This window comes from Saccostrea cucullata, unplaced genomic scaffold (assembly GCF_032062105.1).
Source record: "Saccostrea cucullata isolate Sc308-1 unplaced genomic scaffold, CSIRO_AGI_Scuc_v1 ctg355, whole genome shotgun sequence".
In the NCBI taxonomy this organism is placed as follows: Eukaryota; Metazoa; Mollusca; class Bivalvia; order Ostreida; family Ostreidae; genus Saccostrea; species Saccostrea cuccullata.
The window spans coordinates 7141-61723 of record NW_026939235.1 but is presented as its reverse complement, the minus strand read 5'-3'; the positions used below and the strand labels follow the sequence as shown (position 1 = coordinate 61723).

The 54583-nt window shown below is 31.4% G+C and overlaps 5 protein-coding genes and 1 long non-coding RNA gene across 7 annotated transcripts; 3 read left to right on the top strand and 3 right to left on the bottom strand.

The window, feature by feature from the left end:
- The first annotated feature begins 17563 nt into the window (after positions 1-17563).
- Positions 17564-19621, top strand: LOC134252601 (uncharacterized). The gene is made up of 3 exons (XM_062735098.1): positions 17564-17735; positions 18003-18917; positions 19245-19621. The coding sequence occupies exons 1-3, from the start codon at positions 17564-17566 to the stop codon at positions 19619-19621; spliced, it is 1464 nt and encodes a 487-aa protein (XP_062591082.1).
- A 380-nt stretch (positions 19622-20001) lies between these two features.
- LOC134252617 (uncharacterized) lies at positions 20002-25987 on the bottom strand. Its single transcript, XR_009988994.1, has 5 exons — positions 25891-25987; positions 25390-25444; positions 20386-20488; positions 20234-20287; positions 20002-20017 (listed from the first exon to the last, which is right to left on the bottom strand). It is a non-coding gene; the product is annotated as an uncharacterized LOC134252617 (long non-coding RNA).
- On the bottom strand, positions 22079-25066 carry LOC134252618 (uncharacterized). Its single transcript, XM_062735110.1, has one exon. It carries the CDS (start codon positions 25064-25066, stop codon positions 22079-22081), a length of 2988 nt encoding a protein of 995 aa, XP_062591094.1.
- A 6184-nt stretch (positions 25988-32171) lies between the features above and the next one.
- Positions 32172-37453, top strand: LOC134252609 (uncharacterized). The gene is made up of 4 exons (XM_062735104.1): positions 32172-32246; positions 34351-34479; positions 36561-36725; positions 37104-37453. The coding sequence occupies exons 1-4, from the start codon at positions 32216-32218 to the stop codon at positions 37358-37360; spliced, it is 582 nt and encodes a 193-aa protein (XP_062591088.1). The 5' UTR covers positions 32172-32215; the 3' UTR covers positions 37361-37453.
- Positions 37454-40402: 2949 nt separating this feature from the next.
- Positions 40403-43388, top strand: LOC134252599 (uncharacterized). The gene is made up of 3 exons (XM_062735097.1): positions 40403-40413; positions 41530-42438; positions 42971-43388. The coding sequence occupies exons 1-3, from the start codon at positions 40403-40405 to the stop codon at positions 43386-43388; spliced, it is 1338 nt and encodes a 445-aa protein (XP_062591081.1).
- Positions 43389-43971: 583 nt separating this feature from the next.
- Positions 43972-45749, bottom strand: LOC134252593 (uracil nucleotide/cysteinyl leukotriene receptor-like). Of its 2 annotated transcripts, none has more exons than XM_062735091.1 (2): positions 45634-45749; positions 43972-45495 (listed from the first exon to the last, which is right to left on the bottom strand). In XM_062735091.1, the coding sequence occupies exon 2, from the start codon at positions 45455-45457 to the stop codon at positions 44330-44332; it is 1128 nt and encodes a 375-aa protein (XP_062591075.1). In that variant the 5' UTR covers positions 45458-45495; positions 45634-45749; the 3' UTR covers positions 43972-44329. The 2 variants fall into 2 exon arrangements, with proteins under 2 accessions (XP_062591075.1, XP_062591076.1); XM_062735092.1 differs by having other exon boundaries at positions 43972-45486; positions 45634-45707.
- Positions 45750-54583: the final 8834 nt, after the last annotated feature.

The following is a 54583-nucleotide window of genomic DNA, read 5'->3' as shown; positions in this document are numbered from 1 at the left end:
TTTTTTATAGAGTTTTATACTAATCTTATGTTATTTACAATTTTAAGGAATTCTGTTAATACTTACGTAGAAATAGTAAGAGCTCTACAAAACTTCCTAATTTATGGCATCATTTTTTTGTGTGAAAATCATATTGAGAAAAATAATATCAATTATTTAAGAGATATTTTTCTTTATCCATATCCTTCTTTGACAAGCCATACTAATTATTTAATGATAAAAAGTTTCTTTATTATAACTTCTGAATGACAACATCAAGAAACTGTGAATTTTTTTGTGCTCTAAGGTGTGCAGTATGAAAGGGAGAGGTACTATTAGCGATATTGAAAGAAATAAGACTGTATGAAGGATTTTGTAAATCAAAAGGGATATTTTTTTTTATAGCTAATGTATATATATATATGCTATAAAGTATTTGTAATTTATTTTCACAATGTACTATATAATAGCTTTATTTTTGAAAAAAAAAATGCACGCTAAGAAGCGGATTATTTTGTTGTTCAGAAATAAATTATTTAAAGCTGGGATATAAACATTATACAAAAGAAAATTTTATGAATTGTTATTATTAATCAACAATTAAACACGAAGAGCTGTTGACTAAAGACTTTCCGATCAAAGATCCTAAGTTTTTCCTAAATATTTTTTTTCTTACAGATGTCCTTATAAGCAATATATTGTATATTTTTTCATACATACGTTGAAATTTTAGCAAAAAAATAAAGAACAAATATTTGCATTGTTTAACAAATTTACAGATATTCTCTATAACTTTGACAATTTTTAATTTTTGATTTGGTTATAGGTTTCAATTCTTTTAAAACATTTTCATCCTTTACTTGGGAATTGAAAATCTGCTCTCAGTATGAAGTTTTTACTAATATTTGTTAAATGACATATGTGTTAAATGAACGAAAGCAATATTAATTAATTTATTTACTTTTTTTTAGGTGGGTGGGTGGGGGCTTCAATATATCGCAAACTATCGTTTTTTTTTCATAAAATAAATTCATTTTTGAAATCAAACAACCCAATTTTGATTAAGATTTATGAATTTATGGATGAATTCTTATTTCATGAACTCTTTGTTTAATTTTCATCAATGTTAAAGAAAAAGTATTGCACCCTCTAACACTAAGCATACGATTCGTTTGAAAGTTCTCTTTGACAACCATTTTTCTTTACCGTTATTTCTACATTAAGTCATTTATAGACATGTGTCCCCAACTGGTACGTGTAAACATGTCCAAGACCTCAGCAGTGGTGACAGATAGCGATACAACTAGTGGTCAGTCGCGACACGAATTCTTAAAACGTCCACTTTTTCTGAGATTTACTATACATTTACATAATTTATATGTCTGCTCCTTTTTTCCCAGCAGGTCAAGCTACCCTTAGTGAGGGAGAGATTGTCGCAATAAATTCGTCAGAGATAAACGTAAATCTTTCTGTGATGTCTTGAATGCCCTTTAAAGCGTTTTACAGTCTTCAAAGTCTTAATTCGCCTCCACGAGATAAATAGTCCATTTAGCTTTTAATTTGTAGCCAATACAACTCGATGTATATTAATGAACTAAATTTGTAGGGAAATCGAAATCCCCTTTTCTTAAAATTGTAAATATAAAATTATATAGTCTCAAATTGTGAGAGGTATATTTAAGATGCATCTATATCAATGATAACCTGAATGTCTGAAAAACATTTTTATATACATGTACTTATTTGTAAAAGGAGCATTTGTAAAGGTAGCATGAAATATCGCATCTAAAAACAATACCTTCAAAACTGTACCCTCAAATGAAAAATACATTTACATCAGACAAATTCTTTTGTATTAAAGTTTGGATAAGAATATTGTAACAACAAATTTACGATATGAGCTTTCTTTTGAATACATACTTAGCTGTCAACAAAATCAACACCTAACAAATTTGCTCTCAGAAGAAAATATGAATGCATAAAGCTTTATAATGCTAAAAAAACGCTTCAACAATATATACATGTAGTTATTTCTGCAAAACACGTGAACATTGAAATATGTCCAATCTATCAATCAAATTAAAACTGTGTCATTAAATAAATGGAAGATAAAGAAAATCCACAGTTTAGAGAGTTCATAAGATAACTAAAAGTCTACTAAAAATTGACATTTCAGTAACCACTCAGGTAATGGGATGGTCTAGATTCATCTAAATATATCATTTAGCTGAAACACATGCATTTTTATATACAAGACCCTTGATTGACTACCGGAGAAAACACGTATAAATATTGATTGATCATAATGGGCCTACTACGTATCGTATTGCGAAATTTAAAGTTTGCTACGAACTAAAAATACTCCTGTAGGATTTTTCGATCTATCTAAGGTTTTATAAATTTACTGGAAATTTTTAATCAGAAAAAATGGATACAGACACTCTTTCGCAGACGTGAGTAATATTCTAGTTTTTCTTAATTTTATGTGAAAATTATCCTTCCTATGATAGCCGCTTTCTTAAAACATGAATCTGTATTTCAATGCTCGTTTTATTTCTGCTTAGCAAAAAGTATTGTTATCACTGTTTATTAAGTACATTTTATTCATTAAAGTTTTTTTTTTTTGGATGATTTTTATTTATTCATGATTTAACTTGAAAAAAAACACAATTTTGTTGTGAAGCTTTTATTAGCTTGTTTTTGAAAGATGAAATTATTTCATTCTAGAAACATTGCTCATATCTCTCCAGAAATAAATTATATATTTAAAAGAAAAACAAATATTGATTTCTTGATTAATATTTAATAGTGCTATGTCATTTCAACTGAAACGAATTACGTAAACAATGGTTTAAAGAATTTTTTAAAGTTTATTCATATGCGACAGAACAATAACAATAGACTGATTTTAAAAACTACAAGAGAAATTTTCCAATTAAAGAAAATGTTTATATTAAATTCTGCTTTATTTTTGCTTTCTAAGTAAATCAAACATATGTAATGAGATCGTAAGATTGATATTCGGACACCATACATGGTAACTCGGTCATATTTATAGAAGATTCAAATTAAAATTAAAAAAAGAAATTATTCATGGGGATATAAATCAATGGAAAAGTGAGACTAATGAAATCCATGAACATTTACACTTCCACAGTAGTCTATATTGAATGAGCGCGTGCATCAGGTCGATGGCAGTATCACAAAAGAAAAGTTAAGAATATCAAATATTCTCGTTAAAGAAAAAAAAACATACTAGTGATTTGATTAACATTAAGCTACAGTAACACTCGTTTAATAGGAACACGGATATGGATTTACTAATTCGTTATACGAATACAACGAAATACGGATGTAGCAAATTACATTCACAAGTCCTCAGAACTTCGCAATAACCGAGTTTTAATGTGTAGGGAACTAACGTTTCTAAACTTTAAGAAATAAATTATTTTTCTATTTTTCTGTTTTCTTAATTGTGCATATATCGAAAGTGTTTGATTTTTTCAGGCTAAATATTTCAAAAGTCCACAAATATTTTTGATTTTTTTTCTACTTATTGTTTAATCCGAAAATAATGTTTTAATAAAGTAAATTTTGGGAGAACATCCATTTTTGAAGACCAAAACACTTTGAAAACTTACAATTCAAAATTTTTTTCTACCAATTTAAACTTAAATGAAAAAAATCAACAATTTTAATGTATTTTCAACTATATTTTTCCTTATTTTACATTTCAAAAGGGACGTCAGTATACAATATATGTCAGAGTCAGTATTTAAGGCACTGTGTCAAATTGTGGGGACTCCGCAACAAGTTGCCATGAGAAGGGATGCTGCAGATTTAAGGGACATGATAGAAAAGTCACCTTTATCGCAAATTCCGACCATTCAAATGGCAACTGGAAGTCGCAGAGAAGGATTCAGATTCACGGGATCAGATACGGACGTTATGGTTTGGCCAAAAAGCGAGAAAGTTATCTAGGACATGAATCAGGGTTTTAATTACGACATAGGTCAACATACATTGATTTTTTCAGACTGCTCTGAAAGCCCACCAGGATACACGCTACTTGTTTGTAAGGAATGTGTGAAAAGAGCATGTATCTTTAGGACTAACAGACATTTCATATCTAGTTCTACACTAAAACGAAAACTGCTCTCCGGAGTAGTACCAGATGATTTTACCGAACATGGACCATGTACTAGAGGTTATATAAACAATATGGAATATGACGTTGCTCATTGCTTTGCGTGTGACATTTGGCCACCATCAGCCTCTCAGTGGATAGCCAGATCTCACGTCTGGCCGGGATATCAATTAGTTAATGAAATAGTGAAAAATGGATGTCACGTCGTACCAATAGGACACAAACAAGGGAATTATGAGTTCGACGAATGGAGAATCTCTTTTTCTCTTGCAGAACAGAAACTTGTGTACTCAATGAATCACTGTAAGTTTTTTACATACGGCTTGCTTAAATTGTTCCTAAAAGAGGTTAAAAACGATGGTATAGGTACTGCGGATAAATTATTGTGCTCATATCACATGAAAACCGCAGTTTTCTGGGTGCTTCAGCAAGACACAATTCAAGAGTGGTGTCCTCAAAATCTGTTAGAGTGTTTCTGGGTCTGCTTTAAGTTTATCCTAAAATGTGTATATGAAGGAGTTTGTCCTAACTTTTTCATTCCAGAAAACAGCATGTTTTTGGGTATTATACATGGAAAAGCACAAAATGATTTATTTACTAGACTATATGCGTTGTACGAAAAAGGGCTGGCAGCCCTGCTGAAGAGTTCCTTCATCAGACCCTATTTGTTTCATGAACTGAATAACCCCGGTCAGAATAATCGTATAGATGAACAATTTTTTATCTCCGAGATAGTAACAACATTTCAAGAATTGGGAATAGGCAATTTATTATGTAAATACGATCTACACAATTGCATACAAACCTTACAAAAACTTGAACAATTGATAAATAGGCCACTGACACAGTATCAAGCCGCCCTGCTACAAAAAATGGTAAAGACTGTGCTTCATAACACTGCGTTTTTATTACACAAAGAGTACTTTAACAACAGTAGAAATAAAGCTGAAAAAATATCAAGGTCCATCCTGAAATTAGAATTTAAATTCGGCGAGGTTTTAGATAGGTTATTTTTATCCATTTACTTTTACAGAATGTGTAGATACATGGACGCTTTATCTACTTTAGAGATGACAAATGTCAAGCTAAATCAGATATATCTTAAGGACTTGTATCAAGGTCTTAGAGACAAAGAGGTCAATGCAAGTAAAACATATATCTTTATCAACAAGATGAAAATACTTGAGGTGGGGACAATTAAACTTGAAAAGAGCTTCTGTTATATCAAAGAATTGTTTCTAAAACAACAATGCGGTTTAAATAGCATCGGAAATCAGAGCGTTTTGTTCATTCAAAGGATTCTACTGTTACACATGTTGAAGTCCTTTTGCTTCATACACATTGATCCAGTCAAAGCACAATCAGCATTACAAGAACTTCAGTCAGTAGTTTATCTTGACTATTTAGAGCCTCCTTGTGTCATTGACGAAAACATATCATGGCATATCTTAAGGATTTGTCAGCAGATTTCTGCGAAGTACTAGTCTTTGACACTATTCACAAAAATTTGTATAAGACAAGAATTTCTCAAACTTTAACAAGATGTAGAAGGTTTAAGATCTTTTATTTATATTACATTAGATTATAATTGTACATAAAGTTTTATAGATTTATGGAGTTGTCAAATTGTAATCAGTTGAAGAACGTTTTATGAGAAAAGTTCACTGTGGTATATATATACATACTTACAGTCCCTTTCAATTTGCGTTAGTAATGAGAAATCTCTAAGTAAGCTATTCTTTATTGTTTTTGATGAATATAGCGCATTACAATGTACTGTATACATTAATACATATTTATGGAACAAATGTAATTAAAAAGTAATGCTACACACTTTTCATGGTTGGAATCTAAATATGAAGCGTAATTTACTTTTCCTCCGAAATGTACTTGTACCAGTGAAAATTCAAATAAGGTTTTTTACGTATAAAAAAAGAAACATTATGAATTTTATAATTAACAGCTATAACTTTGTTTAGAAATATAAATGTAAGGTTTATGAAATAATCAATTGTCATGCTTTGTGATACAAATTAGACATTGGATATTGTGCATACGTATGTAACTCGGTAAATTTGATTTGCATAACAAGTCATAATTTCAATTTCAGTGAGAGTTGTGCGTGCATGATCTGTCAAATTGTAAAATAAATTACTATCGTTTCATCAATTTTCGTTTACATTAATTTTCGTGGGTTTTGTAAAACAGACGTATTAGAGGATACGTAATTTCGTGGACTAAAACATTGTTAATACAAATCAATAACATATTTAACAATTCAGTGAACATTTATTTTCGTGGATCTCCTTAACAACGAAATCCTCGAAAATTGTTGCTCAACGAATATTGATGAAACCCCAGTAAATTGTTTTGATTTCTGATTTATTTCTGTACAACAAAAAAAAACTTGGCACTTTGAAAAACGTTGACACTTTGAAAAAAATATCTAAAACTTTGACACTATGAAAAACTTTGGCGAAAACTTTGTCACTTTGATTCACTATAGTTAACTATAGTTAACTATAGTGTTTTGTTAGGGCTGCAAGAAATGATTATTTTTCTTAATTTTTTTTACATCTCGTCAACGAATAAGTTGTACTTTCTAGGAAAAAGTTCTATACTCGATCATCTACATGTACCAACTTTTTTTTACCCTGAGTCTGGAGAGGGCTAATAAGATTAAAATACCTTACTGTTTCTATGTTTTATATATTGTGTAATAAAACACTGTCTACTGTGATACAAAGTTGTCTTCCGGGACATGTCTGATTAGACGAGACTGGGTATGCATCTTTATGAGACATTTACGAAACTCACAGATATTTTTCACATACGAATGAATGTTAGTTTACAGTATTATAAATCATTTCTTGAACTATGAATAATATGGGTAATATTTCTCCGAATTACGTTTTCCTACTGTAAAATATTTTAAAATCGATCGACCTCCTTTTCTGATTATGTGTTAAATTAATTGGCTCGTCAGTACGAAAGTGGGCGGAGTTGTCAAAGATAAGATGTGAGTGAATTTGTATGTGAGTCAATCTGAGAAACGTCTTTATTGAATTCAGTTTTTTCCCTATAAGAAAAACCTTTGTAAAATTTAGTTTGTTCCATCTACGAAATCTGTTCTAAATTGTACATGTGAAATTGATATTTTTTTACTTACAATAAATTCTGAACTTTAAAACCAACTTGAAAACAATTCAACAGTTTTACATGTACATTCTCTATTTCTGGGGTCTATTTCTGTGGGCGTTTCTCTTAAGGTTTAACATTGATATCTTCTCTATTCATCTCTTAAGAAAAAGTGCAACGTGTACATCAAAACTTTATTTGATAGATCTTAAATGTTTCCGTTTTAAACTATGGGTTCAGCACTGAAAAACCTATATTAGCTCTTATTTCAAAAGTTTTTTATATATGTTTTTGGAGAAAACGAAAAAAGGACTTTTCTTCAAAAAAAGATGCTTCATGGTTTAAAATCTGCTATTGATAAATGCATTATATAAAGATCTAATAAAAATACATATATATTCACAAAGTATTCTTAAAGAATAAACATTTGAATTTGCCATGAGTTCATAAATCTTTCCAACATTTGGTATGCTGCAAAAGCAACTGTGTATTAATTTTCTTAATTTCTGAAAAAGCTGTACATTTAAAAATCAGTGTAAAACGAGTTAATTTTCTTATTACTTTTCTACTTTTAACCTTCAATGAAAGTGTAACTGAAAAAAATATCCAAATTTAGAAGTTTTATTGCCCCAAAGCCTGACTATGTGTAATTCAATACAAGACATAAAGCAACATGACTTTAATTCAGAGTAAGAAATACGTTAACTGAGATTTGACACCACTGATATATGATAAACTCTGTAAAAAAGAAAAAAACAATCCTCATATAGAATACATGTGTGTTGATTTTTGATTGTACATTTCAGCAGATTCAGGCAGACTGAGTCCAGGTAGACTCTACGCTCAGTCCACTGATTTGATGTTTTTGTTCTCATTATTATAGATTTTTTGACTTATTTATAGAATTGAGGATTTTAATGGTAATTTTTAACTAGGAAAAAATGGCTTCAGACGTTTTGTTACAGAAGTAAGTAATATATCTTGATTATTTTTCTTAAACGATAATTACCCATCTTATATTTGTTAATATAATTAAGCGGAAATTTCATATGTTCATATATAACTTTAAATCCTAATAGTATACTAAACTTTTAGTCTAGATCAATTAACCATTACCACAATGCGGTAACGTGTTGTTTATGCTAGAAAATCTTTTTTTGTCTTTAAAGAGCAAGGTCCAGATTCAATACAAATTCAGCCCTTCATTTTTTACTCGAACATTTGTTGTCTTTTCAGGATGAAAATGTTTTCAGCATGAAACAAATTATCTGCTAATAAAACCTATCCCGACTGTCGCAATTTTCATCTAATTTTATTGTGTTGGTTATGGCGTACCGTAATTTCATTCTCATCGTATAGTCGTTACGGGTTGCTGGTCACGGCTGTCATGCTGGTTTGAACAAATTGTCTACGTGTAAGTGAGATCAGAGCAGGCCGTAGAAGTGAGAAGGTGTGTCCTTCCTAAGTGAAAATGTTGTATGACCTGTGTGGTCTCCAGACAAATAGCTGTGTACAGTTTGCCTGAATGTTTGGTGTATGTGTTCGAGAAGTTTTCCTGTGTGGAAAGTAGAGTATTTTTGAGTACTTTGGCAGCGGTGAGTTTGAAATGTTTGCTTTTCTAGCTATGTTCTTTTTTTTTTGTTCTTCACCTAAAGTTTTTACTTTGTTAAGTTTTATTTGTAATGGGTAATATACCCGACATATCCATTATTCCTTCTTAATGCGTTATTACTGACTATGGAAACCCAGACTTTGAAATAATGTTTTATTTTGGTAACCAGCTCGACCAGGTGTGTATTCATGTAGCGTACCTGTGACGTTATAGGATACTGTGATGTTACTGCAGCGTTGGAGGAAATCCTACATACTAATACGTTGACTTTTGATGTGGACTGTGTCGAAACAATAACAGGAACCCTAAGCAACGACTGTATGTATATATGAACAGAACGAACAATTCAGTAATGTCTTGGGTCACATTTATCAGGTTGGGCACAGTTCCTTTTTTTGGGAAGTATTACTGTAAAAGGGAACTATTACTCTTTTCAGTAATAAAAAACATTACTGAATTCGGGAATTTTTACTAATATAGCCTCTATTCTTGTGTTTGTTTTGAATAAAAGATAAAGTGCAAGAATATTTTCACATCCTCTAAATATTTATTGTCTATTTCATGTATGTGTGCTCAAAACTGCAATATTTATGGCTGCAAAAAGCTGAAAAAGAGTGATGAAATATTTCTATGATATAGATTTCTTACGGTACCTTACCTGTGTTAAAATTGTGATAATGGATACGTTCAGCACTTGCTAACTCGTTCATGAGATTATTCGGTCTAATTTAATTTTATTCTATTTCTTTAAATGAAATCGTAGTAATAATTTTAAATATCATTGCTTCTTTTACAGATGAAAATAATTATTTGAAATATTAAATTTCAAACGACATTCTTTGAAAATGGTCCTGGAATGAATGCCCTTATTAGATTCCATACTTTTGGTACCATTTATCAACAGGGAAATTATTCAATTTCATCTTACTCTTGTCTGCAGCAATAGAGGTCCGAAATTTTCAGTCAGCGAGGTTTGTTTGATAAAGATTAAACACATCATGTATTTTTTATGCACTTTTTATTTAATAAATGGATTAGAGGCATTATTTAAAAAATGTGACAACAATTCCCAAATTGAGTAATGTTTTTATTACTGAAAAGAGTAATTGTTCCCTTTTATAGTAATACTTCCCCGAAAAAGGAACTGTGCCCAACCTGTTTATCAGAAAAATCAGCGGATATGTGCACGTGTCAAAGAAACATTCGTCTGGTCGGGTTTGACAATATTTTAGTCGGTGTATAGACACTATTATTATTTTTTTTTGTTTATAGACACTATTATATTTTTTTGTTTAGGTTTTTTTTGTGCGAGTGTTGTAGGTGTGTGTGGGGGTGGATGTGCGAGGGTGTGTGTGTGAGGATTTTCTATATATTATTTTGAGCACTATAATAAACTTTTGTTTGCACGTTCTCTTTGTTCTGTTTAATTTGAAAGCTTGGTTGCAGCGAGGGATTATTTCCATGCCATTTATCACAAACTGTGACACCGACCCGTCTGGGCCGGTTCTGTTTAAATTTTATTTGTTCAGTTCTGAAAGCAGTATTCTTACCTCGGATGGTCTACCATCTTCAAATTTCGTGGGATAAAAAGTTTCATACTCATACATTCATCGCTACCGCTTGCCTTGCAGTTCCAGACCTTCTAAATAGTATTAATGTTTCGCTGAGTAAATTTTAGAACCTTCTCTGTAAATCAGAAATAAATGTAATTCGCCCGAAAGTCCTTTATCGTAAACTATAGTGTATTTCCTGACTGAAACGATTTATACTAGCTCAAGTGCACATATCGTGTTCCTTTGCTTGATAAGATTTTAATTAAAAGTCCATCCATTAAAGGCCAAAATACGACTAACAAGAATAATGGTTATAAGATGCCCTATCATGATATGGATTTTTTGTTCGCTGTTTTCAGCATCTATATTACTAATGATATTTGGACGTGGTATATTTTCGACAAATGAAGGAAAAATCTGTTCAATTGCAAGCTTTTCTACAAGAAGTGCACCTTACCGACGACATCACCGAATTAAGCATTTAAAAGGAAAAAATCACGTGTTTCGATTTATAGATACATGTACCTTTTTAATTCAAGATCAAAGTACATGTATGTTATTATTTGTGGACCGGTGTTGTATTTTCATAGTTGCAAATTTATTACAAATTTTTACATGACAATCATTTTACTTGTTCAATAGTCTTATTCAAAACAAGATTTCTAGAAAATTTTAAAATAAAAACAATTTAGCGTTTATGACTTTTGGGTCATTAAGGACTGATGATTAAAAAAAAACTTTTGTCAAAAAAAAATGAAAATAACAACCTGGGTAATCTTTAAATGGGTAAATTGAATAAGTTTCAACGCGTAGATTAATTTATTTATTCAAAGTTTCACTGAAATGGCATTTGAAGTGATTTTTTTATAGAAAAATAAGGATGGTTTCAGAAGGGTATAATTTTGAACATCACAGAAGGTAAACAATTTCTTTTTATATTCTAGAATTTTTTTATTTGCACCATTTGCAATGAAATAAGGTAAAAAAAATATATATATCAAATCAGGTATCCCATTTTTGTTTGTATCATCTGTCCTTAGAATAGTTTAGGAATGTTTTTCCCGGAATAATTTTAAGGTGTAATGTTGTATTATCGTATTCCTCTTACATTATTTATAAATGTATTATAAAATACAAAAAGAAAACGTAGGAAAAATGCACAGAGAAAAAAAATAATAGCATAGATAAGAGAAACGCACTGTGCAGACTCGAACTCATGATCATTACGTTTACAGCAATTATACAACTATGCCACGAAGTCATTGTAATCGGGTGGAAAAATTTAAGACAGATTGTTGAATTTTAAGATAATTTTGAGAAGAAAAATTAAATACATTTCTCAACTTTTTCAATACGAAGACCACATTTAACCAAAATCTAAATGCAATGAAGGGCAGTCATATCCAAATTAAGTTATTCAGAAGTTGTTTTGCAACAGTTTGTCAGTGTTTATGAGGATACCTCAGTATTAACTATATTCTCCACATAAACTGGACAATTTTTATATTTATCATATGAGGGAACTATCAATGGGCTTTTACGAAGACTCTGACTTTAACAGTTAACGGCTTACTTGGACATTTAAACCTGTGTCATGTACGGAGGTAAATTGAAAATATAAAATATAAAACACCCATAGAGGTGAAAGTTATTGTATTCGTGGCTTTGAAATAATTTATCAATTAAAAAATATAATTGGTGGTAAAATAAAATTTATTTAGATATTTTATTCACGAGAATTAATATATCCTTTTATTTTCAATAACTTAAGAAATGAAATAAAGAAGAAGAAACATTTCGGTAGGAAAACTCGGCAGAAGTTAGTCAAGACTTGAAGGGAGAGTGTTGAGGGTAGGAATGTTGCCGTTTCCTTCCTAGACAACGTAATATCGGCTTTGAAGTAGCCTGTTACTGTTTCCTTAAATGTTAAGATCAATATTTTTTTCACAAAAGAGCTCATGTATAGTATATTTTTCTGGTGTAAAAGTAAGCCGTCAACTGTAAAAGTCAGTGTCTTTGCAAAAGTCCAGTATTCAAATATTATTTTTGTGTGATTTGATTTTAGGCATGTATAAACTAACATTGCATGACAAAATTTTGGTTAAATAATGTATTTAAAAAATCACTACTAGAGTAGGGGAAAGTAACTATCAAATGCGCGATGGCTCTTTGATCTCGTGACCCACCTGTATTTATATCCCAAAAAATGTTCAGAGATATTTTTGATTAACACAAACAAAATTTGATACACGGATTTGAAGGTATTCTATTAAACCTGATCCTTTTCCATAGCCTTATTCTCTTCAGGTAACAAAACAATCTAGCTTTACAATTTTACCTGTGATGCACATCAAAATGAAGGACATTTCTGAAGCATGACAAGATGAAATTATATGACTCAATTTAAACTACTCTAGCGAATGCAAATACTGGGCAAGTCTCAGAAGGTCAATTTCAGTTAAAAAATATCATTAATTAATCAAAATATTGACTTTGAGTCTAGAGGCTGTTCTGAATTTGTTGATTCCATCCAAGTGATTTTATCCTGGTGATACAAGGTGAAACTACAAATAAGAAAAGAATTTTAGAATAAATTTGTGAAACGGAATTCTACCAGAAAAAAAATGGCAACGAACTTTCCAGTACAGATGTAAGTCAGATCAGCATTTTTTAAAATGTATATTAAAGTCGGCGAAACTAAAATTTCTAAAAATATAGATTCAGTAAAATTATTTTAATGCCATGAGAACTGAGTCGCAAATGAACAATATTATGGATATAGCGCGACATTTGGATAATAACGATGTTGCGATAGCGAGATAGCGATGATAGTGAAGAGAATGTAATAAGGGATAGTCAAAATCAGTTCCTTGCCAACATATATCAATGCCCAATCTTCTTTGCACGGTTTGCATTATCGTCATCACATTATTATTAAGCTTTCGATTCAATCCTCTTCAGCACGATGAAACAAATGCAAAGCAAAGTTTTTCATAAAAATATCCTTTCTGCAAGGCGGTTACTTCTTGTCATGGGCTGTTATACTTCTCTATAATTATCATTATCATTAGAAGCAATATGGATCTAGCTCATGACATGAAACAAACATCCCATTCCTTTGTTCTTTTATGTTCATTGTACATCCCCACCCTTTGAACTATATTCTTTTAACTCTTTATTTTTTTTTTTTGCGCTACACAAACATCCCCAGTCTGCACTCCCTTTCTTTCAATTTTGTAGTACTAAAACATACATCTCCACCCTCATACATAAGCATTAGTAGGACGCAACAATAAAAGCTACGTCATTTGAGAAATAAGATATTATTTTCAAACATCTGTCGGGATATGAATACGGGTTGATCATCACTAACTTTAATTCCATAAAGCCCGAAAGCTTTCTGGTAAATACAGCTTAACGCACTTTTTAAACTTTCACACAAATTAAAGTCACATTGTTATTATGAGAAATAATGTAATGAGGCAACAAAATATATTCTATAAGTGATTTCCAACTTTCTTTAAGTTTATTTAACTAATTTAAAATATAGTTCACAAATAATTATTGGTAGGATTTTCATATACTTTTTGCTGATGGATGGTGATAGTTCCCAAAAAGTTTTTCATGGTTTCTCGTAAAATGTAGCCGTCTTTGTATCTGTTCTTTTTAAAGCAGTTCTTTGCTTTGCAGTGACTCAAAAACAGTGCAAATCATGGAACTTTTGTATTTTTTTTTTTAAATAGCACTAGTATACTAGTGATACTAGTATTTCTCATTTGTTTGACTGCTTTTCACACAGATGTAACATCATATCATTTAATTATGAAATCACGTTTAAAAAGATCGACTATAAAACATAATAATAATAAATATAAAGTATATGTACCTTTAACATGAGATACTAAATACACATTAGGGCTATGTCTTGTATTAAAGGTCACCTCGCCCAATACGGATTTCTATTTCACACCCTGTATGACTCCGTATTAGGTCACTAACTGACTGTGTACTGTAAATCGTTTTAATTCCACGATGTTAAAATTTCACGATATCTCAAAAAGTACCATTTGCGATGGCTTTAATTTCACGCTGCAAGAAATTAATTCAAAATTTCGTATAAGCATATTAACATTATCAAAAACTAATAATAACATTCACGATGGGTTTAATTTCGCGGAAAATTAATAAATCGCGAACATAGCGAAATTAAAACCATCGTGAATATTTGCCAATCTACAGTATATCTAATAGCATATTTGCCTGATTGATACTTTTAATGCATGGAACGTTTTATTCTTTAAACGTAACGGCATATACATGTATGCGTTTCAACCTTTTATGACGTCACATAAATTATGTCAAACGTTTGTGACATTCGAGAAACCTGTTTTTCAAAAGAACTTACGACTAAGACCGAAAACTTGAGTTATTTGCAAAAATTTGCAAAATTAATGATTGAGTATAAAATTTCTACTATGAAAATACCTTTCTATTCCTTTGAAAAAGTTTAAAGCTATTCTCAATTAATTGTGAATAAAACAATTATATGTATTGAAATATGTCTTAGTCGGAAGTTCTTTTGAAAACCAGGTCCTTGTATTTATACGTAGGCCTTTCAACTGCCGCTAGGGGTCGGTTTTATGAACGATAACTCACTGTCGGAACATGTTGAGAGCAGGCTCGGGGTATCTAACTTTTTACACAAAAGGCAGTTTTTTAGCATTTCCTAAGTGTTTCTTTGCTCTCAGAAGAATCCAGTGGTTTTAAAATGTAGCACCAATGTTAAACTTATTTAATGTATAGTTGCAGACACCATTTCACTTCATATAATTAAAAGTTTTAATTAAAATAAAAAGTGAAATCTTCCCTAAATCTTAAGTTTTAACCTAATTAAATTTTTATACTCGGTCGTTCCCCTTCGTGCTAAGTAACACAAGTAAGATGATCAGTTGCTGCATTTACTTGTAAAAATATATATATTTATATAGGAAGCAAAAAAGCGCGAAAACAAAAACATGACATGAAATTTTCTTCTTCATAATAATTGTCAAAGAGAGCTAAACATATTGAATATAGTCTGTTCCCCATCTATTTGACCCTGTTATTTCAGGTAGAGTGAAGGCATTCTCTTTCTCATGGTCAACACTTTTGTGTACAAAACAATGTAAGGAACCCTTTTGTGTACATAACGATACCAATGCTGAAGCAGCCTATATTCATTCCTATAAACGATAACTCATTAATCGGCACTGAGTTGGTCATTTTTCACACCTGAGTTACCTATCCTTAAAACACAACATCGGAAAAATCAATTATAAATAATTAAACTTTTTAATTATGTAATTTAATGTATGCACAAGTTATTATCTTTTTGATAATTTCATGTACCTATAAATCTATCTATGCAATGTTTTTTACCATATGTGCAACTTGAAAACTTAGTTGAAAGGCCTATTATACGGTTATAGATAGGCATTGCTTTCAGTAGTGTATAAATCTTATACATGTATATATATAAACATTTGCAAATATTAATTTTAAAGTTTGTACATTGATAAATAAAGAACTGAAGATGTTAATAATCTAACAGACCATGAAAACATGAAGGGGGCTTCTTTTAGTCCATCCTATGAATTTTCCTTTACCTTAAAATATTTGAAGACTTTTTTAATCCATAAAGAAGGAAATATTTAACATGACAAAAGAACATCAGCTTAAAAAAACATTTGAATTATAGGATCACTCGACCGACACTTTACAGTTAAAAACGTCGGAATGCAACCGCACACGGTACATGTATACTGTAACTTCACTCAGGAAATAACAGCAGTCAATCGTAACCTATACAGGTATATAAAAACCCAACGAAATATATTTAATATCAAAACATTTTTATGATGATAACTTTTTCTTATTCTGGTCCAGTAAATTGCAGATTATCCTGCACTCCGCCCAACGAGTTGAAGGTGTGCTTGCAATAAGAACAAAGTTATTTGACGACTACATGTATCATTGAAATGATGTGATGATGAAAAAAAGTGCAACAAAGAGAAATGAGAACTAAGTCAGATTAAGCAAACAATCTAATATGAATAATTTAGAAAATGAGCAGCACAATTCAGATAATTCTGAAATGCGTAGGACCCGTCCTTGTTATGAACTGAGTGTCATAAAGTAAATGTAGGGGAATCCGTGGCACCAAACTTTAATCATCTTCCATTATGTATGCAGCAATACACCTTCATCACCTGCATACGGTGTAAATATTAGTTGATTCAATACGCAAGAACATGTTCTACGTTTGAACAATTTTTAAAACGAGGTAAATTATTGACAAGCAAGTTGATGAAACAAGAACATCAGCAGTCTCGTTTAAAGTCATCATTTTGTAAGTTCTACGGTCGATGCAATGACCTTGTCAGCAAATGCAATTTATCATTGAGTCAAATGCTAACTGACGTTTTTCATATTAATTGTTAGTCCATTATTTATACACTGAATTGACGACGGATTTTCCCGTTATTTGACAATCAATCAGAAGCCCACGGCAGGTGTGACCGGTCAGCAGGGGATATCACTCCTCCGTGGCAACTGATCCTGCCTCTGATGATTATGTCCGTGTTTGCTCTGCTCCTTTTTTGTATTGTTTTATGGACTTTGATATTGAATACTGTTCGTGATCTCCATATCTTCTTAAATTAATTCACCCAAACTTTTCTTCATAATGATTCACAAAACATTTACAGAATTTGAGGACACAAAGGAAGAATCATATGCAGGGGTTTCTTTATACAAAGCCATGGGTTTTCTTTAGTTAATATCTATTTCACTCATTAAATATAAAAAAAATTCTATGATGTAAAACTGTAATTTTGTTAGAGTTTACATTTTAACTTTAGAGAAAGGATAACTTTTAGGAAGCATGAAAGCTAGATTATTAAAAAAAAAATCAAGATGTATTTGATATATTTTGTTTTTAGAGATGAGATTTATGAATTACAGTGACATTACTTTACGGTCCATGCCAGGACATATTGTCAAAAACTGTTGTTATGCATTTTAAGTCGTATAATTCGCACGTAGTTCTTACTACCATTATGTTTCCATTTTTAAAGGGAAATTGGTTTGCAACGCATGTCAGAGTCAGTGTTTGTGGGACTATGCCGAATTATTGGGACTTCACGAGAAGTGACCATGAAAAGAGAAGGTGGGGATCTTTTGGATATGGTGCGAAGATTCCAACAATTAGAAAAAGACGTCTGTGGGATGACTACCGGGAGTTATCGAGAAGGATTCAGACTTAAGGGTTCAGACATAGACAGCTTGCTCTGATTCGCAAACCACAAAGTTATCTTCACCTTGAACCAGGCTCAAATTTACAATGGAAATACAGAAACATTGATTCTCTCCGATAGTTCTAAAAGTCCCCCAGGTTATACATTACTTAAGTTACTGAAACGAACAAATACTGTAGCAGTGCAATTAGCATGTATCAGAGTGAATGACACACTTTATATATGTAGTTCCTTGCTCAGACAAATCGCTCTTTTATATAAACATAAACAATTCACAGAGCATGGACCTTGTAGTAGTTTCTCTAGTGTGGAACTGGGTATTGAAATGGACCAGGCCATGGGCTTTTTCTGCGACTTTTGGCCTTCATCAGCATTCTCATTTATAGAAAGATGTCACAGGCCATGGCCCGGGCTTCGTGTTATCGATGATATAGTCAAAAATGGATGCCATTTTGTTGCAATAGGGTCCATGGTAGGACATCATGAAGATAAAGAATGGAGAATCTCTTTCTCCACAGGGGAGCGTAAACTCGTATTCTCCATGAACCACTGTCAGTTTTTAACGTATGGTCTGCTTAAATTGTTCCTAAAGGAAGTCATCAACAATGGGTTAAGTACTCACGAACAATTGCTGAGTTCCTATCACGTGAAGACAGTTGTTTTAAGGGTACTTCAGAAAGACATATTTCGTGACTGGTGTCCTAAAAATCTGTTGGAGGGTTTCTGGATTTGCTTCAAGTTTATCCTAAAATGTGTGTATGAAGGAGTTTGTCCTAATTTTTTCATTCCAACAAACAACATGTTTCTGAGTAAAATCTACGGGGAAGCACAAAATAATTTGTTTCTGAGATTGCATGGGTTGTACGAAAAGGGTAGTATAGCATGCCTTTTACACTGTTCTTCCATCAGCCCCTATATTATTCAAGTAATGATCAATCCAAGTCAGCACATCTGCACAGATGAAAAATCTCTGACCTTTGAGTCAGAAATCAGAATGGCACCGTCACATGAGATAGAAGTGAATGATTCTCTGTACAGTCCAGACATGTTCACCTGCTTAAAATATTTAACAATTCTAGAACAATTGTCGCTTAAACCATTAACACAATATCAAGTTTCCATGTTACAGAAATTGGTAACAACCATGCTTCAGAGAACAGCCTTTATATTGCACAATGGATATCTATGTAAAGGCAAAAACAGATCAAGGTATATAACGGATAAAATATCCATCCCCATGGTGAAATTAGTCGCACAATTCGGATCCGTTTCTGAAATACTCTATATATCCATGTATTTCTACAGAACTTCTAGATATATGAAAGCTATTTCTACTTTGAAAATTGCAAAGGACAAGTTATACAAAATTTGCTTGAGTTACTTCTATGAAAAAGTTGGAGAAACAATAATGAATTTAACTTCTCGTATAGAAAACGCCGAGATAAATAGATATATCAGAAGGATAGCACTAATACGCGCAGGTGAAATAAGACTTTAAAACGAAATCTGTTATATTAAAGAATTATGGCCAGAACAAATGTATGGAATAAAAAATACAGAACTCGAGCATACATTCTTTTTGGCAATTCCAAACATTGTTCTGTTACACATGCTCGAGTTCTTGTGCTATACAAACATTGATCCAGTGAACGCACAAACAGCACTACAAGAACTTCAGTCACTTGTTCACCAAGACCAAGAGGAGCCTCCCTCTACGATGAGAGGAGACGTATCGTGGCAGGTTTTGGGGATCTGTCAACAAATTGCAGGAAACAAGCAGGCTGCTTTATACTCGTTCTTGAAATCGATTGCACAAGATTCAGAAAGCAAAATACAAACGGTCACCCTGATGAGGATAAACAGCATCCTACAAATAATCAATCCAGAACGTTTTTGATGGTTATAGTGTTACGAATTTGGCATTCTCCACTATTGTGATGAATAAGTAAATAAGATGTTTCTTGTGATATGAATCGTTAAAATAATGATTCGATGAATGATTGAATAAATGATATGTGTTGACATTTATTATTATTTATCTGTTATTATTCATTAATGTTATTTGGAATTTATTATGATCTGGATGCAAATTGTTCACCTCGTACCGAATTTCCTCCATGTTTTGAGGAATACGCAACGTAAATAAACCATTGACTGCATCATAAATACAATTACATAGTACCTAATGTGCTTACCTCTGATAATTTGGATAATTAATTAATCCATTCACTGATAATTAGAGTAAAAAACCTTATAATTACACTCTGTTTTTCATACTAAGTAGCTATTCCACCTAAAAATTAAAAAAGAGTTTTTTAATTCTAAAGCACAAAAATATTATTTGTATGTGTGTAACTTAGTTATAAATAAATAGATTTTCATTGGTTGTTTGCTAATTAATATGTAAATTAGATCCATATATAGATAAAATTACACCACTAATGTTACCAAAGAGGAATAACTCCAATAAAATTTAATAACATTTTGAAGGTAACTCTGTAAGGCATACCTTATAGTCTGCTTCAAAATGTGCTATAACTGTGATCCAATTTTGCTCCTGTGTCTAAAATAGGAATTTTCATTGTTAAGTAGAAACCAATATTTTTTCTAAATCAGCTCAATGTTTAATTTAAATTATATTAGAATTTTTTTTAAACATACCTTTGAAAAATAAATTCCCTTCTTTGATGTCTGTATTGATTTCTCTTTCTGTTAGCTCAAATATGCTGCTGTCCGTCTTCTCGGTATCATTCCAGTACAGAACCTGAAATAAATATATATAAAGATATAAGTATATATATTTATACTCACTTGAATGGTTTATAGTAACCCTGAATGATGCAATCATAATAATAGCAGAAACTCATTTATGTCTTATTCCTGATGTTTTTACTTTGCTTTCAAATAAAATTTCATTTACATCATTAAATAACATAAATACATGGTTATATTTCACAAAGACAAAAACATACAAGACAGAAACAACTGTTCATAATATGGTGTTGTACTTTATGCATAGTTATTTTTTAATGACCTATGAACAATAAGTTTTGTTACACAATTTTATCATTATAAATACAGTAAAACTCAGCAATATTGATTACCATAGTTTGCTATTTCTTTTCTTTATTTTTTTTTTAAATTTATGCATTTCCAAAATTAATATCATTTATATAGCTGGGGAACCAAAACTAAATTTTGCATTGTACAGAATTTGCAGTATTTTTGGCAATAGTAAATGAGTTTTTCTGTAAGATTGGAAATAAATATATAAATTTTGCATGCATGCTGTGACATGCTTTCATAAAAGTATTGGTGTAAATATGCACCATTACAAAACCCTGCTAAGATCATTACCTCATGCAATAAATTCCTTGTTTATAAACCCATTTCTATGAAAATGATATGGCAAATAAATCTGTCTTTAATCAATATAAATACATTATAAGAAAACCATTTGATTCCATGGGTTTTTAAACATTTACTTCATAATGTTAATTAATTAAACAAGATGTGTTTTGTGAAGCACTTATTTCCCCACTCCAACAACCATCATCTCGAGCCACAGTCTAGAGTCCGCATAAAGCTCTCTCCTACCCATTGCTTCTTGGGCACAAAAAGTGTTGTAATCTTAAATATTTATGTCTCTCTATTGTGACGTCATATTCAATTAGTGGGAAGTTTTGTTTACATCACAACATTGACATCAACAGTATACAAAGAATATTTTGTGAACTGTGATTGGATATTGAAAGGTCGCGATAAAGTTCATTATCCAACTATGCTTTACTTGCATTGGTTAATATTTTAATGAGCTACAAAGAATTCTCTCCTCGTTCAACCACAGCCAGAATGGGAGAGGATCATACATTTTGGCAGTGGTTTGCGACAATGGCCAACAAACGGAATATTTCAAAGTCATTTCTGAACTTATAAACTCTGCAAAGAAAATTAATGGAAACTGTTGGTGGACAGACAGACAGACAGACAGGCCAACAAAAACCTGCAAAGCAATATACCCTTCCTTCATGGAAGAGGGCATAAAAATAAATAAAGCCTGAAACCATAAATATTCAGAGTGCTAGGTATGTAACTTGAAGTTTTTCATCAATTTTTATGTGGAAACTTAAAAAGACTATCACTTTAAAGTATTCATTACATCAATTTTTGAAAATGAAATTGAATTGCCTGTAATAAAAGTTTAAAAGATATGTACAATAAATGAAATGTATGAAAGTTATTAAAAATGATAAGATTCTGGTACGTTCATATTGTTACATACCTCTTTTGTAATTAAAATAAAGCAGTATTATTTAGTGAATGTTAAACAGTGAAATTAATAATATATCTCTTTTTAAAATGACTTTACTTTAAACACCCCATTGCTGTAGCTTAAAATCTGTCCCTCCCATTCAATGTCCTCTCCATTATCTGTCCATGTGTGTAATATTTGTCTGGATACAAAGTCCCTCGGGTTGGTGTTACATGCAATACTTTCTTGATATTCCTTTCTTTTTTTCAGTAGTGTAATCAAATTTTCTTTCAATTGTTTCTCGTCAAATACTTTTCCTTTTTTGCTAAAACACAATAAATGTCTAAATTCTTGTTCTACTTTAAAAACTTTCTTATAAATATTAATCTGAGTTTTTAACGCTGTCATTTTTTCCTTCTTTGTCTTTAAAATGCACAATTTTTCATTAATTTCAGTCACTGAAGCCCATAATCCATGTCTGTGAATATCGTCTAACGCTTTGTCGATGGCATCATTTTTTCTTTCTTTCTTCTTCTTGTTCTCCTCTTCTTTTTCTTTTATAGTCTGCAAATGTTTGTTAAATAATTCTTCTTTCCTTCTCTTACTTTCAATTAAAAAAGCTCTACTGTCTTTTCTAGCTGTATTTACAATGTTCCTCTGTTCATTTTCACTTTTTTTTTCTAACCATTTTTTTGTTTTATTATTATTATACATTAAAATACTCTCAATTGTATTTACAGATGAGGTGGCAGCATATTTAAGTTTAAAATCTAACTGACCCATTAACCGTTCAATGGTTATATTATTTGTCGAACATGATGAACATTCTTTAAAAAATTCTGTTGAACATGAATTAAAATATTTTCCTCCTTCTAAAAAATCTGCAAACAACTTCTTTGCCTTGTCAATTAAAACACTAATGCACCTCTTAATAAAAACACATGTAAAGTCATCATTTAACGACATAGAACATAAAAAATCTGACACAGGGTCATAAAAATCTGGACCTTCAAACAGTTTGATTTCCCTTTTTAATAATGCTGAAGGGTTTTTATGAATAACATTTAAAACATATAAAAGTCTTTGATACACAGTGTTTATACTTGTAATATTCCATAACTCTAAAGTTTTCTGCCAGTATGGCTCCGTAATAAATTTACATATAAAACCAAGAGCTCTCAAAATTGTTAAAAATACTTTGCTTTGCAATGATGTAACAATTGCATTCAAAACAACATTAAAAGAACTCCTCGAGGATAAAAGATATTGTAAAAGAAGTTGATGCATAAAAAATGTACCAGCAGCATTATAAAAACACAAATTAAAACGATTTCCTCTTACATTCATCACAGGGAGTTTGTCTGTTCCGTGACTTTTCAAAAACACTCGACTAAATTTCGGATCACCTACTCCGTCTTTAAAAAAAAATTTTGAAACACTTCTTAAAATAAACATGACATAAGGATCTTTAGGTGTACTGGAATGTCCATCAAAATGAATATTTAATTCTTTTTCAATATTATAAAACTCTTGTAAACAAACATCTGAAAATTGTAAAAGAGGGTGCACTGAACATTTAAAAGAATGAACATCGTGAGAAATTTCACTAGATAAAATAGAATTTACTTTCTGTTCCGTGGAACTTCTATCAGTCATAAAACAAGATACAGATTCTAAAATACTTTTTTTATCGCTTTCTTTCTCTGAAATATCAGACAACATTTCTTTCGTACTATTTACATATGTTTCACCCTTGCCATCTGGCACTTCTCTGATTCCAGCAGTTAAAAATTGATTTCCAGTATTAAATTGCAAACCATAAAAATGTTTTCCCTTTTTAGTGGTGGCATCTCTGTGCATTGTAATGTTTTTACTATTTAAAAGCTCTTCTTTAACATGATTTTTAGATAAAACACCCATTTCACTTGATAAAACTGCTGTTGTACTCTTACTTGGTAAATTTTTTACATGAATATCAAAAATATTTAAAACAGCTTCAACAACAGGAGAAATATGCTGCACACCAATATTATTACTGATAAAAAAATAGTATAACTTTCTTAACTTAAAATTGAAAGGTCTGCCCTTTGATTTTTCTCTAAAATCTACATTTTTCCCAATATGTACAAATTCTGATGATTCTTTCATATCATCATTTTCATCTCTTTCTGCATTCAATGCATCAATTTCTTTTTTCAAGTCTTCAATATATGACTTTAAAACGTTGCACTGCACACCCTTTTCAACTCTACTATATTTCTTTTCAGTTTCTTTTTTTTCAAATTCATTTACCTTTTCTTGTAAATGTACAACTTTCTCAGATTTTCTTTTAAGTTTCTGGTTCATTGATTTAACATTAATGTTCCTTAGTTTTTCTCTCAATTTATGGTTTTCTCTTTCAAGATGTTGAATTCTGATGCTTTTTTCAATATCCTGTAAAAGATCTGTTGATGAAGAAGTCGATGAGGCCACAAAGGTTGATGAGGATGCCAAAGTTGATGAGGCCGCAGAAGAAGTCGATGTTGACACAGAATAAGTCGACGTTGACATGGAAGAAGTTGATGTTGGCACAGAATAAGTCGACGTTGGCACAGAAGAAGTTGATGTTGGCACAGAATAAGTCGACGTTGACACAGAAGAAGTTGATGTTGGCACAGAATAAGTCGACGTTGACACAGAAGAAGTTGATGTTGACACAGAAGAAGTCGACGTTGACACAGAAGAAGTGGATGGTGACACAGAAGAAGTCGATGTGCACACAGAAGAAGTCAACGTTGACACAGAAGAAGTCAACGTTGACACAGAAGAAGTAGATATGGACACTGAAGAACTCGATGTTGATTGAATATTTTTTTTACTAGCTGGTAATGTGAATAATTTGTTTCGAAATATGTTATATTTTTCCTTATTATTGTATTTCTTGAGTCTTTGAAGTTCTTTGAATATTTTTTGGACTTTCAAGAACAAACTTGACTTTACTATTGAAGCTGAATCCAACTGAAGGCAGTCACATATAGCCTTGCATGTATTTGCAACATTGCCTTCATTTTTTATGAAAATTTCACTCACATTCTCATTTGTTAGAGACATGGTGCATATGAATGTGCAGTTAATTAGAATTTTACCATATATATGCTGTATGAAGTGAACATAATGACAATACATTGATAAGCTTTACACATACATTTGCAACAGCACAAAAAGCATGACGACACAAACATTAAAAGCACACATAGAAATTTATTCTCTTTAGAGAAGTGGACATGCTTCGCCTACATCCTTTTTTCTTCACAGGTCTTCATTTATTGAATCTGGAAGACTTGAGGGTTTGTGAAGGAAAGTGGATGTAGGGCAAAGCCTGTCCACTTATCTAAAGAGAATAATAGAAAGTATGGTATTGTGATAATATTTACCTTGTATGGAAAATTCTTTCAGAGTAACTGCCACTTTCACAGATGATATGTGAACCTTAATAAAATAAATCAAATTAATTTTTCAAGGCATTACTTAAATGTATCTTAAACCAGAAATATTCTTTTAAAAAAAACAGACTATAATGGAAGGGAGGTAATAATATACTGAGCAAGCATCGAAGTTTACGTTTTTTATTCTAACCAAAAAAACGCAACAAGTTTGCGCCTTTTTTAATATGCTAGTATCAAAATAAATGTATAATGTATCGCTTTACATAAAAAAATCACCGCAATCACATACCACAATTATATAAAATAGTGAAATACACCCCAATTACACTTCTTTCAACTTGCACGTGTATTCTTAAAAATACCTGTATCAACTAAATTCTAAACAATTTAACAACTGTCTATGCATTTTTTGTCATTAAAAAACGGAAAATTATTTAAGATCGAGATGACAGGGTTGTAATTATCACTTACAGATAAATCATTACTTACCCGTCTGCACTGACCCACAATCTCATCCAATATGGCCGTCAGGTAGTCAGCGAGAGTTGTCGTCCTTAGTGTAAAATGGCGTCAACTGGAATAGCTATACTAAGCGGTAAAAGATGTAAACTACATTCGGAACACCTCTGATGAGTATAACAATTAAGTGCATCCGAAGTTTTCCAGCTATTTGACGTTATGGCGCCAAATCTCATGCATTGAGTGATTGACGTCATAAAGGTTGTAAAGGCTTTACATACGAGCCCCCAGCGTCTAACGGTCAGACGCCTGCGGTCTCACCCACGGAAAGGTCTACCTGACGGACCAACTCCGAACAAGGCAGTCTCCCCATCACAAAGGGTTCTGTTTTAGACAGAGAGACAAACAAATTGACATGATGGGTAATTATTAACCTGAATTTGTTAGCAACGTTTGGTTGCTTTATTCATTCATTTTACTCAGACACAAGTGGTGATCTGAACTCATCGTTATTGTTTACTGTTGAGTAGTATTTACTAAGGCACAAGAAGTGACCTGAACTTGATATTTATAACTCCTGACATTATTACTAACAACAAACTAACAAATGCATGGTGCATTGTATTGAGTTTTGTTGAGATGTTAGCATAACTTTTTGTCCCTATACAATTAGTTGTTTGCTAATAGTATTATCTGACATTTTATATTTATAGGCCTACTCACTAGTGAAGAAATCACTAGTTCAATCTTTGTTCAAGACCTAAAGATATAAGGTCTATTCGTGTTTATTAAAGGGTTTGTTTAAGGGTGGTTTTTATATTAACATTTGTTGGAAAGGGTGGTTGGTTTGTTTTTATTTCAGGTGAGGACCGCAGAGCCAAAGAAGAGTATTTTTGTATGTTTATTGAATAAAATCTAATAAAATATTAAAAACAAATTATATCCTGTTGTCTTTCGTTCAACATTCAGATTAAGGAGCCCCACAATGTTACGCCGCTAAACATCTAAAGCCGTAAGCCGTAACAATAGCATGGTTGTATACATCTGTTAACTCAAAAAGGTATAACCAATATAACAATTTGATACACAGCAGACATGGTCGTTAATAGGAAATATATCATTAAAATTCAATATTAAATTTACTTGTATCCATGTCACTCAAATTATAGAGAATTCCTTTTATAAACATGATCAAAAGCAAAAAAATAAATAATTCAGGTAAAATTGTGTATTTCAAGATACTACTTGGCTGAAAAAGACTTTTGTATAGATTACTGCATTGTATAGATTGTGGTTTGAAAGGGAAATGAGAGTCTACATGCATATGACTGTACATATGTTATGTATAATGTAGCATGATCATTTAATTGTATGTATTTAGTGAAAAATTCAGTATTTATTAAATTTTAGCAGTTCAAATTAAATTTGCTTCAATTTTTTAACCTCCACCATATATTAGTCTTTGCAAGATAAGTGCCAATTAAAAGAAAGATAGACTATTTTTGGTACATTATGGAATTGTTAAAAACAATTTAATTACAAAATATTGTCGATATTGCCAGTGCACACCTGGAACTGTACTGTGTAAACAAAATTATATTTCATTCTGTTCGTTACTTGTATGCCTAATTTTAATGGAGGCAGACACAAACTGCAGAAAAATTGGCTTTGTGAAAGTATTCTATTGAAATATTTTATGTGATCCTGGCAATATTATTCACTAGATAAATAAAGAATGAACCATGTGCATCTTTGTGTATCTGAGTGTAATTTACTTTTGTGTCCAGTTATCCTGATGAAATTGCAGGAAAACCATAAAAATAGTGGACTTTTTAAAAATGTGTACAGAGACAAAGAACAAATATACAAACGAAAAGACATAGACAAATTGGGATTCAAAAGCATTTCGAAATTATAGTCTTAACATCACTCCCTTCCCACGACAAAAATAAATTGGACAAATTTTACCTTTGATAAGAAAACTGTCAACAACTGCAGCAACACCATTTGAGCTCTCTTTCTACATTTGTATGCATTACATTGTATTTTTCAGTATTTTATTCTATAAAAAATCCATATGTCTGAATAATCTGGTCAATATTCCTGTAGTACATTGCATTTTCACCGATAAAACATTTTTCATAAAAAGGTGAACATTGATTAATGTTCAGATCATCCTTTGCACAGAATGGAATTTTTTGGCATTCAGTTACTTTTAATACATTGTATCTAATATAATAACCCTTGTTTGACTCTGCAAGGTAAGCACGTATGAATATTGATTGATCACTTTACGTCTACTACGTATCGTTTTCCCTTTAAAGTTTGCTACAAACTAAAACTGCCTCAGTAGGTTTTTTTTTTCTAATTCTCTGAGCTTGGTAATTTTGCTGGTAATTTCGATAAGAAAAAATGAATTCAGACGCTCTGTCGAAGACGTAAGTGATATTTTATTAATTTTATTTTACGTTAATTATCAATATTAATATAAATCTTAACTTCTCTTTTTATTATTGTCGATAATTGAGTATCATGTATTACACTTAGTGATAAGAGAAAATTAAAAAAGAATTGTTGTGCAGCTTGTTTGATCTTGTTTATAAGAAAGCTAGTTTATTTCTTTTTTTGTATCACACAATTACATTAAAAGTTTTAGAACCTATACGACCCTAAAAATCGATAGGTGTCTTCCTTAGGACAAAAGGAGTTATGTTTTAAAATGTCATTGCAAAAGACCAGACTTCTCTAGATATCGCACGGAAACAAATGTAAAAACAGACAGAATACATCATTTGAATTTATGACTTTAACCTTAACTTTGTGAGCTATTTAATTCATTCCTTAAACAGCCTACTGTGGAATCACCGATGCTAGTTGGGGACCAATGTTTGTAGATTTTGTGGGCCACCCTTATATTGTATTAAGTCTCAGTCGCATGATCTTATTACATATGTTGATTTTTTTTTATCAATCTCATTACATGTGATGATTTACATAAACAACAAAATGCTTAATTTGGTTGTCACAGAAATTAATATCGCAGTTATTGCAGAAAAAATACGTATACCGCGTACCAGATGTTATTGTTCAATATATTTATAATAAATTATATTTGTATAATTAATCATTTAACGTAGGATTAAACAGATTAACTATCGTTGATATTGATATGTACGCCATATAGTATGTTTCATTGATGGAACAGGCACTGATCAAGACATATATTTTTGTACAGGTGATATTCCTTGTGTTGTCCATGAAGTTATATATAAATGGTGCCTGTTTTGGAGGGTAACAGTTGAAATTGACGCCCCAAGGAAAACCATTGTCAACCGACGCGTCAGCGGAGGTTGACAATGGTTTTCCGAGGGGTGTCAATTTCAACTGTTACCCTCCAAAACAGGCACCATTTATTTTATTATACTGAATGTCTTCTTGATTTACTAAATATGTCAGCAATACAAATCGTCGATCGCCTTTTCGTTCACGTTTAGAAAGCTTTTAAACTCCCCGCTACTTCGAAAAAGATTTACTGACCTCTTTATTGTTTATTTGATACTCTACGAGTCCTTTATCTTCTAAAGTTTCGTTATTTCTGCACTCGCAAGCATGTTTCGTCTGTCGTTTGTTGTTTTTAAGTAAACTACATCGGACGCAAGCTTTTATTGACGTCAAGTTTATTCCGGTTCTTTCAAACGCGCAACTGACGTTTTGAGAATTCTACGGTGAACCATACGCGCACAATTTCCACGCATGTGGCATTACCGTTGTGTTATCCGTTGTCACGTGTGTTGCTAAGGCTGAGGGTAATAGAACAGATTGTTAACTGCGTCTAAACCAATCAGATTTTAGTATTTAACATGAAAGTATAATAAATCAAATTAATGTCTTTGAAAGAGTTAAAACACACAATCTTTAATTAATGACATTATCCTTTTAACTTTGACATCGAAATAAATAGATGCTGTTTTTGGTCACAGGTAGGTAATACGTAACATTTCATTTCAAAAACTCAATAAAAGGGTTCTCAAGATATTGCACAGAAAACACAAATGGTACAGACAGACAGAAAGACAGGTCGATCCTTAGTATCCCCTATTTCAATGAAAGACAACAACTCATTGATGGCACTGCATTTGTGGAAATGACGTCAATTCGTAAAACTTGACACAGTTTGTATCTTGACAGAGCTAAATCAAGTAATATTTTTACAACGTAATGAATTTTATTCGTATATTCATGGTACATTCATGGTAAACTGATGCAGCGATATATTTGTATGGAGGTACATCGGAGGGTAATCTTAGGCTATTATTTAGTGATATGATTCAGTGCAATGGGCATATTATCTAGAGAACATTATAAAAGTTTTAATTTTAGTTGATTATTGACAATTTAATAAATGGAAGTGTACAATTAGCTTCGGACAAAGGATGTCTATTTACCTCCTCATACATACCCCACTTTCGGATATACTTCCAAATTAACAAGCTGCGCCTCGGTTGACAATGCCTTTCTTTGGAGAAAATACTCGACGTAACACTGAACTACATACAATACTTAGTGAAGAAATCTGTTTTCAGGTTGCTTCAGCAGAACATAATTCATGACTGGTGTCTTCAATTTTTTTAAGGGATTTTGGGGTTTGTTTCAAATTTGCCATAAAATATTTTTATGAAGGGATTTGTCTTAATTTTTTTCATTTGCAAAACACATGTTTTTGAGTCATATACAAGGGAAAGCATATAATTTATTTATTAGATCATATGCGCTGTATGAGAAAGGATGGGCATCCCTGCAAGATAGTCCTTCCATCAGCCCCTAAATTCCTGTGCAGTATTATTCCAGACAGCTTATCTCTACAGATGAACAGATGTTGATTAAAATAAAAAACCAATGAAATAACAGTCGATGAGTTCGAATAAACACATTACTATTTAAAGAAGATTTGTCCATTGCTGGGTATCGAGTTCTTACATGACTAGCACGCTAATCACCAGACTATGCAAATCCTGATGAAAAGTGACATTTAAATCATGTTTGTGATATGACCTTTGACTTAATTAATGCATGAACTGTCATAGAGTGTATAGGCAATTAATTCAATTATTGTGACGTTTACAAATTTTAGAGATTTTACGTATGTAATGTACATATCATGTATTAAGATATTGATGTTAGATGAAAAAATCATGAATAAATTGATATAATCGAGGTCTAATTTTCCACTTTCATGTTTGTCACACTAAAGGCTTTTCACTCATCATGTTCACCCATCTTCTTTATCAGAATTTTCAAATATTTCAAACAGGCACTAATGATAAGGTTTCAATTGAGCAATGAATCAGTATTTTTTGAAAAATATAATCTCTTAAATCCAACGATGTGTGCAAACAAATTGAGCATTGCGCATTGAGAACTGAACTACACATGTACATGTATTATCAGAAGATTTACGTGTAATATGGTTAAAAATATACTAGTATGTTGAGGACGGTTACATTCTTTAATCAGACTTGTCACGTGATGTGAAGTGAGAGAACTGAAACCTGCAATATTGATGTCATCAATAAATTCTAATATTACAAGGGCATACCCGGTTTTAAAATTTAATTCTATTAAAAGAATAATTTAATCACTTTCAGAATTTGTGTAAAGTGCTGCAGACTTATACAGATCCACATATTTATTCTTCAAAAATACATTTCTTAGACCGTAGGTATGTTGAATATTTTACAGACCAACTAATCTGTACATCTAATATAGAAATAATTCATGTGCAAGATTTCATCAGGTTTGTAGCGATTTTCAAATATCTTTAAACATGAACTCCTTTACTTTATGTATAGAAATTTGTCATGATTCGTTGAGGATATGCCCTTGTAATATGTCGACTTCGTAAGACCTGTCTATTATTCTCTACGTAAAAAGTGATGCTCTGTAATATCAGATGGTCGATGACACTTAATATCCTTTTACATGTACAATGTTACATCTATCTAGGTTTAATTATAATTATATGGAAGTATAATTTTGTTCGATTCGATTACTGCCAACAACACATGTTAGATTTCGTAAAATTTAGAATCACATTTTCTGCTCTTTTTCAATATCACTGGGTCCTAAATACATAACATGTAAAAGAAAATGTACATGGATATTGCACTCTGTATGCAGCTGGTGCATTTCATTCCATGAGAATATTGGCAGCCTTGAGATTTACATAAAGAACTATAGTGCACTCACTCCCTGTCATTCGATAAAAGTTCAATGGGTGTTAAGATAAAATATTTAATATGTATATAAGATGAGTACCTTAATTATGCACTGAAAGTACGGCGCACAAAGCATAGACATGAAGTTAAACATAGTTATATTTGCAGCTGGTAAGTTATATTACAAAAGCTTTTGCTCTTAGTGTGAAATGCATATAAATGACTGATTTTGTTTACAATTAAATTCATGTCAATTAGAAACGTCCTTGGGCTTTTTATTCCAAAGTGACATAAATAAAGTCTCTAAATATTTAAAATATGTTGTATAAACAGGCAAATATTATGTTATTTCACATACTTTTTCTAAAAATATCTTGGGAAACATTTTTACCGAAAGATTTCAAAGGAAAATACAAACAATCGTGCTAACGTTTTAAACTTTGCTAAAAATTCAGCACCTGGACATCCGACTAAGGGTAGTAATCATCATAATTACGGAGGAATTCTTGTATGGTTTCTAAATAGATGAAATATTTTTAAAAAAGTATATTTGCTTATATGTAATTAGAGAGATTTAAAAGGTCACATTTTTCTTCCTTCGTCGTATTTGTACAACTTTAAATAGAAATGGTAAACTGAGTTCGAAGAGTGTTTTTTTTCTTTTTGAAAACGATCATAATTTTGACAAAAATGTTTTGTATCTTTAAATATGACTTATCTGTATGTGAAAATAAGAAAATTTAGATATTGGAAGCATATAACAATGACTAATAAATCCTAAAAAAAAATATGACAAAATAAAGAAAGTTCTGAAAGAAAGTTCTGATCAGCCAATATCCATTTTAGTTAAATCATTTTTGTCAAATTGATAATATAATCATTTAGACCCCTTATGGTAATATCTTTTAATTTAAAAATATATTTACATCTTTTGAAATAGAAGTATGCATTGCATGATTGGTTTTGGTTATTTAATATTTTCATAGGTAACGACTCATATTTAATTAAGTCCTTAATAATTATTCTTCCTGAAAAAAAGCTGTTCATGCTATCATTAAGTATTTAATTACATTGACAGTTTCTTTTTTTATTTAAAACATTAAGGAGATGTTGATATATCTAAAATGTCAATTTTAATTGCCTTTCATAAAACAAGGCATGAATCATCTTCCATTCTCTGTTGCGTTTTTCTTTTATTATCATTTATGGTAGATACATGTATTATATAATACTTCTTGAAAATTGACATTACAATACCATCGTAAGTTTTATTTGTAACTTAAATGTTGCTTCATATTCTATACGACTAGATCAGTATCGTTCAGTGCATACTGGATGTGCATACTGGATTAACATATATCATGTTGAAAATTTTGAACTTACTAGGGGGGAGTAAATGCAAAATTTACAACAGTTATCATGTTGTAAAATTTGCATTTACCTCCCCCTAGTAAATTCAAAATTTACAACATGATATATCAAGAAAACCTTTTATTAGATATTTAATACCATAAATATGTAACTTTTTAGTGCAAGGTCACAAAAGTATTTACGTGCAACAATTCGCAATTTTTGTTCAATGATTAATATTATTCATTGACAAACTATTTTACGTAAAACACGTATAGGGCACTTCACTCGCATATTTCCCTATTTTATTATCTATAATCACTGACGAGTTTAGTCGTTTAGTCGCAAATATAACAGTTTATCTTAATCCTATTTTAAATACAATTTCCGTTGGTTGAATATTATAATCTTATCACGAAATAAAGATTTGAATGAGTGGAGGTCCCGTGATTATGAAATTGCAGATAAAAAGCACTTTGTTGATGTAATTTGAAAATATCTACATTTATTAAATTTTTCAATCCATGTACCAAGTATTTATTTTAATGTTTGTGAGTTTAGCAACATTTTACATGTAGCAAACTGTACAGCTTTTGACTAATTTTAAAATGTTTCTTCATCCTTGGATCAGAATTAATATAATTATTTATGTGTCAATCTAGCATAACATACACAGAAAAACATTGTAAACGGAATTTTACTGAAATTCATTGCTTTTAAAGACTAACAAATAATTTTGTTTTTGATACCTCCGTAACCTTCAATCAGAGTGAATGCCATTCTAGAGGATCAGTGTGGTCTCCAAAGACCTGTGCCTTGAATGGCCGATACTGCATTAAAAACATTTCTTTTTTTATGATAATTTCGTTTCTCAGAATGTTTATGCCGTTTTCATATGAGTCCGATATATTGCTTTTCATTGTAGCCTTACTTACTGGATGGTGTAAAGGTGAATCTTGTCAAGATACCTCTGTAAACTGCAATCAGAGTGAATGCAATTCTAGAGGATTGGTATGGTCTGCAAAGAACTGTGCCTCGACTTGCGGATACTGCAGTAAAACATTTCTTTTTTTTATGAGAAAATATGTAAGATTTTATAAAATTATCAGATGAATTAAAATAATTATTATGTTTAGACTCTTCAAATAGAAACTCAATGTTGATGATTTAGGTAACCACGCTCAGTGTGGCTAAACAGTCCAAAATATCTCTGACAAAAATACAAATGCTAGAGTTTTAAATAGTATGATGATTGATATGTTCAGTGCCTTGAAATATTTCCGAAAAAAAAATACTTAATAAATAATTTATAACGATGTGTAGCATATTTATCGTTTTGACATTTCTTTCCATATATGCGAGTAGAACATTGTTTGGTTTGTTTAACGTCCCTATCAAGAATTTTTCGAGAGGTCAACATTGCTTGTGCAACATTTACAGGACCATTTTAAGCAAAAAAGTTAACCTAGGTTTTTATAGTAATTTTATTAGATATGCGTTTTCCCGGCTTTTTCACTTATGTCAAAATCTTAACTTCAATTAAATATATTTACAGATTTTTTTTAAATTTTAAACTCGGATTTGATTTTAAAACTAACTTGTAATATTCAACACGAAAGAATGATTTAAACCAAAAATATGATAAAATCAAAACAAGAGGCCCATGGGCCACATTGCTCACATGAGCATACTAGCTAGGAAGAAACAGAATTTAATTCAGTATTGTGTAAAACATTGACCCTCTATTGTGCCCCTAACCCTTAAGGGTCATTATTTGAACAAAATTTGATTCTACATTACCTAAGGTTGCTTCTGTATACATATGACTCATAACATTGCTTAGTTGTTCTTGAGAAGGAGATTTCTCAGATATTTCTTGTATATTAGTATATAAATATTAGGTTCGTACAAGGGAAATATATACATACGAGGGTCATTCAAAAAGTTCGTAGACTTTTGTTCTAACTTTTTTATTTAACGTCATATTATATCCAAATTTGGTACAAATATTTTAACAACAGATTCAAATAATTTGAGTAAAAAAAATTGGAATGTATCTTCATATTTATTAAAATTACCAAGGATTTAGAACAGCAAAAATGGGGTCACGGAGCGCCGTCAAAATTGAGTATTTTTCTAATTTTCACTTTATAGTATTTACAGCTATACCTCTAATAAATGGAACTGAAACGAAATAAAATTTACATGTTTAAATAAAGTATTGTTGTATTAATTAAAATGAAATCAGGTTATGTAATATCTCGCTCCATTTAAAAGATATCAGCTTCTAAATACATAAGGACTTGATTGAAAAAGGCAAAAAACCATGACGTTGGAGGACGTCACGGAGCAGCAAGTAGCAATAAAATTAGACTTTACATTCAGGAAACTTCTTCTACAAGCTTAAAAAATCCTTTTAAACCAGGATCTGTATGAAAAATAATCTTTGTATTTGTATTAAATTAAAAATACAATTTTTGAGTGGTAGCGAGTTTGAATCGGACGATGGATTGTCTGTAAAGAAACAGGTTAAATATAAAAATATTGTCAAAAGAGATAGGAACGTCAATGAACGTGATGTGTGCTTCAATGTTGCAGAAATAATAGAGTTGCATAGTAATTTAAAGAATATGAAAATAATAACATTCTTATTCAAGCTATATTTGTACAATTGTTAGCAAACTAGGTGTTAAGTGTTGTGGATATGTGTTTTGAATGGAGAAGACACTACAGACTGTGTTTGAAATTAAAAAAAATGAGTATACTTTTGACAAACTTTCTCAGCGTTGTTGTTGACGTTACAATATTGGTTAACCGTGCTCCGTGGTAACAAAACATGTTGCTTTAAATTTTGGCTAACATGAGTTCTATTTAATCAAATGGAATGAAACTTAACACTTCGACAAAATAAATGTTTATGTTTACAAAAATGTATTGATCTATAATCTTGTAATAATCATATGACGATGAGAAGCATTGTCTACGTATTTTTTGAATGACCCTCGTACATGTATATGTACCAATAGGTCACACAAAACCAGAAAACCAAGTCCTCAAATTAGTTTCAAACCATGAAATTGACTTTTAGAAATTGTCAAATAAACAAGAGTTATAATATTCTTAATTCTTTTCAAGCTCAAAAGTGCCAAATGACAAGATGGGTAAAAGATTGCTCTGTGACATGTGGCATTGGTGTTCAAACTAAGACCAGAGTCCCAGTCAAAGTTGTCTCTGGTGACACGCCGCATGCAGAAGATTGTTTTGATACAGTAGAGGTCGGTGCCTGTGTTAAAAAACCATGTAAGTTTCCTTTTTTTTTTAAATCAAGTCAGATTGAGATTTTAACAAGCAGATTACATTCCACCGTCTTTTATATAACAGATGCATTTATTTACAACACTCTTTTAAATCTGAAATTATAAAATTTTGCGGATTTCATTTCTCCCAATTGCAAGAAATGCTGATGTTAATTTTTTTTTAAAAAGAAGGTATAGTTAAACTGTAGATGAAAAATATATATAAAGACATGATAGATAGAATAAATTTCAGGCGCTAAAGTTTTATTGTTAAATTTGATTTCTGTTGTGAAATAATATTATTTTGAGAAGATTTAGACAATTAAGAGAACACAATTGTGAGCAAATTATAATGGCTGTTTTCTGATCTTTATTTTACAAGGTCCTCCAAGTAGTCCCCAAACTGTGTTAGTGCACCAACCGCAACTAGTACCAGCACTAGCAACAGCTGGTGTTGCAGCCGGTGCAACTGCACTTGCCGGAGCCGCCACAACCGTTGGAGCAACACTTGGAGAGACATTTCTCGCATTATTACCAGAGATGGCAATGTTATTGGGGAAAAGATCAGCATTAGAAGAAAGAGAGGTACTTGATCTCTTCATCCAAAAACTTCAAGAAAAACGGCAATCTTTGAAGTAAATTGATGAGTATGAAAACTGTCCTCAAATGGAAATCAACAACGAAAGAAATCTAACATTTCAACATTATATTAAAATCACATAAATTATAAAACATGTTCAAGTGTTTTATCTTGTGACCTCTTAGGTGTGTGTGCGTGGGGGAGGGGTCTATATAATGTGCTCACTTAGGTACTGCTCAGTGTAATCAGTTGACACCTATGTTAGAAACACGTATGCTTCAGAGCAATCGGTATAGCGACAAAGAAGCTGTGTAAGAGAAAAGATACCAAACAAACATACAACAGTTGCACAAGGCAATGTAGTATGTAAACAAACACGAATTCACGTAACAGCAATACAATGTAAACAAAGGTAATGCAAGAGAATCAGCATGAACAGCTAACAATAAAAGCAGATAGGTGTATACAACAAATGCGAAGGGTATTCCCCTGTACTGATATTATTGACAGTAAAATCTTATATGGCAAATGCCAAAGGTTTTTTGGCAATATTAAAGAGTTATGCATGTATCCTTATGTGACAAAATATTGAAGACGTGAATTGTGCATAGAATTAAGTATGTATTACGGGAGATCCGTCCAATTCTAGACATGGGGTAATTCCAGACAAATAATACAGTCTTCATTGTTTTTCTTATTTTTCGGTTATTCTGTATGGTTGTTTATAAATAGATAAACTACATTCGGAAAGCGGATTATCATTGTTGTCTTTTTTAAACATTATAGTGATCCTAAGGTATATTGAATGCTATAATTACGTCAGAAGTTAGACTTTGGACTGGTAGGTAGGCCTTTCAGCTGATTTTTCAAGTTGCTTATACTGAAAAATTCATAGATAGAATAATATGTACATGAAATTATCAAATAAGATAGAAACTTATGCATACCTTTAATTAAAATACTAAAAATTTAATTATTTGTAGTTGACTTCTACGATGTTGTGTTTTAAGCACAGGTAACTCAAGTGTGAAAAATGACCAACTAAGTGTCGATTTATGAGTTACAGAGTTTATAGAAATGACATGTGCTGCTTCAGCATTGGTATTGTTGTATACACAAAAGGGTTCCTTACATTGTTTTGTATATAAAAGTGTTGACCAAAAGAAGGAGAATGTCTTCAGTCTACCTGAAACAACAGGGTAAAATGAATGGGGAACAGACTATATTCAATATTTTTTAAGCATTGCTTCTTCTGTTTCTTCTTCTATCCTATTGTTAGACTTATTAAAATCACGAAAACGCTTGCTATTAATTTCTGCCTTGTTATTATCAGTAGAAGGTTTTAATTCTTAATTTTTAATTTTTCTTTCATGCACAGCATCATTTTCTGCAATTTTTATTGTCATTATTTTGCATAAGGCGTTTTCATTATGATCATGAAAACTGCAAACTAGAATTCAAATTTTCATTTTGTAATATTAATTAAATGATCAATAGTTTTGTCTTAAAATCAAAAATATGATACACAAAAATTATTAATCTTAATGTATTTTTGTACATGTTGTACGTCAGGTTTAATTGAAATCAGACCAAAATAATGAGGGGAAAAGAATTTTATCAATTTCATAGAGACATTAATTTTAATAACAATGGCAACACCCGTCATCGAAAAAAAGAAATAAAGAAATATTCAAAAATATATTTTATTCTGTTCTCTACTTGTATGCCTAATTTTAATGAAGGCAGACAAAAACTGTGGGAAAATTGGCTTTGTGAAAGTATTTTATGTGGTCATGGCAACATTATTCAACTAATTAAAGAATAAACGATATGCAGCTTTGTGTACCTGAGTGTAGTTTACTTTTGTGTCCATTAGTCCTGAAATTGCAGGAACACTATAAAAGTAGTGGAATTTTTAAAAATTGTATACAGAGACAAAGAACAGACAGACGAATGGAAAGACAGACAGTTTGGGATTTCAAAAGCATTTCAAAGCTAAACACTTAACACCACCCCCTACACGGAAGAAAAAATAAAATAATTGGACAAATTCTACCTTTAACTTGGTAGGGAATTTGTCAACAACCGCAGCAACATTAACAACAAATGCATCAATAACCGCAACAACAACATTTGAGCTCTCTTTCTAATACATTGTACTTTTCTATATTTTATTCTATACAAAATCCATATATGTTTGAATAATCTGGTCACATATTCCTATAATGCATTGAATTTTCACCCAATAAAACATTCTTGATGAAAAGGTGAACATCGATAAATTTCCGGATCGTCCTTTGCACAGAATGGACAAAGGCAGTTATGTTTTACTTATGCAACAAAAATGCTTTCTTTGGTTGTTACGGAAATTAATGACGCAGCCATTGCAGAAAAATACGTAACCCGCGTAACAGATTTTATTTTTTATATTTATATATGTATAAATAATAATTTAAAGTAGGATAAAAACAGATTGATTATTGTATAATTGTATTACACCATATAGTATGTTTCATTGATGGAACACCCACTGATGTTTTTGTACAGGTGATATGCCTTGTGTTGTCCATGAACTGATCAACTGCAATGGTTCTCTTAATTAATAAAGGAGAAAATATTCAGTGGAATGTAAAAAAAAAATTGGAAGTTTATTTCTTTATAAGCATTTTCTGTATTTTAAAGGGAACAAATCCGCCTTTCTCTTGCAGTTTTAAAATCTCTCTATTGTTATTGTTAGGTTGCATATGAATGAACTTTAAAGAATTCTTTAAACCATTGTTTTCATTTCAATTCAAACGTCATTGCATTATTAAATTCTAATCAGGAATTGTCACGGAGTAATATTTCTATAGTGAAATAATTTCACCTTTTTAACATTCAGTTACTTTGAACAAATTGTATTTAACAAACCCTTGGTTAACTCTACCAGGGAAAACACGTATGAATATTGATTAATCATATTATGGCCTACTTGGTATCGAATTCCCTTTAAAGTTTGCTACAAACTAAAAATACCCCAGTAGGATTTTTTGTCTAATTCTCTGAGTCTGGTAATTTTACTGGTAACTTTCAATAAGAAAAAAATTATGGATTCAGACGCTATGTCGAAAAAGTAAGTGATATCTTGTTGTATTAATTTTATTTTACGTTAATTATCAATCTTAATATGAATCTAAACTTTTTATCATTGTCGATAATTGAGTATCATGTATTACACTTATTTACAAGAGAAAACTTGAAAAAAAAAATCGCGCAGCTTGTTTGAGCTTGTTTACAAAAGGTGGAATTATTTCACTATAGAAATATTACTCCGTGACAAAATGTTTTATATCATTCATATTTCTGTAGAAATTGATCAAATATCTAATATCCCAATATTTTCCGATTAGAATTTAATAATGCAATGACGTTTGAATTGAAATGAAAACAATGGTCTAAAGAATTCTTTAAAGTTCATTCATATGCAACCTAACAATAACAATAGAGTGATTTTAAAACTGCAAGAGAAAGGCGGATTTGTTCCCTTTAAAATACAGAAAATGCTAACAAAGAAGTCCACTTTGAATTTTTTTTTTACATTCCACTGAATATTTTCTCCTTTATTAATTAAGAGAACCATTGCAGTTGATCAGTTCATGGACAACACAAGGTATATCACCTGTACAAAAACACCAGTGGGTGTTCCATCAATGAAACATACTATATGGCGTAATACAATTATACAATAATCAATCTGTTTTTATCCTACTTTAAATTATTATTTATACATATATAAATATAAAAAAATAAAATCTGTTACGCGGGTTACGTATTTTTTCTGCAATAGCTGCGTCATTAGTTTCCGTAACAACCACAGAAAGCATTTTTGTTGCATAAGTAAAACATAACTGCCTTTGTCCTTAGAAAGACCCCTTTTGATTTTGAGGGCAGTATAATTTCTAAAACTTTTAGCGTACATGTGTGATACAAAAAAGAAATTAAATAAACTAGCTTTTTGTATTTTCTTTTTCGAGTACGTATTTTAAGTGCTTCATATCCTATAGTCTCCGCATAATTAATTTCTTGGAGAGTTGTCAAAATTTAACGAATGTTAGGGTTAAGTGAAAATATTAAGGTTCAGATTTCGTAAAAAAAAAATGTTTAATGTAATATTTCTGACAATTCAAACTATATTTTGAACACTTTATAATGTATATTAATGCTATTTTTCATTATGTTACATTTTCAGAGACATCGGCATGAAGCTTATATCACAATCATTGTTTAAGGGACTGTGCCATACCTTAGGGACTCCTCAACAGGTTGCAATGAGAAGAGATGCCCTGGATCTTATCGAAATGGTAGATACATTGCAAGGAGCAGATGTTCAGTTCCGATTTTTGCCCAGTGGAAGTCGTAGAGAAGGATTCAGATTTAAAGGATCAGACATGGATATTATGCTGTGGTCTAAAGACCATAAAGTTATCTGGGACATGGAACAGACACGAAATTACAATAGAGATAAACACACATTGATTCTCTCCGACTGCTCTGATAGCCCGCCAGGGTACACACAGCTAGTATTAATCACACAAACAAATATGGAAAGTGTGTATCTTGCATGTATCAGTAGCAATGACAGACTTTTCATATCTAGTTCTGCACTCCGAAAAATCACACTTTCTGGCTTATTTCCAGATTTTACAGAACATGGACCATGTAGCAGTGGTTTTATGTACGATATGAATCATGATACTGCTCATTGTTTTGCTTCTGATATTTGGCCTCCATGGGCTTTCCCATGGATAGCCAGATCTCACGTCTGGCCGGGATCTCAAATAGTAAATGAAATAGTGAAAAGTGGATGTCACGTCGTACCAATTGGACACAAACAAGGAAATCATGAAGACGATGAATGGAGAATCTCTTTTTCTCTTGCAGAACAAAAACTTGTGTTCTCTATGAACCACTCTCAGTTTTTAACGTATGGCTTGCTTAAATTGTTCTTAAAAGAAGTTATAAAGGATGGTTTAGGTACTGAGGATAAATTACTGTGCTCATATCACATGAAAACAGCAGTTTTCTGGGTGCTTCAGCAAAATACAATTCGTGACTGGTGTCCACAAAATCTCCTAGAGTGTTTCTTGGTTTGCTTTAGGTATATTTTAAAATGTGTGTATGAAGGAGTTTGTCCTAACTTTTTCATCCCAAAAAACAACATGATTTTGGGTAAAATACACGGGAAAGTACAAAATGATTTATTTATTAAACTGTATGCGTTGTATGAGAGAGGATATTCATCTCTACTATACAGTTCCACAATCAGCAGTTATATGATTCATGAACCGAATAACCCTGGACAACTTCTTTGCACAGATGAACATACTTTGATATGAAATGGGAATAATTGCTTTATTAGATAGAGATAATCTACTCGGTTGCATACAAAGCCTACAAATACTTGAGCAATTGATTATTAGACCACTGTCTCGGTATAAAGTCGTCCTGTTACAAAATATTGTAATCACTGTTTTTCAGAGCACTGCATTTTTATTACACAATCAGTTCTTTAACAAAAGAAGGAACAAACTAAAGTATACAGCTGACAAAATGTCCAGGTATATGCTGACCCTAGTTGTAAAATTCGGTAGTGTTTCTGAAAGGTTGTTTTTATCAATGTATTTTTATAGGACCTGTAGATACTTGGAAGCTTTAACCAATTTAGAAATGATAAAGGTCAAGTTATATCAGATATGTGTAAGGGACATGTATGAATGTTTTAAAGGAAAAGAGATCGAAGCAAGCGCATTAGAGAAACGAATCTGGATTAACAAAAGAAAAATGGTTGTAGCAGGGCAAACAAATCTTGAAAAGGACATCTGTTATATCAAAGAATTATATCTCGAACAGCAATATAGTTTGAATAGCTACGAAGATGTTAACATAACGTTTATTCCAGCCATTCTTCTGTTGCACATGCTTGAGTTCTTGTGCTACTCACAGATTGACCAAGTGCACGTAAAAGCACAATCAGCATTACAAGAACTGGAGTCACTTGTTTTTGAAGACCAGCTAGAGTCTCCATCTATAATGAAGGGATCCATATAGTGGCAGATTTTAGGAATCTGTCAACAAATGTCCGGAAAGTACAAATCGGCTTTATATTTATATTCGCTTTCGATGGACAAGATCCTGTTTGCAAATTTGAAACTGTTTCATTAATAAGACAAGAACCTAATTTTAGAAACGTTGTCTTAATCGTTTTGGATAAATATAGCATTACAATATGTAAATAAATGCCCTACGCTTTTGAACAAATGTAATTGATCCAAAAAAAAATATAAAAAGACAAACAAACTTCACACTTATCTTATCAATTAACTAACATATAGAAATAAAGCGTTGTTTCACAATAAACTAGCAAAATTAATGAATTTTGCGTTTGTGCAGCAATAAAAAAATATGTGGTATCATGTCCATCATAAAAATGCTTATAAAATAATTGCATTGTATTACATTGATTGTCTTTCTAATTAGATAAATGAAATGTTACATAATTCTTGAATTAAATTGTCATTTTTACAAGGACAAATATAATTGCTTATAAACTTACATTGATTCTTATTCAAATTGCTGTGTTTTATTTTACAAATTTGCAGTATGAGCTTTTTTTATGTAAGTGCTATTGTTGGCGGTAAACTTTCACTGACAAAATGTTATAAGTAAACGTTCGTAACATATGTTAGATGTTAGGGTTGCCCGCGTGGCGCAGTGGTTAGAGTGTCTGATATAGAAGTTGATCCTTACGTAGCAAGTTCGAATCCCACTGTGTGACGTGGAGACCGGATTTGACCGTATAATGGAGGTCCCGTGTCGCAGTAGGTACTGGCACGAAAAAGATCCCTTGCTCTTCAATAGCCATGCGGCCTAGCATTTGATAGAAATTTACAGCTCTTCAGCGGCAAGTGGTGGCGTCTCCATATAAGTGAAAAATTCCCTAGAAGGACTTTAAACAACATTGAATCAAATCTACACAGATGTTAGGAAGTCTAAAAGAAATGTCTTTCATTTATTCGAACATTCGTTGACTTCGTAGGATGGAAACGTTTTCTGCATGAAACGATCATCGAAGCAAAAAAGAGTAAATAAGGATTACAGGCGAAGTTTAGGAGAACAAGGAGGAAAACAATGTCATGTACGTATGGATAATGGTTTTCTGAAAACATACTGTGTTCGAAAGAAAATGATTTAGATAATCCAGATATAAAACATGTTATTCGGAAAATTTGAAAGCACGTGAAAATTAATAATATAATGGATATTATAATATGCATTTTTCTATTGATGCCTTTGGTAGTAGAGGAATGTTTAAGGGCTTTCATTTTCAAAATATGTATGGTAACGATGGCACATATAGACAGCAGCCCTGAGACTGCAATTCTTGTAGAAAAGCTTGCAATTGAACGAATTTTTCCCTCATCTGTCGAAATTTTACCATGTCCTGATATTATTATTGATATAGATGCTGAAAACAGGGAACAAAAAATCCATATCATGATAGAGCATCTCATAACCATTATCCTTGTTAGTCGTATTTTGGCCTTTAGAGGATGGACTGTCAATAAATATCTTATCAAACAAAGGAACACGATGTGTGCACTTGAGCTAGTATAAATCGTTTCATACAGGAAATACACTATAATGAACGCTGAAACACATTCGGGCGAGATATAATTATTTCTGATGTACAAAGGAAGGTTGGAAAATCTACTAAGGCAAACATTGATGATATTTAGAAGGTCTGGGACTGCAAGGCAAGCTAAAGCGATGAATGTAGGAGTATGGAACTTTTTATCCCACAAAATTTTGAAGATGGTGGCAGAATTTCCAACGAAACCTAGAAACCCAATTATTAATCCTAGTACCACGATACATCTATCAAATCCATCCGAGGTAAGATTACTTTTTTCGGAACTGAACAAATAGAATTTGAACGAAACAGCACCGGACATGTTAGGACAGCTGTAATCAACAGGAAATTTGCTCGTTTCGTTCCAAAGTTTTTGAAGAGTTTGTTCTGTTGACGATGGATACCAAACTGTATGGTTTTCTTTTGCTGCTTTCTCTTCGGCGAATCCTGATACATTCGATCTGAGATGAATTGATGAGCTGCCCATTTCTCCTGTTTTATAGAATGTACTTTCTTCTGGAAAATCTGTTTGTGTTATAAAAACAATATAATGACATGTCCAATACAGATTGTTTATAGTAAATGTGTACTGACTTATTTTAAACATACACCTTCTAAAAAACCTACACATTTTATGATAAAATGAATTTTAATTTCACATACCCGTTTCTTATTTTCCTACATAAGACTGATTTGTAAATATTGGCTCCCGATCAATGTTATGAAAGTTAACAAGACCTACATGTATATATACATTATAATCCTACGCTTACTGTTATCATTTCCTATTGGAAAGAGGGTTATGTAATATTTTGGTTTTCCGTAATATACGTCATGCTGTGAAAACTATATCAAAATGTTCCTTTTTTAGCATTAAACACGAACTTGTTCAAAAGTGCACCAATAGGGTTTAAATTTATTGCTAAAATAGCTTGAGATGAAGAAGCATTGAAATACTTAAAATCAAAAAAAAAATAATAATAATAATTCTCTTTCGTGTTTCAATTAAATATTTTCTAAACACATATTCCCCTGAGGCTAAAACATTAATTAACAATATACAGAGAAAGACTTAAACATGTTTCTTATAATCATTTACTCGGAGTCTTAATCTGAAATCTTCTCAAAGGTGTTTGTACAGTAAACTATGTGCAAAGAATACTATATTATTCTTGGATTGTATTGAATAAATATATCATATGCTTATACTCAGTAGTGAATCGGCCCTTATGTATCTTGTTAAGACTAACTCCTTCTAACAGGGTCTTATGAACATTGTGACGAGTTCAACCCGTTTATATGGTATTCAACTTGTATTTTCCTCAAATTTCTAGTCATTTTTTCTAATAATTGTTTAATTCGTGAGTAAATTGTGTATCAAAGCGTGAAAGGAATATATATTGTGCATTGGAATAACATCGCATATCGATACTTTTTTTGCAAATACGTCATAGGTCTATGTGTATTAAAGAGAAATATTTGAAGCATGAACTAAATTTTACTGTTTTTGGAAAAACAAGATGCATGCAAGTTTCTCCCTCTAATATACGAGGGTTGTCCCAAAAAGTCGTAGACAAGGATAACAGCTTTCTTTCTCTTTGCTTTATTAAATTTCTTTCCTTGTCATAGCAAAGAGTAACATTTTATGATCATGCACTTCAAGTTTCATGATGATATCACATCTAATAAGAGAATTATGTAAAAATAAAGAAAGAATATAAGTGTACACCGGCGCACGAAAGCAAGCGTAAATTACGTCTCTTATAACGTCATGATCTATTTGTCTGCTTCTCTCGCGGGTATTAACATTCAATAATTTTTTTTTAAGTGATAGACCATTTTTGATTAAGGGACATGTTTAAATTCACTAATGTCCGTTTGTTTTTTATATTTGTTTTTTTTTAAAGAAGGTTCAAATTTCAGTCGAAATTTAGTCGAAAGATCGTCTTAAATTGTAGGCAGCAGAGAATACACATTGTTTGACGTCGTTCGCGGTCCAGATTGTTCCCAATTGTCTGCGTTTATCAAACAGTACTCTACTTATTACATGCCGTAATTAACTATTTTCGGTACAGAAGAAAAACTCTCATTGAATATCGTGGAATTTAAAAATAATTTCTTTATCAAAATCTGGTGTGTAATGTCACTTCTGTACCCTTTTCCCCGTCTCTGATGTATATTAACCATATCCAATACAATTTATTACATCTCCGTGCGCCGACTACGCGTTTGACGACGTCATTTTCATCATACTCAATTTCAACGATACTTTGAAAATCATGACACCAAAGCTTCTGTTTCTAACGAAATTTCTATGAAATTTTGACACCATATTTAGATTTTCATTTTGGTGTCAGTGATTTAAATTTGAGTTCAATGTATTACATAGTACTAAAGAAATGAAAGCAAATGTAGTAATTATATGCGTAAATTATTCCGAATTTTGTCCGTGCGCCGACAGGCCTTATCAGCCTTCATATAAATCGTCCTAATATTATTAATATGAAAGATATGTATATAAAATTCACAATTTTAAAGAACATTGACTATATAATGTCTTTGCAAAATTTGGTAAGTATTGGTTGCGTATTTAAAAAATTATACACATTGTCTACGACTTTTTGGGACAACCCTCGTAGACCAGGATATAACAAGTTTAACAATGTTTTTTTTTTATTCTGACCATGTATTCAGGATTTGCAAACAATCCGAAAACGAAATGAACTCAAAGGTACGTCAACTGATTACTAGTATGACATCACAATAACCTATTGGAATTAAAGAATTAGTGTTGTAGAAACATAAATATTCGATATTTACATTTGTTATGTCTTCACTTTTCTTGTCTAATGATTTCAGGTGATCTTTAATTTGCTGAGCTTGTCAGAGAGTAAAAATAGAATCTATCTGAAAAACAATACAGAGATAAATTTGTTATGGAATGCCTATGCATTCTCCAGATTCATTAAAAGCAACAGTACTTTTCTTTACATATATTGTTCAAAACATATAAATAGAATTAAAATTTGGTCTTAGCATTTTCAGGATAGACCTATATTCACGGCACTGTTGTATATGGTTTTCTGAGAATGCTTATTTCTCCTCAGCACCGAATCCCACGTCTGGAATTCCCAGGGGTCCGTGTGATTGCTCTCTTCACAGATTTGTATTATTTATAGATTATTTGAGATCACACTCTGTTCGTTATCTTATTTTTTTCAAAACAGGAGTACATTCTAAACAGTAAACAGTAAGTTATTAAATGGTAAACACGGAAGCTAAGGAAACTGGTTCTCTCGCATGACATATTCTCCGGTAATGTACTCACAAGTAAAGTACTTGTTTAACTTCATGTCTGAGTCATTTTCAAGTGACATTACCGAGAAAAAGCATATAAATAAAATGTAACAAAGTACACTTTATTATTATTGAAGCTCCTCTTTGCTATGCCTTATCTTATTTCAGAAGTCCTCTAATTATAAAAAAATATTAATGAATGACATGGACTCCGTGCTTCACAGAAATTTGATTTTAGAATGTTACGTACTATTTATGTTTTCTTTTTGTTGCTGATTAAATTTCAAAGAATTTCAAATAAAAAGCAATGTGATTATAAGATTCTTGAAAGGAAGAGATATTGCATTTTTTATGTCATAGAAGATTTGTACGAATACAAAACGATGATATAATTAATCTGGATTCTCGCTTTAGTTAAACCAGTAAACAATATATGTGTTGCACGCCATTTATAACAACTTAAATATACTTAATACATTTTTCCAACAAAATATGATACATGGATTGGCAGATATTTAATAAAACCTTATGTCTTTCAATAGCCTTATTCTCTCAGGGTTACAAAATACACTAGCTTTACATTTTTTACCTGTAATGCGCATCAAAAAGAAGGAAAGTTTTGAAGCGTGACAATGATGATACGACTCAATTTTAACTACTCTAGCGAATGCAAATACTTGACAAGTCCCAGAAGGTCAATTTAAGTAGAAAACTTCAAGACTAAAGCCTATTTTTGAGCTGCTGATTCCAACTATAAGAGTGATTTCATTCTAGTGATAAAACGTGAAACTACATATAAAAAAGAATTTGAAAATACAGATGTGAACCTAGGATTTCTACCAGAAAAAACACTTTTCAGTAAAGACGTAAGTTAGTTCACATTTTTATGTAGAGTTTTTCATATGTACAGTATATTACACAGGGGCCGGCAACATACTATATTAGATTTTACGCAATCACTATATATACAAAAAGATACTAATATATAAGTATACGCAAAAAAGTATGTTACCGGTTCCTGTGGTATATTACTACATGAAAGTCGGTGTAATATGATAGGTTCAGTAAATTTATTTTTATGCATTGCATATAAGGTTGATGGTGATCTGAGTCACTGGTGTCCTCAAACTCTGACCGACTGTTTCTTGGATTCGTTTAGGTATATTCTTAAATGTGTGTATGAAGGAGTTTGTCCTAATTTTTTCATCCCATTAAACAACATATTTTTGGAAAAAATATACGGGAAAGCACAAAATGATTTATTTATTAAACTGTATGCGTTGTATGAGAGAGGATATTCATCTCTACTATACAGTTCCACAATCAGCAGTTATATGATACATGAACTGAATAACTCTGGACAACTTATTTGCACAGATGAACATATTTTGAAATCCGATATAGAAAGAACTTTCCAAGAATTGGGAATATGTACTTTGTTACATAGAGATAATCTACTCGGTTGCATACAAAGCTTACAAGTACTTGAGCAATTGGTAATTGGATCACTGTCGCGGTATAAAGTCGTCTTGTTGGAAAAAATGGTAACCACTCTTTTTCAGAGCACTGCATTTTTATTACATAATCAGTTATTTAACAAAAGAGGAAACAAACTAAAGTATACAGCTGACAAACTGTCCAGGTATATGCTGAAACTAGCTGTAAAATTTGGAAGTCTTTCTGAAAGGTTGTTTTTATCCATGTATTTTTATAGGACCTGCAGATACTTGGAAGCTTTATCAAGTTTAGAAATTGCAAAGGTCAAACTACATCAGAAACGTGTAAGGGACATGAACGGATATTTTAAAGAAAAAGAGATCGATGCAAGCGAATTAGAATAAAGACTCTGGATTTATAAGTAAAAAATGCTGGAGGCAGGGCTAGTAAATCTGGAAAAGGGCATCGGTAACATCGAGGAATTATATCTCGAACAGCAATACAGTTTGAATAGCCTCGAAGTTTTTAACATAATGTTTATTCCAGCTATTCTTCTAATGCACATGCTGGAGCTCTTGTGCTACACAATAATTGATCCTGTGAAAGCACCATCATCATTAGAAGAACTTGAGTCACTAGTTTTCGAAGACCAACTAAAATCTCTATCTATAATGAAGGGAGACATATCATGGCAGATTTTGGGAATCTGTCAACAGATGTCCGGAAAGTACAAGTCAGCTTTATTTTCGTATTTGCTTTCAATGGGACACGATCCTGTTAGCAAATTTGAAACTGCTTCATTATGAAGACAACTATTTATTTTTAGAAAAGTTAATTTTGATCGTTATGGAAAAACATAGCATAACAATATAATGAATATATAGAAAAATACACCACGTTGATGAACAAATGTAGTTATTCAAATAAATTAAACACGATGACAAACAAACTACATATTTATCCTTTCAATTTACCAACTATGAAACAGTTGAACGTGTTCAAATGAAATCCAAATAAAGATTTGTTTCGAAATAAACCAGCAAAAATAATGAACATTGCGTTTGTGCACTAAAATTTAAATGTATGGTAACATGTCCATCTTAAAATCAATGCTAATAAAATGATTGTTCCGTTGTCTTGCATTAATTATCTTTCTATTTTTGATGGATTAAATGTTACAGAATCCTTGAATTGAATTGTCATTTTTATATGTAAATCGTAGTTTTTTTATATGTAAATCGTAGTAGGCTATTCCATGTAAGTACTTGTTGTTGGTAAACTTTTACCGACAGATGATTATAAATAAAAGTTTAACTCACAAAATGGATATTAGAACCTACGACCTTGACCTGTTGACCTCTATATCAAATAAGTGTTTTTTTTCTTAGGCCATGGGGAGTTGTGGTGTAAAATTTTAAAGCAAAAGCTGAAAGGCTTCTTGAGATATCGCGGAGACATGAAAGAGTTCAAACACATAGTTTTTTACTTAATGATCTTATCATTTGAACTTTGACCTTGAAATAAAGAAATAAATAGAGTTGATTTTGGGCCACAGGGTAAAGGTATTTCATTACAGAAGCTCAATTTAAAGGCTTCTCCAGATATTGCGCAGACAGGCACGGAGCAACAGGGGGGCAAGGGGAGGGGGGATGTCATCATTAAATTCTAATGCTAAAAGGGCACACTCAGTTTTAAATATAAGTCTATTAAAAATATTTTCATCACTCTCAGAATTTGTGAAAAGTGCTGCAAACTTATACAGATTTTCTGTAAATGTGCTTTTTTTCAATATCAGGGGTCCTAATTATATAACATGTAGATGAAAATGTACATGTATATTGTACTCTGACTGTGGGCAGCTGGTGCATTCCATACCATGAGAACATCAGCAGCCTTTAAATTTACATAAAGAACTATAATGCATTCACTCCCTATCATTCGATAAAAGTTCAATAGGCGTTAAGATAAAATATTTTATCTGTATATAAGATGAGTACCTTAATCATGCACTGAGAGTAAAGCATAGAAATGAAGTTCAACATAGTTATATTTGCAGCTGGTGAATTATATTACAAAAGCTTTTGCTTAAAGTGTACGTGAAATGCATATAAATGACTGATTTTGTTCACAATTCAATCCATGTTAAGGAGAAACGTCCTTATGCGTTTTATTCCAAAGTGACATACACGAAGTCTCTAAATATTTAAAATATGTTGTATAAACAGGAAAATATTGTTATTTCACATACTTTTTATAAAAAATATCTTGGGAAACATTTTTACTGAAAGATTTCAAAGGAAAATACAAACAATCGTGCGAACGTTTTAAACTTTGCAGATAGGTTTATATAACAAATGCGAAGGGTATACCACGGTACTGATATTATTGATAGTAAAATCTTATATGGCAAGTGTGAAAGGTTTTTTTGGCAATATTAAAGCGTTATGCATGTATCATTGTGTGACAAAATTTTGCAGACGTGGATTGTGTATAGAATTAAATATGTATTACGGGATATCCGTTCAATTACGGACATGGGGTAATTCCAGACAAACAATACAGTCTTTATTTTTGTCTTATTTTTCGGTAATTCTTGTATGGTTGTTAATAAATAGATAAACTACATTCGGAAAGCGGATTATCATTGTTGTCTTTTTTTTTTAAACATTATAATGATTTTAAGGTACTTTGAATGTTATAATTACGTCAGAAGTTAGACTTTGGTCTTTTACGTAGGCCTTTCAACTAATTTTTCAAGTTGCTCATATTGAAAAAATTCATACGCTTGTTGATAGAATAATATGTACATGAAATTATCAAATAAGATAAAAACTTATGCATACCTTTAATTAAATTATTAAAAAGTTTAATTATTTGTAGTTGACTATTACGATGATGTGTTTTAAGGACAGGTCACTGAAGTGTGAAAAATGACCAAGTGCCTATTTATGAATTATCCTTTAAAGGAATGACACATAGGCTGCTTCAGCATTGGTATTGTTATGTACACAGAAGGGTTCCTTGCATTGTTTTGTACACAAAAGTGTTGACCAAAAAAAGGAGAATGTCTTTAATCTACCTAAAACAACAGTGTCAAATGAATGGGGAATAGACTATATCCAATATTTTTAAGCTTTGCTTCTTCTGTTTCTTCTTCCATCCTATTATTAGACTCATTACAAAAAATAACACAAAAATGCTTGCAAGTAATTTCTGCCATGTTATTATCAGTAGAAGGTTTTAAATCTTAATTTTCAATTGTTCTTTTAATGCACAGGATCTAGAGTCAGTCGCATTGTTTTTTTCATTTAGGTTATAATTTTCTGCGATTTTTATTATCATTATTTTGCATAAGGCGTTTTCTTTATGATGATGAAAATTGCAAACTAGAATTTTCATTTTGTAATATTAATTAAATGATCAATAGGTTCGTCTTAAAATAAAAAAAAAAGATACAATGATACAAAGAAGTATTAATCTTAATGTATCTACTTGTAGGGCAGGTTCAATTAAAATCAGACCAAAATAATGAGGGGAAAAGAATTTCATAAATTTCACAGACATTAATTTAAATAACAATGGCAATGCCCTTCATCGAAAAAAAGAAATAAAGAAATAAACAAAACTATATTTCATTCTGTTCTTTACTTGTATGCCTATTTTTAATGAAGGCAGACAAAAACTGCGAAAGAGAGATTGTGAAAGTATTTTATGTTGTCATGGCAACATTATTCGACTAATTAAAGAATAAACGATATGCAGCTTTGTGTACCTGGGTGTAGTTTACTTTTGTGTCCATTAGTCCTGAAATTGCAGGAACACTATAAAAGTAGTGGAATTTTTAAAAATTGTATAAAGAGACAAAGAACAGAAAGACAAATTGAAAGACAGACAGTTTGGGATTTCAAAAAACATTTCAAAACTAAACACTTAATAATTGTTTTCATTTCAATTCAAACGTAATTGCATTATTAAATTCTAATCAGGAAATATTGGGTTAATAGATATTTGATCAATTTCTACAGATATATGAATGATATAAAACATTTTGTCACGGAGTACTGTATAGGGGATTAATTTCACGGGTTGTGATATTCACGGTTTTCTCTCATCGGACACGATCGCGGTTTCTTGAATTCGCGGAATTCTTATGTTATAGAAGTTACCCCCTTGTCTATATCCGTTTAATCCATGTAGCGACATGTAATTATAAACGACATTCATCATTGTTATGCCTTTATTTCACGAACGATAGGGTAGGTTAATATAAAATAGTTAGACTTAATAAATAATTGACGATTAATGAAAACAGGAGCAGTTATCAAAAGCCCTTGACTATAAACGTCAAATAACTTTCTATTACGATGAGTGCATATACACCCCAAGATCTTCAATACATCGCGGCGAAAAACCACTGGACGGTAATAAATGTGTTAATGTAGGTCGACGAAATAATATCCTTCCAAATCTTTAGTAGGTTCGATAGTTATTTGAATGATTTTTTTTAATCAAAATGTCGATAAAAACTATAATATGCATGATAATATGCAGGTAATGCACACACTGTGCGTGGTAACCTAAGTTACGCACGGGTAATCAATTTCATGTCACACATGTTTTATTGATGAAACATATAGCGTTGGCTATTAAATTACAGAAGGTTATTATCTGTTGACTGGAATTAATGTAAAGCGTGCTAATTAAAATAATTGAATGACAAGTACTACTCGTAATTACTGAAATGACCATGTACTGAGGTACATGTATTAAAACCTATCGTAGTCTGTTTTCAAATTTCAAAAAAAAATGGAGATTATTGAAAAATCATTCACTGTTTCTTGAATTCACGGATTTATTATCACCCTGAATATAGCGAATA

Coding starts and splice junctions, on each gene's coding strand:
- LOC134252593 (XM_062735091.1), bottom strand. CDS start 45,457: ATGGGCAGCTCATCAATTCATCTCAGATCGAATGTATCAGGATTCGCC.
- LOC134252599 (XM_062735097.1), top strand. Junction 42,439..42,970: donor TGTTTCTTGGTTTGCTTTAG/GTATATTTTAAA, acceptor GTATTTTTATAG/GACCTGTAGATACTTGGAAG.
- LOC134252618 (XM_062735110.1), bottom strand. CDS start 25,066: ATGTCTCTAACAAATGAGAATGTGAGTGAAATTTTCATAAAAAATGAA.
- LOC134252609 (XM_062735104.1), top strand. CDS start 32,216: ATGAAGTTAAACATAGTTATATTTGCAGCTG. Junction 32,247..34,350: donor CATAGTTATATTTGCAGCTG/GTAAGTTATATT, acceptor TTTTCATTGTAG/CCTTACTTACTGGATGGTGT. Junction 34,480..36,560: donor CTCGACTTGCGGATACTGCA/GTAAAACATTTC, acceptor ATTCTTTTCAAG/CTCAAAAGTGCCAAATGACA.
- LOC134252601 (XM_062735098.1), top strand. CDS start 17,564: ATGTCAGAGTCAGTGTTTGTGGGACTATGCCGAATTATTGGGACTTCA. Junction 17,736..18,002: donor AGAAGGATTCAGACTTAAGG/GTTCAGACATAG, acceptor AACAATTCACAG/AGCATGGACCTTGTAGTAGT. Junction 18,918..19,244: donor CAATGGATATCTATGTAAAG/GCAAAAACAGAT, acceptor GTTATATTAAAG/AATTATGGCCAGAACAAATG.